Source organism: Bufo bufo, chromosome 6 (genome assembly GCF_905171765.1).
Source record: "Bufo bufo chromosome 6, aBufBuf1.1, whole genome shotgun sequence".
Classification (NCBI taxonomy): domain Eukaryota; kingdom Metazoa; phylum Chordata; class Amphibia; order Anura; family Bufonidae; genus Bufo; species Bufo bufo.
The window spans coordinates 152,131,684-152,203,772 of record NC_053394.1 but is presented as its reverse complement, the minus strand read 5'-3'; the positions used below and the strand labels follow the sequence as shown (position 1 = coordinate 152,203,772).

General features: G+C 45.4%; 2 protein-coding genes across 2 annotated transcripts in view; both read left to right on the top strand.

The window, feature by feature from the left end:
- Nucleotides 1-1,104, top strand: part of TP53RK (TP53 regulating kinase) — a 1,718-nt gene extending 614 nt beyond the window's left edge. Inside the window, exon 2 of the mRNA XM_040435780.1 lies at nucleotides 461-1,104. Coding sequence (XP_040291714.1) covers nucleotides 461-930 — 470 coding nt within the window. The 3' untranslated portion in view covers nucleotides 931-1,104. The remainder of the gene's footprint in view (nucleotides 1-460) is intronic.
- A 49,262-nt stretch (nucleotides 1,105-50,366) lies between these two features.
- Nucleotides 50,367-69,124, top strand: LOC121003865 (CD276 antigen-like). Its single transcript, XM_040435796.1, has 7 exons — nucleotides 50,367-50,439; nucleotides 50,597-50,938; nucleotides 56,668-56,988; nucleotides 58,220-58,324; nucleotides 59,885-60,241; nucleotides 68,162-68,470; nucleotides 68,755-69,124. The coding sequence occupies exons 1-7, from the start codon at nucleotides 50,397-50,399 to the stop codon at nucleotides 69,087-69,089; spliced, it is 1,812 nt and encodes a 603-aa protein (XP_040291730.1). The 5' UTR covers nucleotides 50,367-50,396; the 3' UTR covers nucleotides 69,090-69,124.
- Nucleotides 69,125-72,089: the final 2,965 nt, after the last annotated feature.

The following is a 72,089-nucleotide window of genomic DNA, read 5'->3' as shown; positions in this document are numbered from 1 at the left end:
CTTTTGTTTCCCCTAGAAACAGCAGCACACCTGCCCCGGGTTGTGTTTGACATTATGGCTCAGCTTTATTGAAGTGAATGGGTCTGAGCTGCAATACCACACACATCCTGTGGACAGATGTGGCGCTGTTTCTTGAAGAAAGCTTACATGTTTATCTAATCCTGGAGAATCCCTTTAAAGGGAACCTGTCCCCGGGATTTTGTGTATAGAGCTGAGGACGGGTTGCTAGATGGCCGCTAGCACATCCGCAATACCCAGTCCCCATAGCAACCCATGTCCTCAGCTCTATACACAAAATCCCGGTGACAGGTTCCCTTTAAGTGGGGGCTTGAAAGGGTCACTGACAGCAGTAAGTGCGAGTAGGGGACACAGATATGCACCTATAACCACAGGAGTGTGGATACTTGTCTCCAGTAGCTTTTGTTTGTCTGATGTCAGTGTCTTGCTCTTTGTTTCTCAGGTATTGCCACCCCCGTGGTCTATTTTGTCGATTATGTTTCTAACTGCATCTACCTGGAGGATATAGAAGGATCGGTCACTGTCCGGGACTTTATAATGGCTGCAGAAGAACATGGCTGCAGCCTTTACAGCCTAGCAGAAAGGATCGGCCAGGTATTGGCACGGATGCATGACGAGGACGTCGTCCACGGTGACCTGACCACCTCTAACATGCTCCTGCGGCCGCCACATCCCGACCTGAACCTGGTGCTGATTGATTTCGGCCTGAGCTTTATCTCGGCTCTTCCAGAAGATAAAGGCGTCGACCTCTATGTCCTAGAAAAGGCTTTTCTCAGCACTCACCCCAAGACGGAGGACGTGTTTAGAGCACTGCTCAAGAGCTACGCAGCCGCCTCCAAGAAATCCGGGCCTGTCATGAAAAAACTGGACGAAGTCAGGCTGAGGGGCAGGAAGAGGTCCATGGTCGGCTAGATGAAGCCGATGCCTGTAGTAAAGCCCACAGGCAACCCTTTCTGGACATCCTTTGGACCCTGTTTGGACAGATGCACTTAGGGCAAGGCCGTGGAACACAGTCTGTGGTATCCCGGCCCGGCATCCTGCTGACAGCAGGAGCGCACGGCGTCATTGGTTGCTATGACGCTGTGCGCTTCGTGACGCCGCTGATGTACAGTAATACACTGGTATGATCTATACGAGTGTATTACTGTAGTGCAGCGGCGTCATGAAGCGCACGGCGTCATAGCAACCAATGACACCGTGCGCTCATGCTGTCAGCAGGATGCCGGGCCGGGATACCACAGACCGCTCGCGTCCGTGTTCCACGGCCGTGTGCGGTTGGCCCAAAGCTAGATGTGACAGTTGACAGGCCAAAAATGGCTCAGCCACACGAGCAGCAACTATTTTAAATTAGTCCTAAAAAACTATTGCTATTCGCTTCTTTATGATTGTAGGTTTCCCCGTAGAATCGTGCTGCCATTAACCATAAACAGGCAGTAGCCGCGGCTGTCATGGTTTTTGGCCGCCATGTACTGCCTTACTGTTAGTTACAATTTTGTGTATAATGCAGGGAAAAAAAATTGTACAGTGAGAAAAAAATAATATCTTGAAGCTCTGACGAGGCCGCCTCTTCTCTCAGGATAGACAGTCAGTGTGCGGAGCCTCCTCCACTTATTGAGCCTTACCTCTGTGAGACATGATCTAGAGGCCGTGTCCAGCTGTTCACTTGTCCACCGAGCCGTGCCTTCTTACAGCTTAGATGGTTACATGGGAAGAGTAGCAATGGTGACATCAGGGAGGCAGCAAATACTTAAAGGGAACGTGTCAACAATATTTATTTTTTTCTGCCAGTTAAAACCAGATAGCAGCACATATCCTTATTTTCTAATCTGTTTTTATTTTCTGATTACAGATTTATTTATTTTGTTTCCTGAACATGATTATGGGGGAGGCCATCTTGCCTGAGCTATTCTTAACACCATTTACACAGCATTAAGAAAATTGCTTTACGGCAGCCACATGGGTGATAGACACGATGGTGGGAGAGTTTCCAGGCATGCTCTGTGACCTGTACAGAGGTCAGGAGGGATTAGATAAGCTTTGACAATCGCCTATTGTGAATGGAGGATCCTGACTTATCTATACACAGAGGTGATATATGCTGTTCTAACCCTGCCTGTAATAATAAGGAGATAACTAAAGTAAAGTGATATGTACACACCAAGAAGGGGCGCCTATTATTATGCCTAGTGACCAGTGTAAAAACTGCAGGATTTTATGATTCTTGACAACACATTCCCTAACATCACCTAATGGTGCATTCACACGGATACTAGCCATGTGCATTCCGTATTTTGCGGATCGTAAAGTCCTGCCCTATGATAGAAATACCTATTCTTGTCTGCAAAACGGACAAGAATAGGACATGTTCTATCTTTTCTGCGAGGCCACATAATGGAAGTGTGGTTCTTTTGCGGACCCGTTGAAATGAATGGGTCCGCATCCAATCCACAAAATTGCGGATCGGATGCGGAAAGAAAAAGACAGTCGTGTCAATCTGCTCTTACTTGGGGTCATTCAATAGAGTTGGTGCTGGAAAGATATCCTAGGATTTCTCTAGTCTCTTGTCTGCTCTCGGGTGTAACTTCCATGAACTATAAGGCTGGTTTTAGATTAGCGAGTGTCACGCTGCGGACTCGCAGCGCAGCTCCCCTCCTAAACTTCGATCACTGCTGGGGTCACATAGCATTATATTGATTTATGATGCTATGTAACGCTTACAGTTCTGCAATGTATTGGATAACACTGACAGCATTATGTCAGTGTTATCCACTACATTCCAGACCTCTAAAGGTTACATAGCATCATAAATCAGTATAATGTTATGTGACCCCGGCAGTGCTGGAAGTTCAGGACGGGAGCTGCGCTGCGAGTCTGCAGTGTGACACTCGCTCGTCTGAAAGGGGCCTAATAAAGACATCTGTGTTTTAGCAGCATTAAAAAAAAAAAAACAGGACAAAAAATAGTTAATCCTTTAAAGGGACATTTCCAGCAATTTTTCATCAGATTTTAACAGCCTGTACGGGAATAAAACTTGTGGAAGGTTTTCTGTGTATAGATTTTTTAAGTTATGCTGTACATTCTTTGTTTGGACTTTTAGCACAGCAAACAGTCTCACTTAACTTTCTCAGTCAGACCATCTCTCTGACCAGAGAGGAAAGGGTGATTAATGACTCAGTAAAAAAGAATCACACATTACACTGACAAGTGCTATGCTCTTCTGTGTGCATCTTTATCTAGGAATTTCTGGAGAACAATAGAGCAGTTATGCAGTTATCCCAATTAAATACCTACTATTATACAGGGAGTGCAGAATTATTAGGCAAGTTGTATTTTTGAGGATTAATTTTATTATTGAACAACAACCATGTTCTCAATGAACCCAAAAAAACTCATTAATATCAAAGCTGAATATTTTTGGAAGTAGTTTTTAGTTTGTTTTTAGTTTTAGCTATTTTAGGGGGATATCTGTGTGTGCAGGTGACTATTACTGTGCATAATTATTAGGCAACTTAACAAAAAACAAATATTTACCCATTTCAATTTATTTATTTTTACCAGTGAAACCAATATAACATCTCAACATTCACAAATATACATTTCTGACATTCAAAAACAAAAACAAATCAGTGACCAATATAGCCACCTTTCTTTGCAAGGACACTCAAAAGCCTGCCATCCATGGATTCTGTCAGTGTTTTGATCTGTTCACCATCAACATTGCGTGCAGCAGCAACCACAGCCTCCCAGACACTGTTCAGAGAGGTGTACTGTTTTCCCTCCTTGTAAATCTCACATTTGATGATGGACCACAGGTTCTCAATGGGGTTCAGATCAGGTGAACAAGGAGGCCATGTCATTAGATTTTCTTCTTTTATACCTTTTCTTGCCAGCCACGCTGTGGAGTACTTGGACGCGTGTGATGGAGCATTGTCCTGCATGAAAAATCATGTTTTTCTTGAAGGATGCAGACTTCTTCCTGTACCACTGCTTGAAGAAGGTGTCTTCCAGAAACTGGCAGTAGGACTGGGAGTTGAGCTTGACTCCATCCTCAACCCGAAAAGGCCCCACAAGCTCATCTTTGATGATACCAGCCCAAACCAGTAATCCACCTCCACCTTGCTGGCTTCTGAGTCAGACTGGAGCTCTCTGCCCTTTACCAATCCAGCCACGGGCCCATCCATCTGGCCCATCAAGACTCACTCTCATTTCATCAGTCCATAAAACCTTAGAAAAATCAGTCTTGAGATATTTCTTGGCCCAGTCTTGACGTTTCAGCTTGTGTGTCTTGTTCAGTGATGGTCATCTTTCAGCCTTTCTTACCTTGGCCATGTCTCTGAGTATTGCACACCTTGTGCTTTTGGGCACTCCAGTGATGTTGCAGCTCTGAAATATGGCCAAACTGGTGGCAAGTGGCATCTTGGCAGCTGCACGCTTGACTTTTCTCAGTTCATGGGCAGTTATTTTGCGCCTTGGTTTTTCCACACGTTTCTTGCGACCCTGTTGACTATTTTGAATGAAACGCTTGATTGTTCGATGATCACGCTTCAGAAGCTTTGCAATTTTAAGAGTGCTGCATCCCTCTGCAAGATATCTCACTATTTTTGACTTTTCTGAGCCTGTCAAGTCCTTCTTTTGACCCATTTTGTTTGAAGACTCTGCTGGCAGGGTTTCCCAAGGGCATCCACCTAGCCCTTCCCCAGCGGTGGAAGACATAGAATGCACTGACACACAACCACTTATGTTTCCTGATGATGAGGACATGGGAATACCACCTCAGCACGTCTCTGATGATGACGAAACACAGGTGCCAACTGCGTCGTCTTTCTGCAGTGTGCAGACTGAACAGGAGGTCAGGGAGGAAGACTGGTTGGAAGACGATGCAGGGGACAATGAGGTCATAGACCCCACATGGAATGAAGGTCGTGCCACTGACTTTCAGAGTTCAGAGGAAGAGGCAGTGGTGAGACCGAGCCAACAGCGTAGCAAAAGATGGAGCAGGGGGCAAAAGCAGAACACCAGCCGCCAAGAGAGTTCGCCTGCTACTGGCCACCGCCACCTGGGACCGAGCACCCCAAAGGCAGCTTCAAGGAGTTCCCTGGCGTGGCAGTTCTTCAAACAATGTGCTGACGACAAGGCCCGAGTGGTTTGCACGCTGTGCCATCAGAGCCTGAAGCGAGGCATTAACGTTCTGAACCTTAGCACAACCTGCATGACCAGGCATCTGCATGCAAAGCATGAACTGCAGTGGAGTAAACACCTTAAAAACAAGGAACTCACTCAGGCTCCCCCTGCTACCTCTTCTGCTGCTGCCTCGGCCTCTTCCTCCGCCTCTGGAGGAACGTTGGCACCTGCCGCCCAGCAAATAGAGGATGTACCACCAATACCACCACCTCCGTCACCAAGCATCTCCACCATGTCACACGGCAGCGTTCAGCTCTCCATCTCACAAACATTTGAGAGAAAGCGTAAATTCCCACCTAGCCACCCTCGATCCCTGTCCCTGAATGCCAGCATTTCTATACTACTGGCCTATGAAATGCTGTCATTCAGGCTGGTGGATACAGACAGCTTCAAACAGCTCATGTCGCTTGCTGTCCCACAGTATGTTGTTCCCAGCCGCCACTACTTCTCCAAGAGAGCCATGCCTTCCCTGCACAACCAAGTATCCTATAAAATCAAGTGTCCACTGCGCAACGCCATCTGTGGCAAGGTCCACCTAACCACAGATACGTGGACCAGTAAGCACAGCCAGGGACGCTATATCTCCCTAACTGCACACTGGGTAAATGTAGTGGCGGCTGGGCCCCAGGCGGAGAGCTCTTTGGCGCACGTCCTTCCGCCGCCAAGGATCGCAGGGCAACATTCTTTGCCTCCTGTAGCCTCCTCCTCCTACTCGGCTTCCTCCTCCTCTTCTTCCACCTGCTCATCCAGTCAGCCACACACCTTCACCATCAACTTCAGCACAGCCCGGGGTAAACGTCAGCAGGCCATTCTGAAACTCGTATGTTTGGGGTACAGGCCACACACCGCGCAGGATTTGTGGCGGGGTATTGAACAACAGACCGACGAGTGGTTGCTGCCGGTGAGCCTCAAGCCCGGCCTGGTGGTGTGCGATAATGGGCGAAATCTCGTCGCAGCTCTGGGACTAGCCGGTTTGATACACATCCCTTGCCTGGCGCATGTGCTGAATTTGGTGGTGCAGAAGATCATTCACAACTACCACGACATGTCAGAGCTGCTGCATAAAATGCGGGCCGTCTGTGCGCGCTTCCGGCGTTCACATCCTGCCGCTGCTCGCCTGTCTGCGCTACAGCGTAATTTCAGCCTTCCCGCTCACCGCCTCATGTGCGACGTGCCCACCAGGTGGAACTCCACCTTGCACATGCTGGACAGACTGTGCGAGCAGCAGCAGGCCATAGTGGAGTTTCAGCTGCAGCACGCACGGGTCAGTTGCACTGCGGAACAGCACCACTTCACCACCAATGACTGGGCCTCCATGCGAGACCTGTGTGCCCTGTTGCGCTGTTTCGAGTACTCCACCAACATGGCCAGTGGCGATGACGCCGTTATCAGCGTTACAATACCACTTCTATGTCTCCTTGAGAAAACACTTAGGGCGATGATGGAAGAGGAGGTGGCCTGGCCCAGGAGGAGGAGGAGGAAGAGGGGTCATTTTTAGCACTTTCAGGCCAGTCTCTTAGAAGTGACTCAGAGGGAGTTTTTTTGCAACAGCAGAGGCCAGGTACAAATGTGGCCAGACAGGGCCCACTACTGGAGGAGGAGGAGGAGGATGAAGCATGTTCACAGCGGGGTGGCACCCAACGCAGCTCGGGCCCATCACTGGTGCGTAGCTGGGGGGGAAATGCAGGATGATGACGATACGCCTCCCACAGAGGACAGCTTGTCCTTACCTCTGGGCAGCCTGGCACACATGAGCGACTGCATGCTGCAGTGCCTGCGCAACGACAGTAGAGTTGCTCACATTTTAACGTGTGCGGACTACTGGGTTGCCACCCTGCTGGATCCCCGGTACAAAGACAATGTGCCCACCTTACTTCCTGCACTGGAGCGTGATAGGAAGATGCGTGAGTACAAGCGCACGTTGGTAGACGCGCTACTGAGAGCATTCCCAAATGTCACAGGGGAACAAGTGGAAGCCCAAGGCGAAGGAACAGTACGTGTGCACACCCCTCCACGTACTGACTGATGGTTCGGCCCCATTCAACTTCTGGGTCTCCAAATTGTCCACGTGGCCAGAGCTAGCCTTTTATGCCTTGGAGGTGCTGGCCTGCCTGGCGGCCAGCGTTTTGTCTGAACGTGTATTCAGCACGGCAGGGGGCGTCATTACAGACAAACGCAGCCGCCTGTCTACAGCCAATGTGGACAAGCTGACGTTCATAAAAATGAACCAGGCATGGATCCCACAGGACCTGTCCATCCCTTGTGCAGATTAGACATTTATAACTACCTCCCCTTAACCATATATTGTTGTACTCCAGGGCACTTCCTCATTCAATCCTCTTTTTTTAATTTTACCATTATATTGCGGGGCAACCCAAAGTTAAATGAACCTCTCCTCTGTCTGGGTGCCAGGGCCTAAAAATATCTGACAATGGCCTGTTTCATTGGTGGGTGACGTGAAGCCTGATTCTCTGCTATGACATGAAGCCTGATTCTCTGCTATGGGACCTCTCTTCTCTGTCTGGGTGCCGGGGCCTAAAAATATCTGACAGTGGCATGTTCCAGTGGTGGGTGACATGAAGCCTGATTCTCTGCTATGACATGAAGCCTGATTCTCTGCTATGGGACCTCTCTCCTCTGTCTGGGTGCCGGGGCCTAAAAATATCTGACAATGGCCTGTTCCAGTGGTGGGTGACATGAAGCCTGATTCTCTGCTATGACATGAAGCCTGAATCTCTGCTATGGGGCCTCTCTCCTCTGTCTGGGTGCCGGGGCCAAAAAATATCTGCCAGTGGCCTGTTCCAGTGGTGGGTGACATGAAGCCGGATTCTCTGCTATGACATGAAGCCTGATTCTCTGCTATGGGACCTCTCTCCTCTATCTGGGTGCCGGGGCCTAAAAATATCTGACAATGGCCTGTTCCAGTGGTGGGGGACATGAAGCCTGATTCTCTGCTATGACATGAAGCCTGAATCTCTGCTATGGGGCCTCTCTCTTCTGTCTGGGTGCCGGGGCCTAAAAATATCTGACAGTGGCCTGTTCCAGTGGTGGGTGACATGAAGCCTGATTCTCTGCTATGACATGAAGCCTGAATCTCTGCTATGGGACCTCTCTCCTCTGTCTGGGTTCCGGGGCCTAAAAATATCTGAACAGTGGCCTGTTCCAGTGGTGGGTGACATGAAGCCTGATTCTCTGGTATGGGACCTCTCTCCTCTGTCTGGGTGTCGGGGCCTAAAAATATCTGACAGTGGCCTGTTCCAGTGGTGGGTGACATGAAGCCTGATTCTCTGCTATGACATGAAGCCTGAATCTCTGCTATGGGACCTCTCTCCTCTGTCTGGGTTTTGGGGCCTAAAAATATCTGACAATGGCCTGTTCCAGTGGTGGGTGACATGAAGCCTGATTCTCTGCTATGACATGAAGCCTGAATCTCTGCTATGGGGCCTATCTCCTCTGTCTGGGTGCTGGGGCCTAAAAATATCTGACAGTGGCCTGTTCCAGTGGTGGGTGACATGAAGCCTGATTCTCTGCTATGACATGAAGCCTGAATCTCTGCTATGGGACCTCTCTCCTCTGTCTGGGTTCCGCGGACTAAAAATATCTGAACAGTGGCCTGTTCCAGTGGTGGGTGACATGAAGCCTGATTCTCTGCTATGACATGAAGCCTGATTCTCTGCTATGGGACCTCTCTCCTCTGTCTGGGTGCCGGGGCCTAAAAATATCTGACAATGGCCTGTTCCAGTGGTGGGTGACATGAAGCCTGATTCTCTGCTATGACATGAAGCCTGATTCTCTGCTATGGGACCTCTCTCCTCTGTCTGGGTGCCGGGGCTTAAATATCTCACAGTGGCCTATTCCAGTGGTGGGTGACATTAAGCCTGATTCTCTGCTATGACATGAAGCCTGAATCTCTGCTATGGGACCTCTCTCCTCTGTCTGGGTGCCGGGGCCTAAAAGTATCTGACAATGGCCTGTTCCAGTGGTGGGTGACGTGAAGCCTGATTCTCTGCTATGACATGAAGCCTGATTCTCTGCTATGACATGAAGCCTGATTCTCTGCTATGACATGAAGCCTGATTCTTTGCTATGACATGAAGCCTGAATCTCTGTTATGAGACCTCTCTCCTCTGACAGTGGCCTGTTCCAGTGGTGGGTGACATGAAGCCTGATTCTCTGCTATGACATGAAGCCTGATTCTCTGCTATGGGACCTCTGTCGAATTGATATTGGTTAATTATTATTATTATTATTTTTTTTTATTCATTTCCCTATCTACATTTGTTTGCATGGGATTTACCTACATTTTGCTGCCTTTTGCAGCCCTCTAGCCCTTTCCTGGGCTATTTTACAGCCTTTTTAGTGCCAAAAAGTTTGGGTCCCCATTGACTTCGGCCGAACTTCTCGAACCCGAACATCCAGGTCACACTGCACAGCGTTCTCAACGTATCATTTCATGTTTCTATGTTTGTTCCACTAATTATACTTATTACCTTTGAGTCTAGCCTTGTGCCTTACCTATCTTATTTTGTGGTTTATATAGCTGGGTTGGTTATCCAAGATGCACTAATATGATATGGCTCTTGGGCCTGCCTGCTTTGTAGGCTGGCTAGGGAACATTTTTACTAGCTATAGAAATCATCCTGATTTTCAGGATTAGTGCACTGATAGATATGGGCCCCTTTGATTAGTGGACTTTTACAGGTGTTCTTTGATATGTATAGATCGCTGTTTGCTTTTATGTGTGACTTGCCACATGCTGCTATATGGTATCCGCTTTTAACCGTATCTCTGTGATTGTATCATTATACCTTTTATTATATGGAATTCAATAAATATATTTATTTACATTTTTGTATTGTGGCTTTTTGAGTGTTTTCCTTCCTTAACCCCGCCAACTGGTTTAAAGTTATTTGGGGTTGGCTCATGGGAATTGTCCAAGGAATAATACATGTAGCCCTAATACTATTGGTGATATATATACATATACAGTTGCAAGAAAAAGTATGTGAACCCTTTGGAATGATATGGATTTCTGCACAAATTGGTCATAAAATGTGATCTGATCTTCATGTAAGTCAATACAATAGACAATCACAGTCTGTTTAAACTAATAACACACAAAGAATTAAATGTTACCATGTTTTTATTGAACACACCATGTAAACATTCACAGTGCAGGTGGAAAAAGTATGTGAACCCTTGGATTTAATAACTGGTTGAACCTTCTTTGGCAGCAATAACTTCAACCAAACGTTTCCTGTAGTTGCAGATCAGACGTGCACAACGGTCAGGAGTAATTCTTGACCATTCCTCTTTACAGAACTGTTTCAGTTCAGCAATATTCTTGGGATGTCTGATGTGAATCGCTTTCTTGAGGTCATGCCACAGCATCTCAATCGGGTTAAGGTCAGGACTCTGACTGGGCCACTCCAGAAGGTGTATTTTCTTCTGTTTAAGCCATTCTGTTGTTGATTTACTTCTATGCTTTGGGTCGTTGTCCAGTTGCAACACCCATCTTCTGTTGAGCTTCAGCTGGTGGACAGACGGCCTTAGGTTCTCCTGCAAAATGTCTTGATAAACTTGGGAAATCATTTTTCCTTCGATGATAGCAATCCGTCCAGGCCCTGACGCAGCAAAGCAGCCCCAAACCATGATGCCCCCACCACCATACTTCACAGTTGGGATGAGGTTTTAATGTTGGTGTGCTGTGCCTCTTTTTCTCCACACATAGTATTGTGTGTTTCTTCCAAACAACTCAACTTTGGTTTCATCTGTCCACAGAATATTTTGGCAGTACTGCTGTGGAACATCCAGGTGCTCTTGTGCAAACTGTAAACGTGCAGCAATGGGGTTTTTTGGACAGCAGTGGCTTCCTCTGTGGTATCCTCCCATGAAATCCATTCTTGTTTAGTGTTTTACGTATCGTAGATTCGCTAACAGGGATGTTAGCATATGCCAGAGACTTTTGTAAGTCTTTAGCTGACACTCTAGGATATTTCTTCACCTCATTGAGCAGTCTGCGCTGTGCTCTTGCAGTCATCTTTACAGGACGGCCACTCCTAGGGAGAGTAGCAGCAGTGCTGAACTTTCTCCATTTATAGACAATTTGTCTCACCGTGGACTGATGAACAGCAAGGCTTTTGGAGATACTTTTATAACCCTTTCCAGCTTTATGCAAGTCAACAACTCTTAATCGTAGGTCTTCTGAGAGCTCTTTTGTGCGAGGCATCATTCATATCAGGCAATGCATCTTGTGAAAAGCAAACCCAGAACTGGTGTGTGTATTTTATAGGGCAGGGCAGCTGTAACCAACACCTCCAATCTCATCTCATTGATTGGACTCCAGTTGGCTGACACCTCACTCCAATTAGCTCTTGGAGATGTCATTAGTCTAGGGGTTCACATACTTTTTCCACCTGCACTGTGAATGTTTACATGGTGTGTTCAATAAAACATGGTAACATTTAATTCTTTGTGTGTTATTAGTTTAAGCAGACTGTGATGGTCTATTGTTGTGACTTAGATGAAGATCAGATCACATTTTATGACCAATTTGTGCAGAAATCCATATCATTCCAAAGGGTTCACATACTTTTTCTTGCAACTGTATATATATATATATATATATATATATATATATATATATATATATATATATATATATATATATAGTAATTAAGCTTGTTCTTACTTGTGTGACCCGTCTTTCAAAAAGAATTAAGAAAACTGATGAGCAACCTATCATGCTTCTGTACGATGAGGAAGAACAAAAGGAAACGCCATTCAACACGGTTCCCCCTCCTCGCTATGATGCCTTGCTGGGATAGGGTAAGATGAATCCCAGGGTATTATCACTAGTTCGAGCAACCGGGAGCCTACCTAGAAGGGGTAGGTTGTCGCCACTGTGGGTGAAGAGAATATGAAGGGTATGCCCAGGGGATTCGCTAGGCAGGGGAAAGTCTAGAATCAAGTCTCCAAAGGAGGGACTGTTATGGAATATTAAGACAAAATGGATACTTGCTTGTTGAGAACTATACTTTAGCTAAATGGCGGCCAGGCACCCAGCCAAGGCCTAGAACAAGAATCTTACTTTCATGCTTCATTATGTACCTCAAGACAGTTTCTGTTCATCTCAAGCAAGCAGCTTCCCCCATCTGGAAGGGGGGGGGGGAATTTCTCTTGCACATAGATGTGACAGAAAATACAGAGTTTATAGCCAATAGAAAATATATATACGCCACCTTACACCCCCACTCCTTCCTGTTCTATATTTGCTGTCCTATAGACTCTCTGCTGTTCCGCAATAAACAAACCAGAGATCTTGCTTTGACCCCCAGCTGTGTGTGTCTCAGTTTGATCTTTCCGTGCACGTATTCATTTAACATTGATTTTGAGCAGTACATCAACTGAACTGGCAGTTTGACCAGATCCAAAACAGACCAAACATGGATATCTTCACGGATGAACAACTGACCTTGCCATGTATGTCATCAAAGGGGTTTCCCAGTAATTATACTTTAGATAGCCTGCATCACTTTATGCTTACCTGCTCCCCACAAGTCCAGTTCTGTGTGCTGGCTCCTACTTGTCCATCTTCTGGTCGGACACGGTCACTTGCTGCTGCGGACATTGGCTGGCTTCAGCAGTGATGTGTTCTCCAAGCGACACTTCATTGCTGAAGCCAGTCAATGGATATAGGGGCACATTTATCAATCTTGCCTTTTTTGTAGTAAAAAAAATAGGCGTATCTATGTTTAATTTGCATCTCATTTATTATCCCCTAAGAATGCCTCATTTACACGTCAGTGATTTCCATCAGTGATTGTGAGCCAAAACCAGGTGTAGCTCTAAACCAGGGGTGCACAACCTTGTGTAGCTCTAAACCAGGGGTGCACAACCTTTTTTGGTCTGGGGGGCCGCATTGTCACATTGCTCTAATTCACGAAAAAACAAAACAAAACGTAATCAGCGCTTGTTTGCATCAGCCTATTACACAGTAAATAGGGAGGAACGATCGTTACCACAGTCACTGCTCCCTCATTCGGTTTTGTTGATTATTGGCAGCACATTCCTGAGATGGTGAAATGTGCTGACAATAATTGGACATCTTTCATCCTGTAAATCAGCGGCACGATTATACCGGCCAGATATCAGGAATGAGCGATTATACCGGCCAGTCTATGAAGACTTATTCCCAGTAATTGTCCCGAGTAATGATTTTTAACACATTCCTGCAGCATGGCCTTGAAACAGAAGATTCATACTTACCTGCTCCCTGCCGCTGTCTCCATCTTCCGGTCCCCGTGCTGTTCACATCCAGCCAAGCAGAGTAGGCAACCGCGTAGAGCGCACTCTGCCTGAGGGGGCCGGCCGCCACCTGCGCCCCGCCCCCTACTTGTCATCTCATCTCCTTCTGTTCCTGTACTTGCCAGCCAGATGCGCTCCGATGAGTTCACTTCGGGCTACGAGAGACCCTGGTGTATTTAAATCTCATTTAGGCTTTCTTTCAGAAAAGTTTCTCCTGGGATTCGAACTCACAACCTTGACACATCAGAGGCAAGGCATTTACCCTCACAGCCATGAACGCTGTATTACCAGTTGCTGAAAAAAATATAAGACTTCTACTGTAGGTAACTTTGATACCTAGTGTACATCCATACACATGTCAGCTGCCCCAACACACCCAGCTCTGCTACATCCATACACAGTGTACTGGGGCAGCTGTCATGTGTATGGATGTACACTAAGTATCAAAGTTACCTACAGTAGAAGTCTTATATATATATTTTTTTTTTAAAGAAACTGGTAATACAGCATTCATGGCTGTGAGGGTAAATGCCTTGCCTCTGATGTGTAAAGGTCGTGAGTTTGAATCCCAGGAGAAACTTTTCTGAAAGTGTTTTTTTTTTTTTTTTTTAAATACCGGACTGCTACTTAACTTTTTTTTTTAAGTAACTGGCTACACTGCTTTCATAGCTGTGTGGTTAAATGCCTTGCTTCTGATGTGAAAGGTTGTGAGTTTGAGTCCAAGGAGAAACTTTTCTGAAAGTGTTTTTTTTTTTTTTAATACCGGACTGTTACTTTACTGCCACAGGGGAGGGGGGGGGGCTATTGGCGCCATGATACTGGCACATGGAGGGGGGAGGAGAGAGGCACTTCATACTGGCACATTAGGGGGCAGGGGGAGAGGATCGCACTATGATATTAGCACATGGGGGGGGCAAGAAATGGACATGAATCATGAGGGGCAGAAATGTGAAATGATGGGGAGGGGGCAAGAAATGGACATGAATCATGAGGGGCAGAAATGTGAAATCATGGGGGGGGGGCAAAATGTACATTTGCTTCTGTTGACAAAAATCCTTGCACCGGCCCTGACTTCGGGCGCACAATCCCGCGAGACCAGTGACCTCCAGAGGTGGGTCTCGTGGGATCATGCGCCAAAGACACATACAAGAGCAAGAGCCAAGGCAATGTGGACTTGGAGCACAGCGAGGAGCAGAACCTGGTGAGCACCCCTAGCAACCGCACTCTGACAACCTGCACTAGGGTGTCAGAGGCTGCAGGACAGTGACTGGCAGCAGGGTGGCACACACTTGTGTACAGGGGTCAGGGCACACCTGCTGCTTGACTAGGGGCCATATATTCTGACTGGCACAGGGTGCCCAGCAGTGGCACATGGAGCCTAATAGGTGGCACATACTGTCTAAAGGGCTATGAATGGTACAGGGTGCAGGACAGTGCCAGACTGGCAGAGGGCACAAGGCAGCATACTGTTTTATGTTGCCCTGGTGGCACAGGATTTCAGACAGTGGCTGAATGGCGCCTGGCAGTGAATAGGTGGCACTGCTCGTGTTTGGTGTGCCAACCTGCTGAACAGCGCAGAGTGATTGGCATCACTGGGATGGTACTAGGTGGCAGACAATAGCTGGATATTATATATAAATGACCATAGTCAGACTGGCACAGGGTACATGACCATAGACTGGCACAGGGTACACGACCATAGTTAAATGTTGCATGCAATAGGTGGCTGAAAAAGGGGCGGAAAAGGGGTGTGGTCAATGGGCGGAGTCAAGGGGCGGCAAAATTAGCTTTTGCCTAGGGTGGCAAAAATCCTTGCACCAGCCCTGGTTTCACCGCGGAAGTCAGTCATTTGCTGGAGAGGTGCTCCGGGACCGGAAGATGGAGACAGCGAGACAATAACCAGTAAGCACTTTCCTTCACTGCAGAGGACGGGGCTCACTGGTTATTACTGCCTCCTGCCCTCAGTTATAGGGGTCCTATAATAACCAGTAAACACTTTCCTTGACTGCAGAGGACGAGGCTCACTGGTTATTACCGCCTCCTGCCCCCAGTTATAGGGGTCCTACAATAACCAATAGGCACTTCCCTTCACTGCAGAGGACGAGGCTCACTGGTTATTATCACCTCCTGCCCTCAGTTATAGGGGTCCTATAATAACCAGTAAACACTTTCCTTGACTGCAGAGGACGAGGCTCACTGGTTATTACCGCCTCCTGCCCCCAGTTATAGGGGTCCTACAATAACCAATAGGCACTTCCCTTCACTGCAGAGGACGAGGCTCACTCGTTATTACCACCTCCTGCCCCCAGTTATAGGGGTCCTACAATAACCAATAGGCACTTCCCTTCACTGCAGAGGACGGGGCTCACTGGTTATTACTGCCTCCTGCCCTCAGTTATAGGGGTCCTATAATGACTAGTAAACACTTTCCTTGACTGCAGAGGACGGGGCTCACTGGTTATTACCGCCTCCTGCCCCCAGTTATAGGGGTCCTACAATAACCAATAGGCACTTCCCTTCACTGCAGAGGACGGGGCTCACTGGTTATTACTACCTCCTGCCCTCAGTTATAGGGGTCCTATAATAACTAGTAAACACTTTCCTTGACTGCAGAGGACGGGGCTCACTGGTTATTACCACCTCCTGCCCTCAGTTATAGGGGTCCTACAATAACCAGTAAACACTTTCCTTCACTGCAGAGGACGGGGCTCACTGGTTATTACTACCTCCTGCCCTCAGTTATAGGGGTCCTATAATAACCAGTAAACACTTTCCTTCACTGCAGAGGACGGGGCTCACTGGTTATTACTGCCTCCTGCCCTCAGTTATAGGGGTCCTATAATAACCAGTAAACACTTTCCTTGACTGCAGAGGACGAGGCTCACTGGTTATTACCGCCTCCTGCCCCCAGTTATAGGGGTCCTACAATAACCAATAGGCACTTCCCTTCACTGCAGAGGACGAGGCTCACTGGTTATTACCACCTCCTGCCCCCAGTTATAGGGGTCCTACAATAACCAATAAGCATTTCCCTTCACTGCAGAGGACGGCGCTCACTGGTTATTACCTCCTCCTGCACCCCAGTTCTGCAGGACACACAAGGCTGGTATCCGTTTTTTGCAGACCACAAAACACAGTATGGTCATGTGCATGAGGCCTTACTAGTGGGGAAAGCACTTATTGGTTAACCCTTTAATGACCAGACCTGAAAGGGCCTTAATGACCAGTCACTTTGTGGTTTAGCGTATGGGGTTGTTGGACTACCAAAATAACTTGCAGCTTTTTATTATATGACACAGTGCTTTTTAATTTTATATTAGTTTATTTTATATTTTTTGTATAGGAAACTATAAAGTCATTTTTATTCAAACTATAGCTCATTCTTTAAATATGCAAATTATTATAATTAGTTCCATATTTTGTTTTGGATCATATAGTTTTATGGGGTGATAATAGTAATGGCTTTGGTTGATGTGGCCATTTTTTTTTCTTTTATGTATTTTATTTTATTATATTTTTTACTTATTTTTAAATAAATTTCTGCTACAAAAAGACCTTTGGGGGGGACACTGACTTTTTTAGTTTCCTTTTATTTGTATTTAATTTTTTTATAGAATCACTTTATTACTTATTTTTCAAATATATTTTTGCCCCATATATCCCCCAAGAGGTCATAAAAAAGGCCGTTGGGGGACAGTGAACAATTTTATTTTACACTTTTTCCTTTTTATTGTATTTCCTTTTTTTTATATTATTTTTTTCAAATATATTTTTGTAATACTGTATGTATTTTTGTAACACTGTATGTATGTTAAAAAGACCTCTGAAGGACACTGACTTTTTTTGCACTTTCCCTTTTATTTGTATTTTTTTTTGTTTTTTAATTTTTTTAAAATATATATATATATATATATATATATATATATATATATATATATATATACACTGATTCAAAAAAACGGAAAGTAGCACTTCAAAAAATAGGTGCAATCCCTTCCAAGAACCAGAGACTCAGATTCGCTTAATACAACCTTAGTAAACGAAGGCAGCACTCCAGATCAAAGTGAACAACAGGGTTTATTGGCCCATGTGACAGCAGCATTTCAGCTCACTCCTTTGAGCCTTTGTCAAGCTAAAGTTACATGTGCATAGTGCCGCAACTTATACAAGTGGCAATCAAAGTGGCATAACTACATCATTAATAAATAATTATAAAAAAATTCATAAAAAGTCCATAAAAAACATGATGCTAATATTTGATTTGATAGTGTCCATAATGTGATTCCTTCATTTGAGTGACACAGTGATCCATACGTCAATCCGATAAAAAACGTCCATATAATTAATGACTGTTGTCTAATTAATAGTGCATAACATAATTGTGTCTAATAAAAGAATCAGGTGAAGTGAAATATATCTTGCGTCTTAGAGTCCTGGCCCCCTGGCCCCTGGGATTCTTTGTTTTTTCTCAATTTGTGTTGTCGTCTACCACCCCGCCGGGTTCTGGTGTTTCTGGGTTTATCCCTAAAATAGAAGTTGAAGTAGTAGGAGTTGAGTCCACTCTTGTCTTTGCTGTATCCCTTGAATTACGACCCTGTGTCTTGCCAGATCCAGAAGCAGTCCAGGTGTAATTTCTCTCTCCCCTTGTCCTACGATTCCTCTTGTGAACACTTTGCCAGTTGTAAACAAAACCTGAGGTATAATCTTCCATATCTCTCGTTTCTTCGTCCGTAATACATTTTTAAATTTGTCAAAGTGTAAATGACAGGGATCAGAGAGGAAGGAAAGAGGGTGCACTCTGACTCCACCCTCAACCCCTGTCCCTGCCTACTTACACTACCTGCCCTAGGCGACGGGGCGTAACTGGGCGACGGTCCCTAACTTACGTAAGTGCACAGAGGAAGATACGGAAGGTTAACAAGCCAAGGGTCAGAACCAGGAGAAGCGGGAGTACAAATGGAGCGGGTAAATGTAAGGTCAACAGTCAGAGCCGAGGTCAATCCAGGAAAGCAAATACGTACAAAGGATGAGAGAAAGTTGAGGTCAAAGAACGAGCCGAGGTCACAAGGTCAAGAGGTCAATCAGAACAAGCAGCCGCAGACAAGAACCAAGGAACAAGGAAGCACCAATGGACCAGTATCACAGGCAACCTGTAGCCAGCAGGTTGCCTGTATTTATAGTGGGGAGTGAGGGTCATGTGACATGGCTAGCGTCACATGACCGACAGACAGACAAGTCGAGCACCGAGTGATCAGCTCGACGCTCAAGGCAGACCTAGGAGCAGGCAGCCTCCCAGCTAGCAAAGCCACCCTGGGAACGAGGCCGAACACAGATCCTCGCTCCCGAAGCTAAGCAGCAGGTCTGCGGCTGATGGGAGACCGAGTGCGCCTTCGGCGTCCCGTTACAGTACCCCCCTTTTACGAGGGGCCACCGGACCCAAGCCCTTGGGTACAAATCTCCCAGGATGCTCATCATGAAACTTCTTGATGAGCCTCGGGGTGTGGATCTCAGTAGCTGGGACCCAAGACCTCTCCTCGGGTCCATAGCCCTTCCAGTGGACAAGGTACTGCCAGGAGTTTCGGACCTTTCTAAAATCCACAATTCTGGAGACTACAAACTCCTCTTTATCGTCAATTTGTATGGGAGGAGGAGCTGACTGCGACGGAACAATGGGTGGAATATATTTCTTAAGCAACGATTTATGGAAAACATTATGAACACGAAATGAGTCCGGCAATCTCAATCTAAAAGATACAGGATTAATAACGCCAATAATCTCATACGGCCCAACAAACCGTGGCGCCAGTTTCCTAGAAGACACCTTCAGCGGTAGATTCCGAGTAGACAACCAGACCCTGTCACCAAGCTCAAAATTAACACCCTTAGAACGCTTCCTATTAGCCATCCGTTTTTGTTGTTCTTGGGCTTTTTGCAGGTTCACTTGGACCCGTGCCCAAACTGTGCACAGTTCAGAAGTTACTCTATCAGCTTCAGGATTAGATGAAGATATCAACGAGCTAGAGTTAAATCGAGGATGGATTCCAAGGTTACAAAAGAAATGGGAAACCCCAGTAGAAGAATTTACAAGGTTATTTATAGCAAATTCCGCCAGCGAAAGATATTTTACCCACACAAGTTGATTTTCAGAGATGTAGGATCTTAAAAATTGCTCAAGAGTCTGATTTAGTCGTTCCGTCTGACCATTAGTCTCGGGGTGAAAAGCAGACGAAAAGGCCAAAGAAATCCCAATTCTCTGACAGAAAGCTCTCCAGAATTTAGAAACAAATTGAACGCCTCTGTCAGAAACAATATTTTCCGGGATCCCGTGAAGCCGTACAATGTGATCAATAAAAACAGTAGCTAGCCTCTTAGCACTAAGAAGTTTACTCAGAGGAACGAAATGTGCCATCTTACTAAATCTGTGAACCACTATCCAAACCACTGACTTACCCTCAGAAGACGGCAGGTCAGTAATAAAATTCATAGAAATATGCGACCAGGGCTTACTGGGAATGGGTAGTGGTTGTAACTCTCTGACAGGACGTGTCCTAGGAGTTTTGGATCTGGCGCACACTTCACAAGCAGATACATATGCATTGACATCTCTTAACAAAGTAGGCCACCAGTATGATCTGGAAGCGAACTCACGAGTGCCTTCCATGCCAGGGTGAGCACATAAAACTGAATCATGACACTCACCCAACAACTGGAGCCGAAAATGCGCGGGAACAAATAACTTATCTGAAGGTGTATGTGCAGGCGCCAGATGTTGAGCTGATTCAATATCAGAGGCCAAATTAGAGGATAATGATGCCATGATGATATTGGCTGGAAGGATGGGTTCCGGAGGGGTATCGGCAGACTGAAAGGCAGAAAAACTTCTTGACAAGGTATCGGCCTTTATGTTCTTACTTCCTGGCCTGTAAGTAATGGAAAAATTTTATTGAGTAAAGAATAATGCCCATCTGGCTTGACACTTAGCGGACTCAAGAAATGACAAATTCTTTTTTTAATTTTTTTTAATTCTTTATTTATAAGTTTCAAGAATAAGACAAGACTTGTAATATGTTAAATCACATATAACAAAATGGCACAGCCGAAAACCAGCCCGGCAAACAGACATAAGTAACATATTGATATTCAGACAATAGAATCTGAATATATATAGCATATGATATCCATGATAGTGACTGAGCAGCATAAAAAAACAAACAAGACAAGACAAAAAGAAAAGCCACTTTCTAAAAGTGGCACAGCACAGAGTATTCTTGGCATAATACCAATAGTATCAAATATAGCTGACGAAGAGACAAGACACACCACAAAGGGGAGGGAAGGACATATTCAGTTGAAGAAGACCTAAGAGGAAGGTTAAGCGTAAAGGACACCATCAGGTAAGTAAGGATTGATACTCGGCTGAATCTTGGAAGGTAAACCAAGGGGTCCAAGTTGTAACAAAAGTTTTGTTGTTGCTCTTCAAAGACGCCGTTAGTTCCTCCATTCTCCGGATCTCTTCCACTTTTTGAATCCACAATTCAGTGCATGGTGGAGCAGAGGATTTCCACTTCACCGGGATGCAAGATCTGGCCGCATCGACCAGATGGCGCAAACAGGAGCGTTGGAATAAGCTCATGGGTAGATCCGAGTGAAACAATAAGAAAAAACCTGGCGAGTTTGGAATGGTGAAAGAGAAAATGGACGTCAAAGCCCTATGAATTGAGTTCCAAAAATGCCTGATTCTGTCACATTGCCAGAAAATATGGAGAAGCGAACCCTGAGACGTTTCACAACGCCAGCACAAAGGGGACGCTGTCGGAAATATTCTCTGGAGACGGGTCGGAACATAGTACCATCTTCAATATTTTGTAACTGGCCTCTTGATACTTACTGGCAATGGAAGATTTATGAGCTAATTGAAATATTTTGAGCCATTGGTCGGAAGAGATATCAAGTTGCAGATCCTGAGTCCACTTGTCCACATAAGAAGGGTAAAAATCTCCATCAGGCGTTACCAACGTTTTGTACAATTCCGAGAGAGAGTGGCGGTATACACCTGAGCCTATGCATATTTTTTCTAAGGGAGTAAGGGCTCTATCAAAGTCCGAGGAAGTGGGAATAGAGGAAAGGAAGTGGTGCAGTTGCCTAGTTCTCCATGGGCCAAAAGTACAGGGTTCAGACTGCCCTAAGAGTTCAGCGTGAGTAAGCCAGCATCCCGCTGTTCTAAAGAAAGGTGCACGACACCTCCCACTCCGTCTCCACTGCACAAATGGGCCTCCCGAGCTACTCGCCGGGAAGTCCGGGTGTCCCAAAATTGGGAACATCGGGGATGGTGTAGGGGAGATTGTGGAAATTTGCTGGTATTTGCAGAATTGAAGTAGAGTAGGGCCCATGATAGGGTGTGAGGAGACTGCAGTCGGAGTCTTCCTATCAACCCATGGTAGTAAAGCCAACGGGGTTCGGGAAGAGAGTTGTTCAATAGAAATCCATTGTTTAAATGGGAAGTGTCGGCACCAGTCTACCACACGCTGAAACATGGAGGCAGCATGAGATTTCCTTAAGTCAGGTATCCCTAGACTCCCCCTATCCCTCGGGACATGCAGCAAGGATCTAGAAATTCTTGGATGTCTTCCCGCCCATATAAATTTGAAGAGGTCACGGTGAGCAGAATTAAAAAACTAGCTGGTATGTGGATGGGGAGAGTTTGGAATAAGTATAACAGGCGCGGGAGGACATTCATTTTAAATATGGCGCACCTGCCAAACCAAGTATACAGGCCTTTGGACCATCTTGAGGTCCACCCTGATCCGACTCAAGAGGGGAATGTCGTTTCTAGAGAACACTTCCTTTAGATCTTTGGGGATCATCGTGCCCAGGTATTTAATGGCACCTTTCGTCCATCTGAAAGGTAAGGAGCCCGCCAGTCCCTCTAGGGAGTTTGGTATGGATATATTAAGAGCCTCCGATTTTTGTAAGTTAATTTTCAAGTTGGACAAGTTGTGAAACTCCTGAAATTCAGCAATTAGGTTGGGGAAGGTGATCCGGGGATTTGTAATCATAAACATCAGATCATCTGCGTGAGCTGCTATTTTAAATTCCTGACTCCCCACTACCAGACCAGAGATATCAGGGTTTTTCCTAATTGATCTCAGAAGGGGTTCTAAGGTAAGGATGAAAATTAAGGGTGATAGGGGGCAACCTTGGCGGGTGCCATTCCTAATATCAAAGGGAGGTGAGAGCACTCCATTAACCTTTGTGGATGGCGAGGGGGAGGAGTAGAGAGAGTGTATCCATGATAACAGAGGACCCTCGATTCCCACATGGCTAAGTACTGCGTGTAACCAAGGCCATCCCACCCTGTCAAATGCCTTTTCGGCATCAGTGGATAGGAGACATAGGGGGGAGCGTTGTATCTTGGCATGATGGATCAAATTCAGCACTTTCGTGGTATTGTCTCTCGCCTCCCTTGAAGGGATAAATCTAACCTGATCCGTATGTATGAGATCTGATAGATAAGGGGTCAAACGTGTAGCCAACACTTTTGCAAATAGCTTAATGTCCACATTAAGCAGAGATATAGGGTGGTAACTAGCGCAGGCGGTCGGGTCCTTACCTTCCTTGTGGATCACTGTAATGTGAGCGTGCGACATATCCCTGGGGAGGGGAGTACCAGAGCTTACCTTGTTCAGGGCGTTAGTAAGAGGCATTTGGAGAAGGGCAAGATATCTCTTGTAATATGAGGCCGGGAGGCCATCAGGGCCTGGAGCCTTACTAGGCTGCATGGACTTTAGGGCTTCACCTATCTCCTCAGCAGTAATCTGGCTACTCAAACCCCCAAGGGCCTCACTCGGCAGTTTGGGTAGACCTGAAGTGGACAGGTACGTACTCATGGCTGAATCCAGGGACGAACTAGCTTGGGTAGACTGTGGGAGATTATAAAGATTCTGATAAAAGTGGGCAAAAGCCTCCGTTATGGAGTTAGGATTGCTCAGCGCGTGGCCCCGTGGAGGAGTGATGCGGGGGACGTAATTCCTAGCTCTCTGTTCCCGCAATGATCTGGCTAGTAGTCTACCAAACTTATTTCCATACTCGAAGAAATGTCTTCTACCCTTGGAAAGAAGAAATTTCGTACGGGTGTCTAACTTGTCCTTGAGTTTACATCTGGCCAATAAGAGAGCTGAACGAGTCGATTGCGCATGAGAGCGTTTATGCAACTGCTCCAGCTCCAAAATTTCCTTTAGGATTTGAGAAATTTCCAATGCCCTTTCCTTCTTACTCCGGGCTCCATGTCTAATGAACTCCCCTCTTATCACACATTTGTGGGCGGCCCACACCGTCAAAGGTGAGGGGTCGTTAACCTGGTTCTCCTCAAAATAGCGGGAGAGAGCCAGACCAATGTCTTGTGAGACTACCAAATCCTGCAATAACGACTCATTAAGGCGCCACTGCCACGATCTAGCCATGGGAAGAGGGGATTTCAAGGAGACATGCAGCATGGCGTGGTCAGAGAAAGTGATAGGGTCAATTGAGGAAGAAGCTATGAGTGGAACTGCCGAGTGTCTAAGCAAAAAATAATCCAATCTAGAGTATACATCTCTAGGGGTCGAGTAAAACGTGTAATTCCTAGTTTCAGGATTAACTGTTCGCCATACATCCACCAACTGATGAGTATGGAGAAGGCTCCTAATGGGGCGGATATAGGAGTAGGCTAGGTGAGAGGATCCTTTAGAAACATCTACAAGTGCTTCCAGTGCGACAATGTCACGGAACCATGAACCAGACGTACAACAAGAGATAAGTGAAAAATAAGAAGGCTTTATTGAAAATAAAGCTGTAAAGCAAAAGTCCAAACGGATGGTGTAACCGAAGCAGAGTCTTTGAGAGGCCAGGGGTCAGGAACCAGAAGGGTAGTCAGACGAAGCCAGGATCAGGAACCAGCAGGGTAGTCAGACGAAGCCAGGATCAGGAACCAGCAGGGTAGTCAGACGAAGCCAGGATCAGGAACCAGAAGCAGCAGCAGTCTTAGAAGCATGTGAACACAGGAGGACCAAGCAAGGAACTGAAGCCACAGACCTCCTATATATATGAGCTAGGCATCCAGCTCCTCCCAGTGGGAAGGAGGAGCCGCAGGGTGGAAGGCTACAAGAAACCCAGAAACCAAGATGGCCGCCAGCACATGTCAAACGAAGGAGAACAGCAAGAAGGTAAGACCATGACAGTACCTCCCCCTCAAGGGCCCCTCCTCCGCGGAGCAAAAAACGGTTTCTGAGGGAAGCGTGCGTGGAAGGCTCGGAGCAAGGCAGGAGCATGGACATCTGCGGAGGGAACCCAGGAACGCTCCTCTGGACCATAACCACGCCAATGGACCAAAAACTGCACCCGACCGCGGACCAGGCGTGAGTCCAGGATATTGCTCACCTCATACTCCTCACGATTGCCCACTCGGACCGGACGAGGCCGAGGAACCGAGGAAGTGAAATGATTACACACCAGTGGCTTCAACAGGGAGACATGAAACACGTTAGAGATCCGCATGCCAGGAGGAAGCGCAAGGGCATAGGCTACCGGGTTTACCCTGCGAAGCACTCGGAAGGGACCAACAAAGCGAGGCGCCAGCTTGGGAGTGGGCACTCGAAGGTTGAGGTTGCGGGTGGACAACCATACACGGTCTCCGACCTGGTAGGAAGGAGCAGGCGCTCGTCTGCGATCAGCCTGGAGTCTCTGGCGCTGCGCAGAGGCCTCAAGGGACTTCTGGATCTGTACCCAAGAAGCACGTAGGAGGGAAAGGTGATCCTCCACAGCCGGAATATCCTGGGGAGAGAATACCTCCGGTAACACGGCAGGTTGGAACCCATAATTGGCCATGAAGGGAGACGTCCCAGAGGAAGAGTTCACCGCCGTGTTCCTGGCAAACTCAGCCCAAGGCAGGAGGTCAACCAAATTGTCTTGGTGATCGGAGACATAGCAACGAAGGAATTGCTCCAAGGCCTGATTGGATCGTTCTGCGGCCCCATTGGACTGAGGGTGGTAGGCCGAGGAGAAGGAGAGATGAATCCCCAACTGGGAGCAAAAGGCGCGCCAGAACCTGGACACAAACTGACTCCCCCGATCCGACACAATCTCCTTGGGCAAACCGTGCAACCGGAAGACCTCCCTGGCAAAAATCGTGGCCAACTCTTGTGCAGAGGGTAACTTCTTGAGAGGAACACAGTGGCACATTTTGGAAAACCGATCCACAATCATGAGAATGACCGTATGGCCTCGGGATGCAGGGAGGTCCACAATGAAATCCATCCCCAGGTGTGACCATGGGCGCTCCCCGGTGGCTATGGGTTGCAGAAGGCCCAACGGAAGGTGCCGAGGGGACTTACTCTGGGCACAAACGGAGCATGCCGCTACATATGTGGCGATGTCGGAACGTAGGGAAGGCCACCAGAACAGACGTGAAACAGCCCAGGACAGCTGATTCTTTCCAGGATGCCCCGCGGTCTTGGAGTTATGGTAGGTTCGCAACAACCGAGTGCGCAACTCCTCAGGCACAAAACATCTGCCGTTGGGTCTCCCAGAGGGAGCACCAGATTGAGCCGCCAAAATCTGCTCACCCAGGGGAGAGGTCAGGCTGGTGCGAATGGCGGCCAGGATCTGATTCGGAGGTATGACCGAAGTCGGAATCGACTCCTCCCTGGACAGCTCGGAGTACTGCCGTGATAGGGCATCCGCCCTGATGTTCTTGGAACCGGGTAGGTAGGAGACCACGTAATTAAAACGTGACAAGAAAAGAGCCCATCTGGCCTGACGTGGTGTCAATCTCTTGGCCTCAGAAAGGTAGGTCAGATTCTTATGGTCCGTCAGGATGAGAACCGGAACCACCGAACCCTCGAGCAAGTGCCTCCATTCTTTAAGGGCCTGCACGATGGCCAATAACTCCCTGTCACCAATCTGATAGTTGCACTCCGCGGAAGACAGTTTCCGGGAGTAAAACCCACAAGGAAGCAGAGGACCCTCTGGTGTTCTACGCTGAGACAGAAGGGCGCCTACTCCCGTCTCAGACGCGTCCACCTCGAGGACAAAGGGCAACCCAGGGTTGGGATGCGACAGAATCGGAGCCGACACAAAAGCGGACTTTAGGGCCTCAAAAGCTCGGATGGCCTCGAGCGGCCAGACCTGGGAATTACTGCCCTTCCTGGTCAGATCCGTGAGAGGCTTGGCCAGCATGGAAAAGTCCCTGATGAACTTCCGATAATAATTGGCGAAGCCCAAAAAGCGCTGCAGGGAACGAAGACCACTGGGCTGGGGCCACTGTAAGACAGCCGAAACCTTCTCAGGATCCATGGAGAACCCCTCAGCGGAAATGATGTAACCTAAGAAGGTTACCTGGGATCGGTGAAATTCGCATTTCTCAAGCTTACCGAACAGCTTGTTCTCTCGTAACCGTTGCAACACTCGTCTGACATCCAGAATGTGGGCCTCCATGGATTCAGAATATACCAAGATGTCATCCAAATAGACCACCACACACTGCTGCAACAGGTCACGGAAAACATCGTTGATGAATTCCTGAAAGACTGCGGGCGCATTGCACAACCCAAAGGGCATAACCAAGGATTCATAATGACCGGTCCTGGTGTTAAACGCGGTCTTCCACTTATCGCCCGCCTTGATCCTTACCAGGTTATATGCCGCCCTCAGGTCGAGTTTGGTAAAGACCGTGGCCCCTTTAAGGCGATCGAACAGCTCGGAAATCAAGGGTATCGGGTAAGCGTTCTTGATCGTGATGCGATTGAGACCCCTGTAATCGATGCAAGGCCTCAACTCACCGCCCTTCTTTTTCACAAAGAAAAATCCAGCCCCTGCCGGGGACGAGGATTTGCGAATGTGTCCGCGTGAAAGCGCCTCCCTCACGTACTCCTCCATGGCCTCATTCTCCGCTACCGACAGTGGATAGACTTTGCAACGAGGAGGAACGGCACCAGGTTGTAACTCTATGGCACAATCGTATGGGCGGTGCGGAGGTAGGGCAACCGCGCGCACCTTATCGAATACATCCCGGTACTCCTCGTATTCAGGAGGCAACAGAGAGTCCGAGGAAGTACACAGCAACTTGACAGACCCATGGATGCAACTAGCCCCCACACTGCGGTGACCACGAGAGGATCTCGGCCGATCTCCAATCGAAAGTCGGATTATGCTTCTGGAGCCAGGGGTACCCCAAGACCACCGAGTAGTGTGGAGACGAAATAACCTGGAGGCAGACCGACTCTCTGTGAACGGCACCAATGGCTATCCCCACTGGAAGGGTCTCATGAGTCACGTGTGGCGGCAGAAGGGGTCTGCCGTCTATCGCCTCAAGAGCCAGTGGGGAACCTCGAGCCTGCAGAGGAATGGAATTGGCGGCAGCGAACACACTATCAATGAACAAACCACCAGCACCAGAGTCCACCAACGCCTGGGTCGTCACCGAGCCCCCGACCCAGGAGAGGACAACAGTGATCAGTGGTTTGTCAACACGGGAAACCGGGGACGAGGAGACTCCACCCAAGATCTGCCCCCGACAGGATCTCAGGTGCGAGCGTTTTCTCGGACGGTTCGGACATGCCAACCGAAAATGCCCACCGAGACCACAGTACATGCATCGGCCCTCGCGTCTCCGGAGAACCCTCTCCCCCTCGGACAGGCGAGCAAACCCCAGCTGCATGGGTTCACCCCCAGACAAGTCATCCCCAGGAGGCGTGGGAGGAGAGGGAGGCACGGGTGGGACAGCAAACGTAGGCGCCAATCTGTTAGAAGACCTCCGCAGGCTCTCCTTAAAGGAAGGTCTCTCCCTGAGTCTGGTGTCAATCAAAATCAGGAAAGAAATAAGAGACTCGAGCTCCACTGGTAGGTCCTTAGCTGCAACCTCATCCTTCGAGGCATCCGAGAGACCATGAGAGAAAGCAGCGACCAGAGCCTCATTATTCCAGCCCACCTCTGCTGCCAGGGTACGAAACTCAATGGCGTATTCAGCTACGGATCGTGAACCCTGTCTGATGGACATAAGGAGCTTCGCAGCAGAGGCAGCACGAGCCGGCACATCGAATACCTTCCGAAGAGAAGCAACAAAACCGGAAAACTCGGCAACCACCGGATTGTTGTTCTCCCATAAAGGGCTGGCCCAGGCCAAGGCCTTGTCCGAGAGCAGCGAGATCAAGAAGCCCACCTTTGATCTCTCAGTAGGAAAGGCATGTGGCAGCAACTCGAAATAAATGCCCACCTGGTTAAGGAAACCTCGGCACTGAGTTGGCTCTCCCCCAAAGCGCTGTGGAAGAGGGGCAGAACCGATCATACCCCGAAACACCGCAGGCGCAACAACAGGTGTCGGGGTAGACTCTGGCGCAACAACCGGAGCGGCAGTAGGAGCGACAACCGACCCATCGGCAACGGGAGCGAAATGAGCCGTGCGTTCAAGCAGGGTTAGCAACGCCACAGCGAACCGACCCAACAGGTGATCCTGCTGATCAAGTCTGGCAACCAGCATGGGTAGCGAGGATGGCCCTGTACCGTCAGAATTCATGGCTTGGTCCTAATGTCACGGAACCATGAACCAGACGTACAACAAGAGATAAGTGAAAAATAAGAAGGCTTTATTGAAAATAAAGCTGTAAAGCAAAAGTCCAAACGGATGGTGTAACCGAAGCAGAGTCTTTGAGAGGCCAGGGGTCAGGAACCAGAAGGGTAGTCAGACGAAGCCAGGATCAGGAACCAGCAGGGTAGTCAGATGAAGCCAGGATCAGGAACCAGCAGGGTAGTCAGACGAAGCCAGGATCAGGAACCAGAAGCAGCAGCAGTCTTAGAAGCATGTGAACACAGGAGGACCAAGCAAGGAACTGAAGCCACAGACCTCCTATATATATGAGCTAGGCATCCAGCTCCTCCCAGTGGGAAGGAGGAGCCGCAGGGTGGAAGGCTACAAGAAACCCAGAAACCAAGATGGCCGCCAGCACATGTCAAACGAAGGAGAACAGCAAGAAGGTAAGACCATGACAGACATTTAGATCTCCTCCGACCAATAGAGTGCCTTCCGCAAAATCATCTAATTTGGATAGAATTCCTGTCAAGGCTCTCAATTGCTTTGTATTAGGCAGGTATATGTTAGCCAAAGTATACACCTGGCCACCTAATCTACCTTTGACAAACATAAACCTGCCGGTATCATCCGAACTTGAATCCAGGAATTCCCATGAGGTAGATCTCGCAATAAGGATACTCACGCCCCTAGATTTGGATAAGTCGTAACAGCTGTGGTAGGCATCTGGGAACCTGGGAGAACTAAATTTCGGTATAGTGTCTTTGTGGAAGTGGGTCTCCTGAATGAAGGCAATCTGTACCTTTCTACACCACAGAAGCCGGAGAATGGAGGAGCGTTTCTCAGGAGTATTCAGTCCATTGGCATTGATGGACGCAAAGGTGATTTCAGACATATTCAGGATCTGTAGAAAACAAGAAATAAAGGAGAAGACAGTCGGGGGGAGGGGGAGAAATGGGGGGGGGATAAGAAACACAAGGGTGGACAGACAACAAAAACAGATTAGATCAACAGATACAACTACGCCAAAAAGAGAAAGGCGAAGAATCAAAACTGGCTAGTCCAGTTCAGACAAAATCAATATGAACAAAACAGTGGAAGGTGGAATCCACTATGCGACTCTTGGGAAGCCCAAAAATGAGCGAGCCAAGACTCACGGACCTAGTAGGGGATAAGCAGAGCAGACTATGAGGCTACCCTTTCCCCCGGCCCAGAATTCCTTTTTTTTTTTTTTTTAAACAGCAATATAAAGGTATCGGAAGGAGACACGAAAGGACAGAGGAAAACAGCAATAAATTGCTACCCGTGATCTAGCCCATTTGTTGAGAGGGCTAAAACTACACTCTGTCCTCTGTGTCTGCTCCCCGTCTTGGACAATTTCAAGTACTGTGGGACATATAATAAGGGTATGTCTTAACCCCTAGTAACAGGAACGATTAGTTGAGAAAAACAGTCCCCTATCCTGGAGAATGCGGGACCTGAGGTCGGACTCTTTGGGAACTACTATTCAGGCGTGGCGGGGGGCCAGTTGTTGGGGTTAAGAAAACCGGAACATCAAGCCAGTCCAGTAGAGAGATGGGCGGACTGTCCAGAAACTGGCTAAGCTCACCCGCCTGGTCTGGGGAGTGTAGAGCAAAAGTGGAACCATTTTTACGAATTATCAGGTGAAACGGGTGACCCCAACGGTATGTGGCTCCAGAGTTGGTAACAATTTGCAGAAGAGGTTTAAGAGTGCGCCTTATGAGCAAAGTTCTCCTGGATACGTCAGGTAAGATTTGGACCCTGCATAGAACATCACGTGGAGCAGAATTTTCCGAACGTCTGGGGCCCAGGACCCTGTGCACTCTGTCCAGTTCTATTTCAGACTCCTCAGGTCTGTCAAAGAGAGAGTTGAAGACAGCGGTCACTGCTTTCCTTAAATCCGTGGCTTTGACATCCTCAGGGATCCTGCGGATCTTGATATTATTTAGTCGGCCCCTGTTCTCTTGATCGTCCAACTGCAACAGTAGGTGCCTGTTTAATGCCTGTTGTGAGACGACAGTCGATTCCACAGTAGTAAGGCGGGCATCTAGCTCGGCCGAGATTTGATTCTGCAAGGTCACTTTGGTAGAAATAGCTGTTAGGTCAGCTTTGACTTCAGCTATGGCCTGGTCATGTTTGGCTTCGACCCTCTGTATAATCACCTCCAGGTCTGACTTAGTTGGGAGCATACTAAGGAGAGACCAAATGTCCTTCAGCTTAGGACGTTTAGCTCTTCTACCATGAGAGGAGGAAGCAGATGATGATGCTTCAGATAAATCTGAAGCGGCCGAGGGATGGAAAATGGCAGGAGTGGAGGGGAGATCCATAGACAGAGTCTGTAATGGCTGTACATCCCTCATTGCGGCCTGCACGCCGTTTTGGGCCCACTGATTAAGTGCGTGTGGTTGGGACGCCAGTGTGGTTTTGCGTCCATCGGGCTGTGGGGCAAGGGGCTCAGAGCGGCAAGGCAGTTGAGACAAAGCCGGCAGGCTGTCGGCGATTGGCCTAGGCGCAGTGTCACCATGCGTCTCACTCACCGGAGTAAACATGGGAGTCTGGCCGGAGTTCATGGGCCCGGGAGCGGACGCAGGAAATTGCAGGTGCGGGCCTCCACAGGCAGGATTGAAGGGCATCAGGACCGGCTGCTGTGAAGCCTGCTTAGGAGAGTCCAGTGAACCATCCGGTACGGCAGGAGTGAGGGTAGTAACCATCCCTTGCGGACCCTCAGCCGCCATCTTGGACCATGAGGCCGCCTGGACATAGGACTTCTTGCCCGGTATGTAGGTAAGAGCTGTGTTGGCTGAAGACACTTCAGGCCAGTCCGAAGATAGGAAGAGTGGCGAAGGGGAGACCACTCGTGTCTGAATGGGGCAGTCACTCACTTGGTCTGCGGAAGCAGCCCGCAGTGCTGCGTCATCCTCCATCGGCGCCATCTTTGAGGGTTCCGGTACAGGAGCCGGCGTGGCAGAGAAATACCTCGCGATATGGGGTTCCGAGGCCATAAAAGTGGACCCACGGCGGCCCAAACGTCTGACCATCCTGTTTAGGTCGATGTCATTCAAATTGCTGCATTTGATAGCGTATAAAAGGGCCTGGGATCCGGGAGCTCTGAGATGTGCGCCTTCACGGCTGCATGCTCAGGCCACGCCCCCGAAATGACAAATTCTTATGATCAGTAAGAACGGTAATTCTATGTTTTGCCCCCTCCACAAAATGTCTCCATTCCTCAAATGCCCACTTAATAGCTAGCAACTCACGATTCCCAATATCATAATTCCTTTCTGTAGGAGAAAATTTTCTGGAGAAAAAGGCACAGGGTCTGAGGTTAGAGAAGTTAGAGGGCCCTTGGGACAATACTGCCCCTACTCCATCCTCAGAGTCATCTACCTCCACCATAAAAGGTTCCTCCAGATTTGGTTGAATTAAGACTGGGGCACTACTAAAACTTCTTTTAAGATTCTCAAAGGCTTCAATGGCTTCCTCAGACCAATTGACTAGATCCACCCCTTTCTTGGTAAGATCTGTTAACGGTTTGGCGATAATGGATTTTTTTTTAATAAACTTAGGATAATAATTGGAAAAACCCAAAAAGCTCTGTAAGGCTTTAAGGGATGATGGCCTCACCCACTCCTGGATTGCCTGTACATTCCCAGCATCCATTTTGAAAGAATCAGGAGTGAGGACATACCCAAGATACAGAATCTCCTGTACTCCAAAAATGCATTTCTCAAGTTTAACTGATAATTGGTTAACTCTTAAAATGTCTAGTACTAATCTTATATGTCTCACATGCGAGTCCCAGGTGGGAGAAAAAAGATCTGAATATCATCAAGATAGACCATTAAGAACTTCCCAATGAGTTCCCTGAAAATATCGTTCATGAAATTTTGGAAGGTGGCTGGGGCATTACTAAGCCCGAAAGACATAACTAGGTATACAAAATGTCCCTCAGGAGTATTAAATGCCGTCTTCCATTCAGAATTAGGAATGAGCATATTTTAGTGTGGCACACCCCTACCGAAAGAGAGATCTCCGGGGTACAAAATTTGACCGTACCACCCGCCAGGGGAATGGAATCAATGGCTACAATGTTCACTAGGTGAGGAAGGGCTAAAATCGTAATTCCTATTTGTAACATACATAGTAACATAGTACATAAGGCCGAAAAAAGACATTTGTCCATCCAGTTCGGCCTGTCATCCTGCAAGTTGATCCAGAGGAAGGCAAAAAAAAAACACCCTGTGAGGTAGAAGCCAATTTTTCTCACTTTAGGGGAATAAAAAATTCCTTCCCGACTCCAATCAGGCAATCAGAATAACTCCCTGGATCAACGACCCCTCTCTAGTAGCTATAGCCTGTAATATTATTACACTCCATAAATACATCCAGGCCCCTCTTGAATTCCTTTATTGTACTCAACATCACCACCTCCTCAGGCAGAGAGTTCCATAGTCTGGATAGCGAATTTACGGTCAATAAAATTAGAGGCTGACCCGGAATCAATAAAGGCGTCACCGAAACCCCTGATTCCCCCCAGAGACACAGTAATAGGAACCAGCAGCTTTTTTCTTACCACCGGACCCAGTGATCGGAACCGCCACAGTAGAAGCACACTCCACGACGACGACGCTGCTCCTTCCTGGTCATGCCCAGCTGCATTGGTTCATCAGAGAAACCTTTGGATTTTGCTATCACCGGACTCATCTCCATCTTGGGAACCATCTGTGGAACAAGAAAGTGTTCTCGCTGTCGTTCCCTAAACTGTCGGTCTAGCCTAATGGCTAACGTCATGGTTTGTTCTAAGGTTTCGGGGGGTGGATAACACACAAGCATATCCTTGAGGGTGTCAGACAAACCAGACTTAAATTGACTCTTGAGGGCCGGTTCGTTCCACCCGGAGGGAACGCACCATCTACGGAATAAGGTACAGTACTCCTCAACCGGACGGTCACTCTGTCTGAGGGATTTCAGCTGGGTCTCTGCTACCATGGCACGGTCAGGTTCGTCATATAACACACCTAGCGCCTGAAAAAATGCGTCAACAGATCTGAGGCATTGCAAATCGGAAGGCAAGGAGAATGCCCAGTAATGGGGATCCCACTGTAATAAGGAAATAATGATCCCCACCCTCTGTTGCTCAGATCCAGAGGAATAGGGACGTAAGCAAAAATAAAGCTTACAGCTATCTTTAAACGGCAAAAAGCTTCTACGGTCTCCTGAAAATCGGTCGGGAAGCTTAACGTGGGGTTCCATAAAGGCAGGTGCTGCTTGGGCAGCGACGGGAGGCGCAGGAAGATCATGAGCAATCTCTTGTGCCTGTAATCTCTCCCCCAATTCCTGAACTATATGGGCCAGATTCTGCACATGGTCAGTCAGGCTCTGTAAGGGATCCATAGTAAAAAACTTTTTAGGCCTGTGATTCTGTCAGGGATCAGAGAGGAAGGAAAGAGGGTGCACTATGACTCCACCCTCAACCCCTGTCCCTGTCTACTTACACTACCCGCCCTAGGCGACGGGGCGTAACTGGGCGACGGTCCCTAACTTACGTAAGTGCACAGAGGAAGATACGGAAGGTCAACAAGCCAAGGGTCAGAACCAGGAGAAGCGGGAATCAGAACAAGCAGCCGCAGACTAGAACCAAGGAACAAGGAAGCACCAATGGACCAGTATCACAGGCAACCTGTAGCCAGCAGGCTGACTGTATTTATAGTGGGGAGTGAGGGTCATGTGACGTGGCTAGTGTCACATGACCAACAGACAGACAAGTCGAGCACTGAGTGATCAGCTCGGCGCTCAAGGCAGACCTAGGAGCAGGGAGCGTCCCAGCTAGCAAAGCAGCCCTGGGAACGAGGCCGAACACAGATCCTCGCTCCCGAAGCTAAGCAGCAGGTCTGCGGCTGATGGGAGACCGAGTGCGCCTTTGGCGCCCCGTTACAGTAAAGCACTACTGGTCATATATGCATCAAAGTCCTCTAGAGGCAGGAGGTAATGTAATTTATCAATAGCATCTTGGATGTTAGCTTGTACTTCTATTATCTCTTTTTGTAGAAACTCCACATTTACCAGAATCACATGCTTTCATCACATGGTCCATCACATGATCCATCACCATGGTGATGGATCATGTGATGGACCATGTGAAGAGCGTAGTGACGTCATCAAAGGTCCTATTCCTCACAGATGAAGACAGAAGAGATGCCGGCTGCGTGGATTAAGGTGAGTTAAATTATTTTTTATTTATTTTTAACCCCTCCAGCCCTATTTTACTTAGCATTCTGTATTCCGAATGCTATTATTTTCCCTTATAGCCATGTTATAAGGGGAAATAATAATGATCGGGTCCCCATCCCGATCGTCTCCTAGCAACCGTGCATGAAAATCGCACCGCATCCGCACTTGCTTGTGGGAATCCATGATTGTTGTCTAATTAATAGTGCATAACATAATTGTGTCTAATAAAAGAATCAGGTGAAGTTAAATAAAATCAGAATACTTGATTGAACAGTCTCACTCGTAGCCGGGGACATGCAGGGCCAACTCAGCATCCGGAAGTGCGCACTGCGCATGCGTCATCTATTCTTTATCTCATCGTCAAGGAGATCACACAGGGAACTACTTCAAAGATGGCTGCGTCATTCAGTTACATAACAGCGCATGCGTTTGCCCACAGGTCTACTGCTCCTGTTCTTGCGGTAAGCGGGAGTAAGAAATACTCTATCATCCTATCACAATGTCGTCTGTGGTAGACCCCCTGGACAATTCTTTCTCCACCAAAAAAGGGCGGTCGGCCGCCTCCATGATGATGTGGATGATGGATCCTCCTGTAATGAGGAATGGAGGGTCCCATGGGGGACCATGGGCCCACTGTACCCCACTTCAGCTTCACGAACTCCTTATACAGTGTGTGTGTGTTCTATATGATTCGGTTGAGTTGTAATATGTAATATTAACGTCTGATTGACGGTTTCTCACCCTAGTATGCCATCCGACCCCCATTTGGTAGTTGTCTTATTTTTATTGTAGACCCGCACGTATTTTGTTTGCGGATATGGTTGTTTACATACAGTGAGCTCCTCGCGATAGGATGATAGAGTATTTCCTACTCCCGCTTACCGCGAGAACAGGAGCAGTAGACCTGTGGGCAAACGCATGCGCTGTGATGTAACTAAATGCCGCAGCCATCTTTGAAGTGGTTCCCTGTGTGATCTCGTTGATGGCGAGATAAGGAATAGATAATGCATGCGCAGTGCGCACTTCCGGACGCTGAGTTGGCCCTGCATGTCCCCGGCTACGAGTGAGACTGTTAAATCATGTATTCTGATTTTAGTTCACTTCACCTGATTCTTTTATTAGACACAATTACGGTATGTTATGTACTGTTAATTAGACTACAATCATGGATTATATGGACGTTTTTTATCGGATCAACTTATGGATCACTGTGTCACTCAAATGAAGGAATCACATTATGGACACTATCAAATCAAATACTATCATCATGTTTTTTATGGACTTTTTATAATTTATTATTGATGTAATTATGCCACTTTGATTGCCACCTGTATAAGTTGCGGCACTATGCACATGTCACTTTAGCTTGACAAAGGCTCAAAGGAGTGAGCTGAAACGTTGCTGTCACATGGGCTAATAAACCCTGTTGTTCACTTTGATCTGGAGTGCTGCCTTCGTTTACTAAGGTTTTATATATATATATATATATATATATATATATATATATATATATATATATATTTGCCACATAATTTGTCCCCAGACTTTTTTTTGTACCATTTCCACTGTAACTGGAGCATCCGAAGGAGCCCCAATTACAGGGGACACCAGCCTGTTGGGGGGGGGGGGGGAAGGGGCAGAGCCGATCAGGGTCTACTCATCCTGCAGCTCTGCTCTCCTCTGCCCCCAAGACACCCGGCGATCACGTGATGGCTGGGTTTAAATGTCACGGATGATGTTGCAGATAGCTGGAAGTTATGGATAAACATCCGACTGGCTTGATCCCAAACTAAGGAGCATAAAGGTGACCCCTATAAAACCCTAAGAGCTCACCCTGACTGCTAAGCACATACAAGGGTCTCAGAGGTAGACGATTGCATGCCCTCGTACCTGGACTGTGTGACACCTGAAAACCCTATAATAGTGAGGGGACACGACCACCAGCTCCCTGCACTTAATACGGAGGGAGTCAGGGTCACCTAGAATTAAGCCAGCAAGGAAACACAATACATGAAAGGACTTATCTGAACAAGCAGTAACAGAAGTCTCCAGCAGTGAACACTTCAATCCAGGAAGTAGTCAACAACATGCGTCCCCCAAGTGTAGCAACAGTGTCACAGCGCACACCATAGGCCGTGACATTAAACTGAAGTTCGCTCCTTGAGGAGAAGGCAGAAGTGCTGATAAACTGCACCTGCATTCTCCTCGGCTCCCCCACTCTCACCAATAACCAGGGACCTATCCTGCTCCAGACTCCTGCTACAGTGCAGGGGCACTAGCTGTCATCCTTCCCTGTTCAGCGCTCCAGGAAGAAACACAGCTGATCGCACGATCAGCTGTGTTTCTGTCCAGCAGGACAGGGCCACAAACCTTGGCTCTGGGGGCCGCATGTTGTGCACCCTTGCTCTAAACAGATCTTTCCCTTATACCTTATGTCTGTGGAGGCTCCAATCTTGGTTTTGGCTCACAGTCACTGATGGAAATCACTGATCACTGACATGTGAATGAGGCTTTTAGTCAGGTTTTTCTTTTTTGGCCTGACATCTAGTAGTTGTTTTCTTGTAAGACAGGTTCATATTCACTAAAACTGGTCTAATTATTAAAATGTAGCGCAAGTGAGCTGAAATTATCCACACATCTCCATGAAAGTGGCAAAATGTGGCGCAACTCAACACTCAAAACAGAGGCAGAAAAGTTTGCTAGCCCTGGAGTTAAGTAGAAATAAGACTGTTTTTACAACTAAATAAGGGCCCATTCAGATGGCCGTAGTGCTTTGCGGATCTACAATTTGCACATCCACAAAATACGGATACCGGCTATGTGCATTCCGCAATTTGCGGACCGCACATGGCCGCAACCATAATAGAAAATGCCTATTCTTGTTCGCTATTGCAGACAAGAATAGGGCATGTTCTATCTTTTCTGCGGAGCCGCGGTACGGAATAACGGATGCGGACAGCACATGGTGTGCTGTCCGCATCTATTGAGGGCCCATAAAAATGAATGGTTCCTCAGACCTTCCGCAAAAATGCGGAACGGGTGCGAATCCGTTCATACAGCCGTCTGAATGAGCCCTAAGGCACACCTAACTAAATAGGTGGGAAAATAGGTGCAAAAGTTTGAAAACTGAATTAGTCTGAATGAGACTTAAAAAATAAGACACTCTGAAACAGGTTTTGAAAACAAGCGCAGACTATAGTAAATGTGCTCCACTGAGTCATGAATTGCGCTTTGTATGCATGAGCAGTAAATAGGTAGAATGCCAGGAGCTCTTGAATACCCTGAACTGATCAGCATGCGTTGGGGCTGCCAAATACAAGATTTTAGTCAATCAAAGGAGGTAACCTAGCATTTTGCTAAGGGGATATCACTAGTTTTTGTTACCCTTAAGGGCTCATGCACACGAACGTTATCTGCGTTCCGTATACGGGCTGTATACGGAACCATTCATTTCAATGGGTCTGCAAAAGATGCATACAGTTCCGTAGCCCTGCAAAAATTATGAGGCATGTCCTATTCTTGTCCGTTTTGCGGACAAGAATAGGCATTTCTACAATGCGCTGCCTGTTCCGTTCTGCAAATTGCGGAAGGCACACGGGCGGCTTCCGTGTTTTGCGGATCCGCAGTGTGCATGAGCCCTTAGGGTGCTTTTACACAACCGTATGTATTTTACTGTCTGTAAAAAACCCATATCCGCAAAAAAATATGATGTCCGTGTGAGATCTGTGTTGCATCAGTTTTTTTGTGGATTCATTGTAACAAAACAGACAAGAACAGGACATGTTCTATCTTCTTTGCAGGCCTTCAAAACGGACATAAGGATACGGACAGCATTATTTGAGGACATATTAAAATGAATAGATCCACATCCTTGTCGACAAAAAATGGAGATCGGATGAAGACCAAAAATACAGTCATGTGAATGCACCCTTAAAGGGTATGGCCACACAGTCAGATTTCTGCATGTAGTTTTGGATGCCAAAATCAGGAGTGGATTGTAAAAAGTTGAGAAAGTATGGCTGACCAAATAACTGAAATGTGAACTTGGACAGATACAACTTCAACTCCTTTTTGAATTCACTCCTGGTTTTGGCCTCCAAAACTGCATGGATAAATGTAAAGTTATGCATCTTGGTAGTAATAATCTATGTGTATCATATGTCCTAGGGGATGTAACACTGGGGGAGTCACTTGTAGAGAAGGATTTGGGTGTCCTTTCAGATCGTAGATTAAATAACAGCACACAATGTCAATGAGCTGCTGCTAAGGCTTCCAGGATATTGTCATATAATAAACGAGGCATGGACTTACGGGACAGGGATATAATATTACCACTTTTTAAAGCTTTGCTGCAGTTCAGTTCTGGGCACCAGTCCATAGAAAGGATGCCCTGGAGCTATAAAAAGTACAAAGGAGGGCGACTAAACTGATAAAGGGCATGGAGGATCTTAGTTATGAAGAAAGAATAAAAGAATTACATTTATTTAGTCTGGAGAAGAGACGTCTAAGGGGAGACATAATTAACCTATACGAATATATAAATGGGCCTTACAAAAATATGCTGAATCGCTGTTCCATGTAGAATCCCCTCAAAAGACAAGGGGGCACTGCCTACTACTGGAGAAGAAAAAGTTCGGTCTCCAGAAGCGTCAAAGCTTCTTTAGGCCTCTTGCACACAACCGTATGTATTTTGCGGTCTGCAAAAAAACGTATCCGCAAAAATTACGGATGACATCCGTGTGCATTTCGTATTTTGCAAAACGGAACAGCTGGACCCTAATAGAACAGTATTATCCTTGTCTGTAATGCGGACAATAATAGGACATGTTCTATTTTTTTTGCGGAACGGAAATATGGACATACGGAAACGGAATGCACACGTAGTACCTTCCGTTTTTCTTGCGGACCCATTGAAGTGAATGGATCCGCATACGGTTCTCAAAAAAAACGGAACGGACACAGAAAGAAAATACGTTTGTGTTCAAGAGGCCTTACTGTAAGAACTGTGAATGTGTGGAATAGACTTCCTCAGGACGTGGTCACAGCAGGAACAGTGGACAGTTGTAAAAAGTGCCTAGATAAATTCTTAAAAGTAAATGACATTAATGCTTATGAAAATGTGTAGAAGTCTGAGTCTCGCTCCCTTTTCTAAAATTCGTGCCACCTCCTATCTCTTGGTTGAACTTGATGGACTTATGTCTTTTTTCAACCATTTTAACTATGTAACTATGCAGAAACCTGTCCGTGAGGTTGTACCCTTTGGCCCGTCACACGTCCACTTTTCACCACAGTGTGAATGTAGCCTGCTTATTTCACTTGAGCGATACGGAATGGGTCATCAGGATCTGTTCAGGAAAAAAACTGATGGTTTTGTATGCAAGTTGAATCAATTTTACCCGCGATTGCGTTCTGTTTTTTTCTATCCGGATTGCATGCTTTTTTCACGCACATGAAGACAATCTGGATGCTGTGCAATCACTATACGCATCACATCTGGACTGAAAACTTGCTAGGCCCCATTCACATGTCCGCAATTTCATTCCGCATTTTGCGGAACGGAATTGCGGATCCATTGATTTCTATGGGGCCGCACTTCCGGGTCCGCATTTCCGTTCCCGGAAAAAATAGAACATGTCCTATTCTTGTCCGCAATTGCGGACAAGAATAGGCATATTCGTTTAGTGCTGGCAATGTGCGGTCCGCAAAATGCGGAACGCACATTGCCGCTGTCCGTGGTTTGCGGATCCGTGGATCCACAGAACATGTTACGGACGTGTGAATGGAGCCTTAGTTTGAAAATAGCCTTGGTTAGGACACCATAAAACTGGTGACTAACTCCTTTTAAATAAGATTATGGGGGTCATTTATTAAGACCAGCGTTTTAGACACTGGTGTAGATTTAGAACATTTTCTACGCCTAAAACAGGCGCCACAATCTGCGACAGATATACGCCAGAAAACTGGCGTATATCTGATAGTAAATGACCCCCAATGTTTATGAATGACAGAGCTTGGTTTATCAGATAAGTACAGAGGTCAGATAACGCCTTTAAGGGGTTAAAATGTTTTATCTTGCAAAAGTAGTAAAACTTAAAAAAAAAAAAAGTCCCAGAGAATATATTTACCGTAACATATTTTCACAGCAGGGTGAATGGCTCAGAACTGCTCTCCACTCAGGCCCATAGACAGTTAATAAACATTAATCTATAACTTACATTTACCGCAAATGGTGCGTGTGATTAAGAAAATCGTCCCGCAATAAAACAAGCCCTCATACTTCTACGTCAGCAGAAAAATAAAAAATATATGGTCTCTTGCAAGGCAGCAATGAAAAATGTTGCCTAAGCTGTGTCCTTAAGAGAACACATCTATCTCCATGAGATGGTCCCTGTAAGGTCTATAGTACTTATACGACACTCAGCACTGTCTGCAGGGAGCGCTGCTGTGGAATGAAGCTTGAGTAGAGGCTGCTGGGAGGGGCAGGGACGTTCCTTGTGTGTGGCTCAGAGGGTAGAGCTGCAGCCTCCCATCCTCCTGCCATGAGTTCAATTCCCCCGTTTTGAGCAAGACGTCCTAACAGCACAGGCTCATTGTATCTGTGGTGTGTTTACACGCTTGCTAGAGCAATACTTGGATCAAGTGCCCAATTCTCCTCTTGTGAAATTGTGGTTCCACCGGTCCAAAGACATTTTAAAGAAGTGAAAGCAACTCTTAGGCCCCTTTCACAAGGGCGAGTTTTCCGCGCGGATGCAATGCGTGAGGTGAACGCACTGAATACCGACCCATTTATTTCTATGGGGCTGTTCACATGAGCGGTGATTTTCACGCATCACTTGTGCGTTGCGTGAAAATCGCAGCATGCTCTATATTCTGTGTTTTTCACGCATCACTTGTGCGTTGCGTGAAAATCGCAGCATGCTCTATATTCTGTGTTTTTCACGCAACGCAGGCCCCATAGAAGTGAATGGGGTTGCGTGAAAATCGCAAGCATCCGCAAGCAAGTGCGGATGCGGTGCGATTTTCACGCATGGTTGCTAGGTGACAGTCTATTCACTGTATTATTTTCCCTTATAACATGGTTATAAGGGAAAATAATAGCATTCTGAATACAGAATGCTTAGTAGGTGATCAATTGAGGGTTAAAAAAAAAATAAAAAAATTAACTCACCTTCTCCTCTTGTTCTCGTAGTTCCCGGTCTCTTCTTTACTTCTTAAAAGATGAACTACCGGCTAGGACCTGTGGTGACGTCAGATCACATGCTCCAATCACATGACCCATCACCACGGTGATGGACCATGTGATTGGAGCATGTGATCTGACGTCACCAAAGGTCCTTTAGCCCACAGCTCATTATTAAAGAAGTAAAGAAGAGACCGGGAACTACACGAACAAGAGGAGAAGGTGAGTTAATTTTATTTATTTTTTTAACCCTCAAGTGATCTGTATTCAGAATGCTATTATTTTCCCTTATAACCATGTTATAAAGGAAAATAATAACATCTACACAACACCTAACCCAAGCCCGAACTTCTGTGAAGAAGTTCGGGTTTGGGTACCAAACATGCGCGATTTTTCTCATGCGAGTGCAAAACGCATTACAATGTTTTGCACTGGCGCAGAAAAATCGTGGGTGTTCCCGGAATGCACCCGCACATTTTTCCGCAACGCCCGTGTGAAAGAGGCCTATCTCCTTTTAAATAAGATTATGGGGGTCATTTATTAAGACCAGCGTTTTAGACACTGGTGTAGATTTAGAACATTTTCTACGCCTAAAACAGGCGCCACAATCTGCGACAGATATACGCCAGAAAACTGGCGTATATCTGATAGTAAATGACCCCCTATGTTTATAAATGACAGAGCTTGATAAGTACAGAGGTCAGATAACGCCTTTAAGGGGTTAAAATGTTTTATCTTGCAAAAGTAGTAAAACTTTTTTTTTAAAAAGTCCCAGAGAATATATTTACCTTAACATATTTTCACAGCAGGGTGAATGGCTCAGAACTGCTCTCCACTCACGCCCATAGACAGTTAATAAACATTAATCTATAAGTTACATTTACCGCAAATGGTGCGTGTGATTAAGAAAATCGTCCCGCAATAAAACAAGCCTTCATACTTCTACGTCAGCAGAAAAATAAAAAATATATGGTCTCTTGCAAGGCAGCAATGAAAAATGTTGCCTAAGCTGTGTCCTTAAGAGAACACATCTATCTCCATGAGATGGTCCCTGTAAGGTCTATAGTACTTATACGACACTCAGCACTGTCTGCAGGGAGCGCTGCTGTGGAATGAGCCCATGCTGTTAGATGAAGCTTGAGTAGAGGCTGCTGGGAGGGGCAGGGACGTTCCTTGTGTGTGGCTCAGAGGGTAGAGCTGCAACCTCTCATCCTCCTGCCATGAGTTCAATTCCCCCGTTTTGAGCAAGACGTCCTAACAGCACAGGCTCATTGTGTCTGCGGTGTGTTTACACGCTTGCTAGAGCAATACTTGGATCAAGTGCCCAATTCTCCTCTTGTGAAATTGTGGTTCCACCGGTCCAAAGACATTTTAAAGAAGTGAAAGCAACTCTTAGGCCCCTTTCACACGGGCGAGTTTTCCGCGCGGATGCGTTGCGGGAGGTGAACGCACTGCATCCCCACGGAATCCTGACCCATTCATTTCTATGGGGCTGTTCACATGAGCGGTGATTTTCACGCATCACTTGTGCGTTGCGTGAAAATCGCAGCATGCTCCTCTTTGTGCGTTTTTCACGTAACGCAAGCCCCATAGAAATGAATGGGGTTGCGTGAAAATCGCAAGCATCCGAAAGCAAGTGCGTATGCTTATCGATTTTCACGCATGGTTGCTAGGAGACGATCGGGATGGAGACCCGAACATTATTATTTTCCCTTATAACATGGTTATAAGGTAAAATAATAGCATTCTGAATACAGAATGCAAAGTAAAACAGCGCTGGAGGGGTTAAAAAAAAATTAAAAATCACCTTAATCCACTTGATCGCGATGTCGGCATCTCCTTCTGTCCCCTTTACTGAATAGGACCTGTGGTGAGCATTAATTATAGGTCAAGGACCTGTGGTGACATCATTCCGGTCATCACATGGTACGTCACATGATCTTTTACCATGGTGAATCACCATGGTAAAAGATCATGTGATGTACCATGTGATGACCGGAATGACGTCACCACAGGTCCTGTTGCTGCACAGAGATCAGATGAAGCCAGAAGGAGATGCCGGGTCGCGAACAAGTGGACTAAGGTGAGTTAAAAATTTTTTTTTATTTTTTTAACCACTCCAGCGATGTTTTACTAAGCATTCTGTATTCAGAATACTATTATTTTCCCTTATAACCATGTTATAAGGGAAAATAATAACATCTACACAACACCTAACCCAAGCCCGAACTTCTGTGAAGAAGTTCGGGTTTGGGTACCAAACATGCGTGATTTTTCTCACGCGAGTGCAAAACGCATTACAATGTTTTGCACTCGCGCGGAAAAATCGCGGGTGTTCCCGTAAAGCACCCGCACATTTTCCCGCAACGCCCGTTTGAAAGAGGCCTTAGGCCTCTTTCACACGAGCGTGATGTATTGGCTCTGGATGCTTTCAGGGTGCGTTCAGTGAAACTCGCACAATTTTGCAAGCAAGTTCTGTCAGTATTGTCTGCGATCGCGTTCAGTTTTTTCCACGCAGCTGCAATGCATTTTGATGCGTTTTTCACGCGCGTGATAAAAAACTGAGGGTTTACAAACATCTTCTAGCAACCATCAGTGAAAAACGCATGGCAGCCGCACTTGCTTCCGGATGCCATGCATTTTTCACTGAAGCCCCATTCACATCTATGGGGCCAGGGCTGCGTGGAAAACGCAGAATATAGAACATGCTGCGTTTTTTACGCAACGCAGAACTGATGCTTGGAAAAAAAAACGCTCATGTACACAGACACATTGAAATGAATGGGTCAGGATTCAGTGCAGGTGCTATGCGTTCACGTCACGCATTGCACCCGCGCGAAAAACTCGCTCGTGTGAAAGGGGCTTTAAGGGTACGGCCACATGGTCAGGTTTTTGCATGTAGTTTTGGAAGCCAAAATCAAGACTGGATCATAAAAGAAAAGAAAGTATAAAGGACTAATACAACTTCTCAGTTTTTTTTATTCACTCCTGGTTTTGGCTTTCAGAACTGCATCAGGAAACCTGACCGTGTGGCCGTACTCTTAGGGGGGCCATACACATTCAATAGCTGTCGGCTGAACAATAGGATCACGTGAAAATATTCATTTTGCCTGATCCTTCTCTCCTTTAATTTCATCTGTTGGAGGAGAATCAACTAAAACAAGAGGAATGAGGGCCCTGCTCACCAGAGCTTACAATCTATGAGGAGATAGGGTTGCATGCGCAAGCCACCCGCTAATATCTGAAGTGCTTCTGAGTGCATGGAGTGTGGACATTTTGCGATGAATCAGGTTCAGAAGAATCAAAAACACATAGATCTACAGTACAGACCAAAAGTTTGGACACACCTTCTCATTCAAAGAGTTTTCTTTATTTTCATGACTATGAAGGCATCAAAACTATGAATTAACACATGTGGAATTATATACATAACAAACAAGTGTGAAACAACTGAAAATATGTCATATTCTAGGTTCTTCAAAGTAGCCACCTTTTGCTTTGATTACTGCTTTGCACACTCTTGGCATTCTCTTGATGAGCTTTAAGAGGTAGTCCCCTGAAATGGTCTTCCAACAGTCTTGAAGGAGTTCCCAGAGATGCTTAGCACTTGTTGGCTCTTTTGCCTTCACCCCAAACCATCTCGATTGGGTTCAGGTCCGGTGACTGTGGAGGCCAGGTCATCTGGCGCAGCACCCCATCACTCTCCTTCATGGTCAAATAGCCCTTACTTTCAAAGTTTTCCCAATTTTTCGGCTGACTGACTGACCTTCATTTCTTAGGCCCCTTTACACGAGCGAGTATTCCGCGCGGATGCGATGCGGGAGGTGAACGCATTGCACCCGCACTGAATACCGACCCATTAATTTCTATGGGGCTGTGCACACGAGCGGTGATTTTCACGCATCACTTTTGCGTTGCGTGAAAATCGCAGCATGCTCCTCTTTGTGTGTTTTTCACGTAATGCAGGCCCCATAGAAATGAATGGGGTTGCGTGAAAATCGCAAGCACCTGCAAGCAAGTGCGGATGCGGTGCGATTTTCACGCACGGTTGCTAGGAGACGATCGGGATGGAGACCCGATCATTATTATTTTCCCTTATAACATGGTTATAAGGGAAAATAATAGCATTCTGAATACAGAATGCATAGTAAAACAGCGCTGGAGGGGTTAAAAAAAAATAAATAATAATTTAACTCACCTTAATCCACTTGCTCGCGTAGCCCGGCATCTCCTTGTGTCTCCTTTGTTGAAGGACCTATGTTGATGACGTCACTCCGGTCATCACATGGTACGTCACATGATCTTTTCTTTTACCATGGTGATTCACCATGGTAAAAGATCATGTGACGTACCATGTGATGACCGGAGTGACGTCATCAAAGGTCCTTTACCCAGGTCCTAAAGAAAGGAGACAGAAGCAGATACCGGCTGCGCTATCAAGTGGACTAAGGTGAGTTAAACATTTTTTTATTTTTTTTTAACCCCTCCAGCGCTATTTTACTTTGCATTCCGTATTCAGAATGCTATTATTTTCCCTTATAACCATGTTATAAGGGAAAATAATACTATTTACAGAACACCGATCCCAAGCCCGAACTTCTGTGAAGAAGTTCGGGTACCAAACATGCACGATTTTTCTCCCGCGCGTGCAAAACGCATTACAATGTTTTGCACTCGCGCGGAAAAATCGTGGGTGTTCCCGCAACGCACCCGCACATTTTTCCGCAACGCCCGTGTGAAAGAGGCCTTAAAGTAATGATGGCCACTCGTTTTTCTTTACTTAGCTGCTTTTTTCTTGCCATAATACAAATTCTAACAGTCTATTCAGTAGGACTATCAGCTGTGTATCCACCTGACTTTTCCTCAACGCAACTGATGGTCCCAACCCCATTTATAAGGCAAGAAATCCCACTTATTAAACCTGACAGGGCACACCTGTGAAGTGAAAACCATTTCAGGGGATTACCTCTTGAAGCTCATCAAGAGAATGCCAAGAGTGTGCAAAGCAGTAATCAAAGAAAAAGGTGGCTACTTTGAAGAACCTAGAATATGACATATTTTCAGTTGTTTCACACTTGTTTGTTATGTATATAATTCCACATGTGTTAATTCATAGTTTTGATGCCTTCAGTGTGAATCTACAATTTTCATAGTCATAAAAATAAAGAAAACTCTTTGAATGAGAAGGTGTGTCCAAACTTTTGGTCTGTACTGTATATAATGATCATCTGGAAGTCAGGGGCCTAGGAGCTAGGGGCTTACTACGGCCATTTTTATATAGAGTAAGGTTCCGGACGGGGTTGCTCTTATCAGGGCGGGTGGTCTGTGGTTAGGCTATCAGGGCCAGAATAGCACCCCCCTGTAGGGCAATATCAGGGACAGTTCTTTGCCCACCCTGTCCTTCAATACCACATCATCATCTAGCCCAGGGATAGATGTTTTTTTTGCTTTCCCTCTTGGATTCATCGATGTGCACTGGAACCCCCCGGATTGTGGTAGGACATATGATTCTGATTTGGTGCCGCCGAGCACCTGATTTAGTGCCGCCGAGCACTTGTTATTGCCTACCACATCTATGCTTTTTGCTTAACTTTAATAATTTTATTTATTTTCATTTTGAGGGATATCTTTTCCATTCACACGTCCGCAAAATGGGTCCGCATCCGTTCCACAATTTTGCGGAACGGGTGCAGACCCATTCATTTTCAATAGGGCCGGAATGTGCTGTCCGCATCTGCATTTGTGGATCCACATCCGCATTTGCGGATCCACATCTGCATTTGCGGATCCGCACTTCCGCATCTGTGCTTCCGTTTCCGCAAAAAAATAGAACATGTCCTTTTTTTGTCCGCAATTGCAGACAAGATTAGGCATTTTCTATTATAGTGCCGGCGATGTGCGGTCCACAAATTGCGGAATGCACATTGCCGGTGTCCGTGTTTTGCGGATTCGCAAAACATTTACGGACGTGTGAATGGACCCTCATAGTAACATTATTAAAGGTTACGTTTTATCTTCATGTATATTCTAATGAATTGCCTTCCTTGTACAATGTTATATTATACTTTCTATGTTAGAAAGTATATTATAGTGCATTTGTATTGTGCGGCAGTTGTGTGCGGTTCTGCTGCGATACAGCAGGTATATGGAGCGACAAGCGTTATTGGAACAAATAATTTCTACTGGTGTGATATACCAGTCGTCCCCCCAAAAAACAGATTGAAGCGGAGTGTTATATACCAATATACTTACTTTATAGTGCATTTGGGTATTGTATAGTGCATTTGCAAATGCGCGTACGCGAAAATTATATTGGCGATATAAAAAAAAATAATGGAGATCGCAAATTCGAATAATACATCTGGTATGTCACTGTCCATGTTGTGGGACTATTTGTGCACTTCTAGTAATTATTTCTTGGCTGCAAATATGAGCTGAAGGTTTTTCAGGTTCGCCTGCCATTAAAATGAATCGGACCCGCCGCGAACTTGCGGTTCGCGAACATTTGATCGCGTTCGCGAACCATCCCGGCAGATATAGCAAAGCAGCAGCAGAAAGGAAGCGAGACGGGAGATGGCATGTGCGCAAAGATTGAAGTGGGGAGAGTCTGGTGAGGGGGACAACAATTAGAAATGGGTTGCAGTAATTGAGACGGGAATGGATCTGGGCAGAAATGAGAGTTTAGTTGTTTAGTAACATTTATATACACTGCTCAAAAAAATAAAGGGAACACTTAAACAACACAATGTAACTCCAAGTCAATCACACTTCTGTGAAATCAAACTGTCCACTTAGGAAGCAACACTGAGTGAATCAATTTCACATGCTGTTGTGCAAATGGGATAGACAACAGGTGGAAATTATAGGCAATTAGCAAGACACCCCCAATAAAGGAGTGGTTCTGCAGGTGGTGACCACAGACCACTTCTCAGTTCCTATGCTTCCTGGCTGATGTTTTGGTCACTTTTGAATGCTGGCGGTGCTTTCACTCTAGTGGTAACATGAGACGGAGTCTACAACCCACACAAGTGACTCAGGTAGTGCAGCTTATCCAGGATGGCACATCAATGCGAGCTGTGGCAAGAAGGTTTGCTGTGTCTGTCAGCGTAGTGTCCAGAGCATGGAGGCGCTACCAGGAGACAGGCCAGTATCTCGCGATGCACGAGCTCGCGCATGCACAGTGCCGGTATAGTGTTCCTTCCCTGTGCTGGCATCAGCCCTCAGGGAAGGAACTGCGCATGCGCGAGCTCGCGCATCGCGAGATTACGGCAATCTAACTGTGACGAAAGGAGGAGATTCGGAGGACATAGGCGATGCTGGGCTCCTTCACAGGGGGACGTGGCTGGGCACCAGGAAGATTCGTACAGCCCCTTGGGCACCTTACAAGACTCATTAACATATCTCTAAAATAATTTTTTTAACAAAATAAAAGCACACAGCCCTATAGGACCGGTATATTGCGGACATGCTAGCGGCGATCTAACCGTGCATGTCCGCATCTCTATAACTGAAAATGAGGTGACAGAATCCCTTTAAAGATGACCTTTCACCACTCCTTAACAATTCTGGAGCATTTATTCTTATGTCTGTATGTTGTGCCATTCCTTTATTATTTCTACTATAAGTCATTCAGCACATTCAACTATGTAAAGAACAAAGTATTTCAGAAGAATATTTAATTAATTCAGATCTAGGATGTGTTATTTTTGTGTTCCCTTTATTTTTTTGAGCAGTGTATATATTCAGAGGAACATTAGTACGTATGATTAGGCGATCTTGGCCCCGTGTAAATGGGATTCATACAGTAATGCCAGGCAGCTCCTTCCTGTCTCCTCCCAGGTGCAGTTTACAGGTGTTCAGAGTCCAGATTTGCTTTTGCAGGGATTGACTTGGTGGCTCATGGCGAGGATCGTTGTCCTGGGTGTTCTGTGTGCAGTGACAGGTCTGTTATAGTGCACAGTATAGACCTCAGTCCTCATGAAGGATATGATAGAGGTTACGGCACTTGACGTCAGGACTTGAGGATCATGCACCTCAGGTTTAGAGGACAGGGTGATGATACATGCAGTAAGAGATTCTCATATCTGTTTTTCCTCCAGAATGCTTGGAAGTGACAACGTCCACCAAACAGTCTCTGGTGCTGGTGGGAGAAGACCTATTACTCCATTGTTATTTCACCTTCCTGGAACCTATCAGAGCTGAAGATGTCGCTGTAAAGTGGACGTTGAGGCACCTTGGTGTAGCGAGACCAGTGTACACGTTTGACGGATTTAATACCAATTCCCTGCGACCAGAAAGCTTCATGGATCGTCGACTCCTGGAGACTGGCAATGCCTCCTTATACCTGCCCAACCTGACGCTGGAGGATGAAGGCGAGTACACCTGTACTGTCCTAATATCTCCAGAGTTTGGAGAAGCTACTCTGGTCCTTAGACTTGCAGGTGAGCAATGGCATGGTGGTACTCTGCAAATCGAAAGTAGGTCTTTAACAATCCAAAAACGGGGAATCCATTAGTCATGTCATGCAAATAGGGAGAGGTAAATCATTGCCAATTTCTTCTTCCGTATCATGGTGGTACAACTTGAGAGGTGCATTTTCTATATTAGTGGGAGATTTTAGCTCTAATGCCTGCAGGATTGTAACTGCTGTTGTAGAATACAGTACAGGCTGTAATTTGGGATCACTGTATGTGCTGTTGTGTGCATTCCATTTCCCACAATGGCACTAGCTGCTTAATAGCTCTCCAGCTGCATCCCCCCAAATCTTTCCATATCATTTCTGCTCCCTTCAGAGTCACTATATATGCATGATATGCTCTGCAGAGATAAATATGCAGTTAAGGGCAACAGGTAGATGGGATGGATCAGGTAGCCTAAGAGCTAAGCAGATTTGTAGATGCAGCTCTGGATGTGACTAGAGTATTAGACATGGTGTAATTCAGAACTGGAGATTTAAAGAAGACCTTTCACCTCTCCCGACATGTCTGTTTTAATAGCTTCATGTATTCCCCATGTAATAACGATTCTGGAGCATATAATCTTATGTCTGTATGTTGTGCCATTCCTTTATTATTACAACTAGAAGCTACGAATGAATTGCTAGCAGTCTGCAGTAAGGGTACAGAGGGGTGGTAACCAGTTGGGGGTGTGTACCTGCACAGACTCACTCTATCCAATCAGTGCTGCCATTTTCAGAATGTGCAGGTACACACCCCCAACTGGTTACCTCCCCTCTGTACCCTTACTGAAGGCTAATAGCAATTCATTCATAACTTATAGTAGAAATATAATAAACCGACAGTAAAATGGTGGCTCACTCAAGGCGGAAATGTGGAACAGGTGCTGCTAGCCCAAATGTGAGGGACACCCACCCTCAAAAGGTAATGTAGATAAACTAGAATAATGGGCGAGCACACTGCATTTGTATCATCCAGTACATAAAATTTAATTAAATCAAATAGATGAACACGTGGTATAGTTAAAATCAGTCACACAATAAAATAAAATACAATAAAATACTAAAAACAATAGGCTTGGATAGATACACTTGAATAAATACCGCAGATAGATGGGGTGGTTTACACAATAGGTAAAGTCCAATTAATGGTATATGGAACAAGGTGACATAAGAAAGTCCATTAGAATAGATATCTCTAATTCTCCTAGACAGGAGATCTTAGTCACAAGTCTATTGCATAAACAGTGCACCAGAGATATGTACTGGTGTTGTAGCTCCAATATGAAGAGAGTGTCCTCTTACAGTCTCTGGCCGACTGCTTAGAATGAACTCCTTTATAAAACCTTAGGTGTTGATATTTGTGCACCAATTGGCTGTATAATGTTGCAAAGTCCCGTAGTCACTGTGGGTATAGCAACTTGTAAATACAGTGCTTCTTACCTCCCTCGTGGTGGACAGGTTGTTTCCAGCGTGAGTCGGGCGACGCGGGATATTGCCGGCGTCTGACTTCGTTCAGCTGCAGCTGACTTACCCGAAGTCTCACGAGATTTCTAAACGGGATTTCGTCCGGCACGACAGGGAGGGCACAGTGAGTCTCCGATATGTTCTTGGTTATTGGAATCCTTCAATTTCATTTACAGCATGGCCATGCTAGTGGAGGTGCTTTGATTACAGGTATGCGATCCAGCCCATACGCGTTTCGGGAACTCCCCTTCCCTTCATCAGTGGTGTCGCATCACCTGTGAGCCTCCACCTTTTATATCTTAGGTAGCACCAAAATATGGATCACTGGATTGTTTCTTCTCAAATGCAAAACATGTGATTTTTTATGCATGCAGTTGATAGACATCTCTTTGGGTACTTATGCGGTTTTTCACATCATTATATATATATTTTGTCCACACATAATAAATAGTATAAGTTGCATATAAAGATTGTTCAATCTAAAACGCCAACTGTTAGTCACTAGATCTCTTCTTCTAAAGGTCTGCCAGCGTTTTATATATATATGCGTTTTTTATGCATGCGGTTTTGATGCGTTTTTTTGCAACACATGCGGTTTTTAAGCTCTATTTGTTCCTTCAATCAATATGAACAGAAATGTGTGGACAAGATTTATACTATAGACTGCATATCAAAGTTATGCGATATTAAAGTAAAAGTGCATTTTGAAAATTAAAATATTCTATTAATAAATACTCTATTTATACATAGGCCTTTGTATTACATTCCAATTGTCTACACATAATAAATAGTATAAGTTGCATATGAAAATTGTTCAATTTAAAATGCCAACTGTGAGTCACTAGATATCTTCTTCCAAAAAGGTCTGCATTCGTTTTATATATATATATATGCGTTTTTTATGCATGCGGTTTTGATGCGTTTTTTTGCAACACATGCATTTTTTGGCTCTATTTGTTCCTTCAATCAATATGAATAGGAGTGTCTGGACAAAATTTATACTAAAGACTGCATATCAAAGTTATGCCATATTAGAGTAAAACTGCATTTGTATTTCAAAAATTAAAATGTTCTATTAATACGTTAAGCCTTTGTGTTAAAATGTTAAGATGAGACTTCATAAGATAAAAATATATAAATATATAGAATGATATTAGCGAATAGACTGGTTCATATAAATTCTTAAGGATCCGTGGTCGGAACACCCAACCATGAGGTAGCCTTCCAATATACTTCTTTATAGGCAGACCTTACACAGATCCCTGCCTATAAAGAAGTATATTGGAAGGCTACCTCATGGTTGGGTGTTCCGACCACGGATCCTTAAGAATTTATATGAACCAGTCTATTCGCTAATATCATTCTATATATTTATATATTTTTATCTTATGAAGTCTCATCTTAACATTTTAACACAAAGGCTTAATGTATTAATAGAACATTTTAATTTTTGAAATACAAATGCAGTTTTACTCTAATATCGCATAACTTTGATATGCAGTCTTTAGTATAAATTTTGTCCAGACACTCCTATTCATATTGATTGAAGGAACAAATAGAGCCAAAAAACGCATGTGTTGCAAAAAAACGCATCAAAACCGCATGCATAAAAAACGCATATATATATATAAAACGAATGCAGACCTTTTTGGAAGAAGATATCTAGTGACTCACAGTTGGCATTTTAAATTGAACAATTTTCATATGCAACTTATACTATTTATTATGTGTAGACAATTGGAATGTAATACAAAGGCCTATGTATAAATAGAGTATTTATTAATAGAATATTTTAATTTTCAAAATGCACTTTTACTTTAATATCGCATAACTTTGATATGCAGTCTATAGTATAAATCTTGTCCACACATTTCTGTTCATATTGATTGAAGGAACAAATAGAGCTAAAAACCGCATGTGTTGCAAAAAAACGCATCAAAACCGCATGCATAAAAAACGCATATATATATAAAACGCTGGCAGACCTTTAGAAGAAGAGATCTAGTGACTAACAGTTGGCGTTTTAGATTGAACAATCTTTATATGCAACTTATACTATTTATTATGTGTGGACAAAATATATATATAATGATGTGAAAAACCGCATAAGTACCCAAAGAGATGTCTATCAACTGCATGCATAAAAAATCACATGTTTTGCATTTGAGAAGAAACAATCCAGTGATCCATATTTTGGTGCTACCTAAGATATAAAAGGTGGAGGCTCACAGGTGATGCGACACCACTGATGAAGGGAAGGGGAGTTCCCGAAACGCGTATGGGCTGGATCGCATACCTGTAATCAAAGCACCTCCACTAGCATGGCCATGCTGTAAATGAAATTGAAGGATTCCAATAACCAAGAACATATCGGAGACTCACTGTGCCCTCCCTGTCGTGCCGGACGAAATCCCGTTTAGAAATCTCGTGAGACTTCGGGTAAGTCAGCTGCAGCTGAACGAAGTCAGACGCCGGCAATATCCCGCGTCGCCCGACTCACGCTGGAAACAACCTGTCCACCACGAGGGAGGTAAGAAGCACTGTATTTACAAGTTGCTATACCCACAGTGACTACGGGACTTTGCAACATTATACAGCCAATTGGTGCACAAATATCAACACCTAAGGTTTTATAAAGGAGTTCATTCTAAGCAGTCGGCCAGAGACTGTAAGAGGACACTCTCTTCATATTGGAGCTACAACACCAGTACATATCTCTGGTGCACTGTTTATGCAATAGACTTGTGACTAAGATCTCCTGTCTAGGAGAATTAGAGATATCTATTCTAATGGACTTTCTTATGTCACCTTGTTCCATATACCATTAATTGGACTTTACCTATTGTGTAAACCACCCCATCTATCTGCGGTATTTATTCAAGTGTATCTATCCAAGCCTATTGTTTTTAGTATTTTATTGTATTTTATTTTATTGTGTGACTGATTTTAACTATACCACGTGTTCATCTATTTGATTTAATTAAATTTTATGTACTGGATGATACAAATGCAGTGTGCTCGCCCATTATTCTAGTTTATTTATAGTAGAAATAATAAAGGAATGGCACAACATACAGACATAAAAATAAATGCTCCAGAATTGTTAAGGAGTGGTGAAAGGTCATCTTTAAAGGGATTCTGTCACCTCGTTTTCGGTTATAGAGATGTGGACATGCACAGTTAGATCGCCGCTAGCATGTCCGCAATATACCGGTCCTATAGGGCTGTGTGCTTTTATTTTGTTAAAAAAATTATTTTAGAGATATGTTAATGAGTCTTGTAAGGTGCCCAAGGGGCTGTACGAATCTTTCTGGTGCCCAGCCACGTCCCCCTGTAAGGAGCCCAGCACCGGCTATGTCCTCTGAATCTTCTCATTTCGTCACAGTTAGATTGCCGTAATCTCGCGATGCGCGAGCTCGCGCATGCGCAGTTCCTTCCCTGAGGGCTGATGCCAGCACAGGGAAGGAACACTATACCGGCACTGTGCATGCTCGAGCTCGTGCATCGCAAGATTACAGCAATCTAACTGTGTCGAAAAGAGGAGATTTGGAGGACATAGGCGGTGCTGGGCTCCTTCACAGGCGGGCGTAGCTGGGCACCAGGAAAGTTAGTAGAGCCCCTTGGGCTCCTTACAAAGCTCATTTACATATCTCAAAAATCTTTTTTTAAACAAAATAAAAGCACACGGCCCTATAGGACAGGTATATTGCGGACATGCTAGCGGCGATCTAACTGTGCATGTCCGCATCTCTATAACCGAAAACGAGGTGACAGAATCCCTTTAAAGGGGGTTTTGAGATTCTGATATTGATAACCTATCCAGATCAGATCAGTGGGGATCAATCACCCAGCACCCTCACCGATGATCTGCTGTTTGATGAGGCCGCGGCGCTCCAGTGAGTGTTGAGTCCTCCTCTCAACTTACAAAGCCCATTGCAGTCCATTGGGTAGCACCTGTGCTTGGTATTGAATCTCAGCCCCAGTCACTAGAATGGAACTGAGCTTCCCCTAGGTCACACGAGCGATGAATATGACGTCACTGGCCTAGGAAGAGGCTCCGGTGCCCATGGAGTGTTGTCCCCTCTTCAAACATCTGATCAGAGGGGTTGCCAGGAGTCAGACCCACACCGATCAGATATTGATGGCCTATCCTAAGGCTAGGTCATCAGTATAAAAATAGACAACCCCATTAAACTGTAAGGTGTAACCATAGACATTAGTATAACCTATTTTACTGGTATTGTACAGCACAGCCCTCCGTCACCCTGCTCCCACAGAACCCTCAAGTGACCACTGGGGAGATGAAGACATTTATTTGTAAGCTCAGTCATTTCTATCCACATGATCTTGATATGAAATGGATAATGAAGAAGGAGGAAAAAGAAATTGTCCTGACAAAGGACATCTGCACGGGTGTCCCTTTCCAGGGTGAGAATGGAACCTTCATGGCCGACAGTCAGGTGTCTATTGTGTTTACTGAGGGAGATGATGGGAGTGTGATCCTGTGTGAGGTCAGACACCAGTCACTGCCACAGCCGCTGAGGAGAGACACCACCATTCACTTCACAGGTAAGAGAGACATCACTTTATGGGGCTCATACAGCAATCAGTGCATAACAGGAAAGTGACAAAATGCATGGCCTCTTCATTAAAGGAGTCATGTAATGATTAATGAAAAAAATGAAAATCAGACATCATATAGCACATGATAATCTCCTTCTAACAAAGCTAGAACCAGGCCTGTACCTCACATGGACATAGAGATATTCCTATTCATTGCTTTGCTAGAGTTATATCAAGCTGACAGCTCATAGGGCATGTTCTATCTGTTGCAGCTGTTTCCCTATGACAGCTCCGGGGGGTACGTATCCTTACGCAGAGGGCATATTCTTTCTGTTGCAGCTTTCTCACTTCCTATAACTGTCACACTTGTAATAGTAGATGTGGCTGGTGACTGAGCATGTGCGTCCACCTCAGCAATGTTAGTATTGTGGAGAGAGAAGTAATGAAAAGAGCAAACAGCAGGTGGTGCTATACAGATACATTTTATTGAATACCTCAGTGGCTACACTACTACATTTTGTAATTATATTGAATTACAAAAGTATTTAGAGCCAGATACTGGTTTGAAAAATGTATAATGTTTTTTATGGGACAACCCCTTTAACATTCAGCGCCACTTCTCACCCAGGTGGTTACATCTTGGGTGCAGACTGTCTCCATTTCACGTTGGGACGTGTTTATCAAGTAACATGTAATAATCTGTTGTGGATTGTGATATAGCTTGCGATGAAAAGAGCCATTACTGGTAGCAAAACATTACTTTGAGCAAATGACAGAAACGGTAAAGGGGTTTTCTGGGTGTTTAATATTGATGACCTATCCTCCGGATAGTTAATCAATATCTGATCGGTAGGGGCCTGATGCCTGATGATCAGCTGTTTGAACAGTGAGTGAGCACCACTGCCTCCTTGGAGCTCACCATGCGCAGTATCTGTGTGCCATGCATCGTATTGCAACTCAGGCCTATTTACTTGGCCATGTGACTGATGAACGTGACATCTCTGGTCTCAGGAAGAGGGCACAACGCTCACAGAGCCCTGTGGTCTTTTCAAACAGCCGATCTGCGGGGGCCCCAGGAGTTGGTTCTCCACTGATCAGATATTGATGAACTATCCTGAGGATGAGTCATCAATAGTAAATACCCAAAAAACTCCTTTTATGTTCCCTAAGAAATCTGGAGGACAGTCATGTCTATGCGCTGATGAAAAGTAACTTGGTATTCTTTCTCCATTGGCAGTTGTACAGGGCCCTGGCAAGGTGGCGCTCATCATCTGTTCACTGGTGATGGGACTGGCGCTAATATTGGCATCTGTGCTTTTATACTGGAAATTTCTGGCATCAGGTAAGATTTTTCAGATTATACATGTTATGAGGACGTGGGGGCCATTTTTATCAAAACTGGTCCAAGAGAGAAGTGTAGGAGTTGTTCATGGAAGACTATAAGGCTTCAGCTTTCTAAAAATTGAGGTTTAGAATCGGATTGGTCGCTGCACTTGGGTAAGTGAGGGACACTGGATGGGTGATGTGACTGCTAGCACGTTTAGCATATTTGTGCAGGTGTCACTGAACAGTAGAACAATGCAACACAACTCCAGAGTCTGCTAAATCTTCCTGAAGGTCTTTTGAAGTCAAGCAGTCCTTTTTGGCAATCCTACGAGCAACTGTCTCTGAAATTCTTCTTGGTCTTCCAGACCTTCTCTTGACCTCCACTGTTCCTGTTTAACTTCCATTACTTAATTATATTTCAAGCTGAGGAAATGGCAACCTGAAAAAGCTTTGCTATCTTCTTATAGCCTTCTCCTGCTTTGTGGGCCTCATAGTGTTGGGCCGCTACTTAGAAAACCTATGGCTGCTGTTTTTTTGGGACAAGGTTAGAGGAGTCTGGGTATTTATAAAGCTTGGAAATTTGCATCACCTGGCCTTTCCTAATGATGATTGAGAACAAGCCTTAACCCTAACAGGCTATTTAAGTTGTGAGACCTCGATCAAAGTTATCTGAACGCTCAGATCTCCTTGGGTTCCCATACTTTTGCAAGGTACTCCTTTCCTTTTTTCATGATAAAATTGTATAAAGCCAACATAATACACTGATGTTGTTTAAAATGTTGAAAAGTGTGTTTTCAAACCTTTGCATGCCACTGTATGTGGTGCCAGGATTCTGCATCATTAGATGCAGCCCTGGCAACCAAATTGCCTTGAGGGAATGGAGCACCCTTCAAGGGGCTGGGGCAGACCCTGAAAAAGGAGTATATTAATGATCAAGAAAACTCCACTATTGCGCTCCTCACACCAGAACCCCACATCTCCAAAGACCCAAACTTCAGAAATTGGCAAGTATGACATATATCCAGTGCTGCTTATAATGCTGCCAAACTGTCAGAATCTCACAGAAATTTACAGCCATATGGCTACAGTCATATCAGCGCTTCTGTTTCCATTGTCTACTCCGTTATACAAGCAGAACAAGAAAAATAACAGAAGCCCTGGTTCCATCACATGGCAAACATGAATGCCACTGATGCCACCAGACTCCAATGGCTATAATGGATTCTGCTGGGATTCCCTCATGCAACCTTTCAATTTGACACACAAAATAGCACAGCATGCTGCATTATTTTGTCCCCATTTTTACTGAATCTGAGACAGATGCCCCTAATGAAGCCGCCATCACATGGCCTGTATGCCACTGATATCAGTCACTCTTTGTATAATGCTTCCACACTCATATAACTTCCAGAGACATTTACACCTGTGTGTGACTGATGTCAGCTGCTCCTACCATTGTTCTCACACGTTGATATACTGTAAGCTTCGGACTTAAAATGTGATAGGTCGTCTGTGGCCAGAGATTGTAGAAGATGTTTTGTATACAGTAATTGGTGACTGGTTTGCTTTCCTCCAGTGCCTCCACGGGTGTCAGCGCTTATTCTGCCAGAGCTGAACATGGCAGGTGAGAGGATGGTTGCCATATGTAACATCAATGGCTTCAGACCCAGAGCAGTGGACATTTGCTGGTACATTGAAAAGAGCAGTCAAGGGGCAGGAAGCGGTCATTATGAAGGTGAACGTCTGCTGCAGGCCACTGATATCACCAGCCTTGCCAAGCACCCAGTCATCAAACATGGCAGCGTGTTTAATGCTACCTCCCAGCTGTCATATACCCCCTCAGTCCAGGATGATGGGGCAACCCTAGTATGTGAGGTGCGGCACAAGGCACTGGGCGCTGTAACCAGACAGGAGAGCCAGATAAATGTAGCAGGTAGGTGTGTAGATGGTCACTGCTGTGCTGGTCATTATATAATATCTTCTTTCGTAAACAGTCACTGTACTTTCACACAGTTTAATTTTATTTAATAAAGAATTGTGTAACTGGCAAATTTCTAAATCAATTTAATATAATTCTATAATTTATATTAATATCTTATGTTAAAAATATGCCTGCATCCACTTGAAAAAAAGCTGTAAAGTCATGGCCACTAGGGTTCTCACTTCCTCCAAATTTGCAGTCCATTGCCTGTTGTCAGGCAAGATCCATCCTTAGTAATAGAGACAGCAAAGAGGAAGTGGGGGCATGTCAGAGCTAGCTGAGATCCTGAGCCTGATTCTACACAGCTTTTGAAGATTATAGGAGCCTCCTGTGTGTCTGTAAACTGTGATTTCCCCCTCCTTATCTGTTCTGTGAGCTCCAGAGCTGAAAACAAACATAGTAGGAAGTAAGAGAAAGGACGTCACAGCAGTACAGTGTTGGCAAATTTCACAGAAGGGATACGCCCCCTGCTTCTGAGTGACATGCATCTAGCTGTGCAGCTAAAACAGGAAATAATATGGCTAAAAAAGAAATTAGGAAAGCCCAAAAAAGACATATTCCTTAACAGTTTTGATTGTACAAAGAATTACAGCCATTATGCAAACTTTTTTTTTTTTTTAAATCAGGTACGCTTTTTAGGTTACATGCACATGTCGTCGCAATTCATGCGACTCTCCTTCTTCTTTGTGTGGTGCCAAATCAATTAGAAGTATAAGTATGTGCATGCCATACAGCTTTATAATGAGACCAGACACGCTAGTTGGTTTCATGAAAGCATCTTCTCATCTTCCTTGAGCATGGTAGAAGAGCAGGCGAGAGCGCCCCTTTTATTCACAGTACATTCCCTTAAATAGCAGACATGACATCACAAAAGGGGTGTTCCTTAAGAAGAGACTATTGGCTACTTAACCTGATAGGAGTGGTTTCACTGAGTCTATAGGTGTATTTGAAGACTGTAATGTAATCCCCTCTTTCCCCCTCCCTCATTGACCTTCTCATACATATGGTTTGCAGCCATCTAGTGGACAGAAATGTGTACTACATAATATTCTCATTATATATTCATAAAATCATAAATCCTTCTCTCACAAATCCCTCCTTTTGCGGGAAATAGACCAGAGGTGAACAGGCAAAAGTGAGGTACTCTCCCAACGCCCTAAACAGCGAAGAGCTGGACTTTCCTTATTGCTTCACCAGGTCCCCTCAACTCCCTTTCGGGTTTGCCTTCACCTTGTCCTATTTACCCCGCAACCATCAACAAGGTTTTATTTACTTAAGGATGGAATAATCTTTGTCTTTGACAGGGGCACAGCACATATACACAGTGTGGTCATGGATGTATTATACATTTTCCAAACCAATTTTCCTAAAATGTAGAACTATATGACAGCCTGTTAAAACCAAATTCTAATAACATTGTAGTCGTTGAACCAGTTCCCAAAACATTATTCTGGCCATGATATTAATTTCAGAATTTTTCCCGTCAGTTCATTTGATAAAGTTCATCAGTTTCTTCAGATCCTTGGTGATCCTTCCATTCAGGGCAGTGTTGTCCAGGATGTAGATGCAGCCGTTCGTGTAGACCCCTCCTTTTTCTGCTGTCAAGGACCAGTCGGTTCTGTAGAGTCATCACTGGAAAAGAGCTCAGTTGTTCCACCATTCTCTGCACAGCATCACAGATATAATTCACAAATCTCTGTTGATGACAATAGATATGTTAATCCAATCAAAAAAATTATTATTATTATTTTTATTTTTACTAATCATGGGAATTAATGACTCGAATCCTGCAACTATCTGACTTTTTGCTTTAAATTAATCAGAAACTCTTCTACAGACTCCTATGGCATCCATGTATCCATGTATAAACGTGAGTCAAAGGATGTAGGCAGTGACCTCCTTAGTCGTGACCGCACATTGTTTTCTGATTTGATCCCACTCAGGAGGTGAGAATAGAACAAATGGCATCAGTACCCGATCAGGACTTGATCAGGGTACATTGACCACTTCATTCCACCTGCATCCTGGGTCGGAGTTTCAAATCTCCACACAATCACCAGATATCTGCGTTTTGATAATTTTGGTTGATAAACCAACTGTCAGGGTAAACGTTAGAGTCACTACTTGTCATCTTCAGCTGAATTATGTAAGAACAATATCCTGGAGGGAAAACACCAAAGGGCTTTCCTGTATAAATCCTGTCTCTAAGGTCAGTTTGTCATTATATTTTAAATTTGGCCAAATATTTAATGTCAATTATAAGTAAGGATGTAGGAGCCACAGAAGCAACTAAACTTTGAGGTATCTCCCTTACCAACATTCTAAATTTGCCTAGGGGATCTTGGTCACTTACACATGCTCCTAACACATATATCCCCAAATCCTGTTGGATAGGATTTCAAATGGACAGGAACTGAGGATTACATTCATCATGTTTACAACTGTTTGGTGGGGGTTCCCTTCAGGATAGTCATTCTTTGCGACAAACCTTCACCTTTACTGACTCTAGAGGTAGTTTCCACTGGTTTATATTCCTAACACTTTAGACTAGTACTCCATTCTGTTAATCTCCAATATCCACAGTTGGTATGGTCATATTTAAATACAATTACCATAGACTGGGTCAGTCCCCGTCACACAGATGTACTTATCAGACCAAAACCAAGTGTCCTATCTGTCATCTGTCTTACAGTCCACTATACTGCAAAAGTCAACTTAGTTGTTCCTGACTCATCTTGATAATATAAAACCGTTGGAATTTGATTTGACTGTGATTTTCCCCTTTGCACAATATGGAACAAACAATAAGGCATGAAACAACATTATGGCTCTTATAGTCCTGACACTTGATTGCAATACGATCAGTTTCTCCTTGCAATTCGACAGCAGTGGCGGCGGTCATCAGGACTTGATGTAGATCTTCAAACCGTAGCTCTAGGACTTTCCACCCGTCTCTTGTTTCACCACTATCCAATCTCCTAATTGTGAAGAATGAATCGCTTCTATACAGTCTGGATTCTAGGAAACAACTAAAACTTGGAAATACACATTAGACAATAAACTTGTGCAACAGACAACATAATTTGGAAAACTACTATGCTGCATCTGGAACTATTGGGGAAATAGACACCTAATCCAGGAGCATTCCCAAAGAGTACTTCATGAGGACTTAGGCCTATCTTCCGGTTAGATGTATATCGGATGAAGAAAAACCCCAGGGATAGGTACTCTCACCTCAGTCAGTATCTTTTAGCTGTAGCCTTTGCTACAGGCCAAATCTCCGAATATCCTGGAAAGAGATCAATATAGACACAGACATATTCACACTGTTCCACCTTTGTTCCGAATGTAGTCAATCCGCAGTCTCTGAAATGGGTAAGATGACCTTGGCATATGCCTTCCTGGAACTCCCATAGTTCTCCCATCATTATTACAGCATTCACCCAGTGGCAGCATTGTTGAACCCCGGAGCCATCCACCACAGAACCCAATCACACCTTCTCTCTCTCGATTTGCCCATGTTCTAAATCCATCCTCTTTAGGTAGAGCGCCCTCTAAAGGAAGAGTTTATTACCAACTCTCCAGAGTCCTATTATCACTTCTACCTTTATCCTTTGATGTTTCCTTTCAGCCTCTGTAACCTGTATCTGAAAAAGGCAAACTTTTTGGAAGTCCACTGGCCATAAGCCATCCTTTATCACACAGATTTCCACTTAGGGTAGACTTCAGGTAATAATGTAGCCTCTACCTCCTCAGGCAGCATCAGGGCATCAAACATCTTTCATACACTCAGCATTCATTATTGATGGGCTTAGCCATGGATCCAACAAAATCTCTGCTTCACTAGATTAGACCATAATAATGAGTGATACCGAAGGCATACCTGGATGTTAGCAGTCTTACCCTCAGCCATCTTACCAACCTCAGCGAGTGTCTTCAGCTCTGTCTCCTGCACTACCATTGCTGGACGGAGTGGTTCTTTCTTGACAACATCAGATTAAGTAGGAACAGCATATCCTGTCCGAAATGATCCATCTTCCAGGAACCTGAAATGATCTACCAGAAACTCAAAAATGTGGTTATTAATTGGAGATATTAAATTTGAATTTTTAATATTTTATATTTTTATTTACTACTCCCAACCTCCCCCCTTCCAGATGCAGCAGAGTGATCGGATCTAATTTTGCACACCCTTAAGACGGTGATTAATTGGTGAGAGGATTAGGAATTGCATTACTATATGCTCCTACACATGTGATACTATCCTTAGCCATGAGAGATCATGGAACATGTTTGCTATGAAGCAATGTAATTAGATCCTAAGGACTGTATAGAATAACAGGGATCCAGTATTTGATTCAGGGTTGTTAATTTCCTATGGGTGTTTCATTTGAAGGGCTGAACATTTGTCTTCCTCCCACGGGCGAGGAAGTGGGCAAGTACATACAAAGTCTTCCTCCCCCCCTTGTGGGGAGGACTGATATGCAGCCACGCCCGCCTTAGGTCTTTGTTCGATTTAACTTTAACAATATGACAAAATAGGGACAAAATGAATTTCTCTCAAGCCTAGCCAACACTAGACCTTTCTAGATGATTCTCAAGATCATACACAAAGGCAGCACTTAGGATTTTCTCATGCATAGATAAGGTAATCTCAAAAATCCAAATCCACCCAACTTTTCTGGAGTCTAGTGAAAACTTTTTTTTTTTTTTTTTTTTTTTTTTTTCACACTCTCTGTCCTGAGGACAATGTGACTGACTGATGATCTAAACACTTCATCACAGACTCACTGATCTTCACTATGCATTAAATCCCCAGCTCTACATTGGACTCAATTTTCCAAATCTCATAAATAATATGAGAAAACTCTCCATATTTTAACTAATTTTCTATAAAGCAGCATAAGTAAGTCCTCTGAATTGGGAATTCTATTCATCATGGCCAGCATCTCACTAGGGGACCAAGGGCGATACACAGGCTCATCAGGGATGTCATTTGGACCTCTGAGAGGAGCAGCTCCAGGGTTTAGGTACCTGGGCGTACGATAGGATAGATTAGGTCGAGGTGGATTTGGCGTAGATGATATAACAGGGGATACTGGGTGCATCAGATTTCGCATATCCAAAAATGATGCTGGATACCCTATACTTTCCTGTGATAGATATCCACTCAAGTCTGAAGTCGGACTTAAAATGGGTGCATTCCTAGATTGAGTAGACTGGTCTGGAATATTTCTAGTAGGCATCATAGGGGCAATTACTGCAGGTACATTTTTAACTGATGGGACATACAATTGGGAAGGGTTATTGGCAGACATCACTGGATATAATCCAGTGTTGGGAATTGTGTCCTGTCTTTGAAATCCACAGACAACACATATGCTATTTGTCTCAGCATTCCTGTGATTGCACACACACATCCATCCCCCATAAGGAGGCGGTTGCTGCTCTATGGTAAGAGTTTTAGGGGGTTGGGAAAACCTAGAGGGAGCAGAAGGCACAGTGGGTGGTGCTGATAAGCACATTCCAGCACCTGGTGTAGAGGAGGAACTAACACAAGAAGCAATAGCATTGTTTGTTGGACCACAAGACCCAGGATTACTTACAACAGAGGTGGCGGGGGAAGGGATGCCGCATGGCAAACTGTTCTGTTCTTTGTTACTTACCACACCCAAATCCTCCATCTTACTATACCAATATTGACCATTCTTCTCAATTTCTTTCAATTTTCCATCAGTCACATCTGCAGACAACTTCCACCATAACTCTGCTTGCACCAGCCTATTATTATCTCTCAGCCACCCTTTCTTTTCTTGTAATATATTTTTCCATAAGCTTTCATTTAATCTTCCAGTTTCATGCATGCCAATTGCCTGCATGAACGATTTTAACTTAGTTACTGAAACTTTTCCTTCTCTTTCTCTCATCAACTGAGCCGCTGTTAACCTTTTTTCACTCTGTCCTGCTACATTCGAATTTCCCATTATTGTAGTTGCACAAAGCTCTAACAATTGCTACTTATCAAACCCGCAAACTTAAGCGTAGTTGCACAAAGCTCAAACGGAATCCAATTACTATAAGTAATCGCCACCGAACCCACAAACTTAAGCGCAGTTGCACACAGCTCAAATGAAATAATAGTATTGACCCCACAATCTCTCAAAGTGAAGACCCCTCGTCAATTCACCGGGATACAAAATCTTAATAACTTCCAATTGCCTATGAGACAATTGGTATTAATCCTTTTCCCAAGGTTCTCGTCAGAACCTTGACTGGGAATTAAATCTACGTCACAGGATATCCGGCTCAGCTGTGTAACAACTTCAGTTTAGTTTCAGCATGTTCCACCACACAAAGAAGGAATATTTCAACAGGTTCTTTTTAACGGACAGATCAGCTATAATTTGAACCCTTATATCGCGATAACACCAATTCAACTCTTGAGAAAACACTTGGGCAAAAGACTCAGAGGAGGTTGTAAGAATAAAAGCTTCTTACCTTACTGCAGTTTATGCCTCGTCTGATGGTTTTACGCAAGTCCTCTCCTGGCGTTTGAATCGGAAGTTTTGCAAGCTGTCTGCCCCACGCTCGGCGCCATTTTGTCGTCGCAATTCATGCGACTCTCCTTCTTCTTTGTGTGGTGCCAAATCAATTAGAAGTATAAGTATGTGCATGCCATACAGCTTTATAATGAGACCAGACACGCTAGTTGGTTTCATGAAAGCATCTTCTCATCTTCCTTGAGCATGGTAGAAGAGCAGGCGAGAGCGCCCCTTTTATTCACAGTACATTCCCTTAAATAGCAGACATGACATCACAAAAGGGGTGTTCCTTAAGAAGAGACTATTGGCTACTTAACCTGATAGGAGTGGTTTCACTGAGTCTATAGGTGTATTTGAAGACTGTAATGTAATCCCCTCTTTCCCCCTCCCTCATTGACCTTCTCATACATATGGTTTGCAGCCATCTAGTGGACAGAAATGTGTACTACATAATATTCTCATTATATATTCATAAAATCATAAATCCTTCTCTCACACACACGACCGTGGTGTGTTTTGCGGTCTGCAAAACACGGATGGCGTCTGTGCGCGTTCCGAAATTTGCGGAACGGCACGGACAGCCTATAATATAACTGCCTATTCTTGTTCGCAAAGCACGGACAAGAATAAGACATATTTTTTTTGCGGTGCCATGGAACGGAGTAACGGATGCATCTTTTGCGGCCCCATTGAAATGAATGGGTCTGCATCCGAGCCGCCAAAACTGCGGCTCAGTTGCGGACCAAAACAACGGCCGTGTGCATGAGGCCTTAATCTGTCATGTTCTGCCAGTGTGGCCTCCTCTATATACAGCTTCATCACTGGATATAAATTTATCCCTGTTTTCAAGATCCCTGCTTCCTGAAAGTATATGAAAACATTCCTTGTTTACATCCAGAGAACGAAAATACATGATGACCTAGTCCTCCTTACTCAGCTGAGGGTTTATAACAATTGTGTTTAGTACTCTAGACAGTCCTTTTGTGATCCTGATGCCTTTTGATTTCAGTGATACATTGTAGCAAGCCCTTATTAGTGAAATGTATTTTTTTCAAGGCCACAACTGCCCCTGACCTTCTCACACTGGCTTGTAACAATGTACAGTATCAGTATACCTGATCCTGTTAGCATTACAACAGAATTGACTCCAAGCTAATCTGATACCTACATTCATACACTGTAACAAATCTGCAGCTGTGAGAAGTATTACGTCAGGATATGTTTTTTCAGCCTCTGACTGTAAACAATAAATGTTCCCATGTATTGACAACAAGCAGAACTTGTGAGAATGGTGAAGAACTTTTTAATTAATCACCTTTTTTCCCCCCAGCGCGCCCGAAGAAAAGTTACATAACCAGCTGGCCGCAGGATCCTCAGAGAGGGGACAAACTGACCCTCAGCTGTATTGTGGAACGTTTCTATCCAAAGCCAATAGCAGTAACGTGGTTGAGGAACGGCCAAGTGCAGAGCGGTGTCACACAGTTCGGCCCATTCCCCTGTGAAAATGAGTATTACAGCATATGGAGCCAGACAGAACTGACCCTGACTGAGGAGGAGGACGGGTTGATGTATACCTGTCAGATCAGTCACCTCAGCCTGCGGCGCATTGAGGAGCTGTCCTACGAAATCAATGCACAAGGTATCATAATGCTACAACATTCCTGTAATCTAGAGCCAGTAGGAAGGGTGAGGGATTATCAGATGGTCATAGTAAAGTCTAGAAAACCATTAGGATCATTTGTTCCATCTGCTCAGTGTTCTCCTTCTGATCTTATGAAACTCCCCTCCAAGAGCTGGAATATTAGATTACTGACTGCCAGATTAAAGGAATGCCACTGTCATAATCATTCTCTATGTGTGTTGTTTGTTAAATTTTAACCTGATTCGTCCACTAATAAATATCCTTGTGTTTGTCCTCCCAAGGAACACCACCCGAGGTACAGTTTATCACCGCTGAACCTGTGACACCTGTTATTGGACAAGAAATGGTCCTCAGCTGCAGCATTAGTAACTTCTTTCCCAGGGATATAACAGTGGACTGGTCTAAAGATGGTGTCCGACTAGACACAGACGTCTGTCATTCTCTGCATATTACGACCACCAATGGCGTCCACTCAATGTGGAGCTTCTTGAAGTATACACCTGCAGCTGAGGATGATAGGAGTGTCTTCACATGTTCAGTGCAACATGCAGCCCTGAAGAACCACGAGGAACGGACTTACACCCTGAACATCCCAACAGAGAATAAATTTATGTAGATACATCATTTTTCTTTTCATTTTAGGCAACCTTTGGACCCTTGTAATAATACAATTTTGTATTCTTATTAAGGCCTCCTGCACACGACCGTTGTGTGCACCCGTGGCCGTTGTGCCGTTTTCCGTTTTTTTTCGCGGACCCATTGACTTTCAATGGGTCAGTGGAAAAATCGGAAAATGCACCGTTTTGCAGCCGCATCCGTGATCCGTGTTTCCTGGCCGTGAAAAAAATAGGACCTGTCCTATTTTTTTCACGGCCAACGGTTCACGGACCCATTCAAGTCAATGGGTCCGTGAAAGAACACGGATGCACACAAGATTGGCATCCGTGTCCGTGATCCGTGGCCGTAGGTTAGTTTTTATACAGACGGATCCGAAGATCCGTCTGCATAAAAGCTTTTTCAAAGCTGAGTTTTCACTTCGTGAAAACTCAGAACCGACAGTATATTCTAACACAGAAGCGTTCCCATGGTGATGGGGACGCTTCTAGTTAGAATACACTACAAACTGTGTACAAGACTGCCCCCTGCTGCCTGGCAGCACCCGATCTCTTACAGGGGGCCGTGATCAGCACAATTAACCCCTTCAGGTGCGGCACCTGAAGGGGTTAATTGTGCTGATCACGGCCCCCTGTAAGAGATCAGGGCTGCCATGCAGCAGGGGGCAGACCCCCCCCCCCCTCCCCAGTTTGAATATCATTGGTGGCCAGTGCGGCCCCCCCCCCTCTATTGTAATAATTCGTTGGTGGCCAGTGCGGCCCCCCCCTCCCTCCCTCTATTGTAATAATTCGTTGGTGGCACAGTGTGCGCCCCCCATTGGCCCCCCCTCCCTCTATAGCATTAACAACATTGGTGGCCAGTGTGCGGCCTCCCATCTCCCCCCCCCCCCCCATCATTGGTGGCAGCGGAGTTCCGATCGGAGTCCCAGTTTAATCGCTGGGGCTCCGATCGGTAACCATGGCAACCAGGACGCTACTACAGTCCTGGTTGCCATGGTTACTTAGCAATAGTACAATAGTAGAAGATTCATACTTACCTGCTGCTGCGATGTTCGTGTCCGGCCGGGAGCTCCACCTACTGTAAGTGACAGGTCTGTGCGGCGCATTGCTAAATGAACCGTCACTTACCAGTAGGAGGAGCTCCCGGCCGGACACGAACATTGCAGCTCCCAGGTAAGTATGAATCTTTTACTATTGTACTATTGCTAGTAACCCGCTGCCACCAATGATCGGGAAGGGGGGGGAGATGGGAGGCCGCACACGCACACTGGCCACCAATGTTGTTAATGCTATAGAGGGAGGGGGGGCCAATGGGGGGCGCACACTGTGCCACCAACGATTTATTACAATAGAGGGAGGAAGGGGGGGGCGCACACTGTGCCACCAACAAATTATTACAATAGAGGGAGGAAGGGGGGGGGCACACTGTGCCACCAACGAATTATTACAATAGAGGGAGGAAGGGGAGGGGGGGGCCGCACTGGCCACCAATGATATTCAAACTGGGGAGGGGGGGGGGGGGGTCTGCCCCCTGCTGCCTGGCAGCCCTGATCTCTTACAGGGGGATATGATAGTACAATTAACCCCTTCAGGTGCGGCACCTAAGGGGTTAATTGTGCTGATCACGGCCCCCTGTAAGAGATCGGATGCTGCTAGGCAGCAGGGGGCAGTCATGTACACAGTTTGTAGTATATTCTAACTAGAAGCGTCCCCATCACCATGGGAACGCCTCTGTGTTAGAATATACTGTCGGAAATGAGGTTTCACGATCTAACTCATATCCGACAGTATATTCTAACATAGAGGCGTTCCCATGGTGATGGGGACGCTTCAAGTTAAAATATACCATCGGATTGGAGAAAATTCCGATCCGATGGTATAAAAGGGACTCCAGACTTTACATTGAAAGTCAATGGGGACGGATCCGTTTGAAATGGCACCATATTGTGTCAACGTCAAACGGATCCGTCCCCATTGACTTGCATTGTAATTCAGGACGGATCCGTTTTGGCTCCGCACGGCCAGGCGGACACCAAAACGACATTTTTTTCATGTCCGTGGATCCTCCAAAAATCAAGGAAGACCCACGGACGAAAAAACGGTCACGGATCACGGGAAACGGGACCCGTTTTTGCGGACCGCAAAAAAATACGTTCGTGTGCAGGAGGCCTAATAGACATTAACCTGTCAGACAGTCGCTGCGTACTGCTGTCTCTGTTCACCAGTATAACACTACATCTGCAGGGCGTATACATCATCTGATATGGCTCTTCTGCCTTATCAAATGCTGTATACGCCCTTCCGGTGTCTCAAACATGAGGTCCCCCTGCGGGGGTCTCAAACACGAGGTCCGTGGGCTGCATGCAGCCCCGAGGCAATTATGTGCGACCTGCCTCTAAAGGGGGGCAGCAGTTTACGACCTGTGGCTCCTGACCCACCAGTTCAGCCTCATAGTCTGCAGGCCAATAGGCCTGAAGCCTATGAGGCAGTAGAAGTGTCTAGGAGGTTGCTATGACATCATTGTGGCCTCCTGCCACGGGGCCATGACGTGATTGTGTCGGCACTACAATGGGTCAAGAAATTTAGACAAGCTCATTCAAAGCCACAGGTGCACGTTCATAAAGCTAACTTGTGGACAGCAAGCAAAATATGGCAGCACACTGTTACGTATGCAAACAATAGAACTAGGTATTGGGGATTATTCTGGATTACAATGTTACTATACCTATTATACATGAAAATAGAAGCTCTTTTTGCACGTTTTTGATCAAACGTGTGTCGGGCCCATCTACCAACATCAATGTGGCTTCCGCAGATGGATACCTAACATTAACAGAACTGCCTCTCCTGGGCCTAATTTAAGCCTACAATGTTCAGGGCAGTGTAGGAACATTGTAGGCCCTGAACACTGCAAAGAGCTTCCATTTTCATGTATAATAGGTATAGTAACATTGTAATCCAGAATAATCCCTAATCCTTAGCTTCACTGTTTGCATGCGTAG

Bases quoted from the DNA above. Each gene is read 5' to 3' on its own strand.
- LOC121003865 (XM_040435796.1), top strand. From the start codon at position 50,397: ATGGCGAGGATCGTTGTCCTGGGTGTTCTGTGTGCAGTGACAG. The intron at 50,440-50,596 runs GTCTGTTATAGT...TTTTTCCTCCAG, and splicing joins TGTTCTGTGTGCAGTGACAG to AATGCTTGGAAGTGACAACG. The intron at 68,471-68,754 runs GTATCATAATGC...TGTCCTCCCAAG, and splicing joins CTACGAAATCAATGCACAAG to GAACACCACCCGAGGTACAG.